Source organism: Diadema antillarum, unplaced genomic scaffold (genome assembly GCF_040938485.1).
Source record: "Diadema antillarum isolate AM-2024a unplaced genomic scaffold, OU_Dant_1.0 seq00000530_RagTag, whole genome shotgun sequence".
Lineage (NCBI taxonomy): Eukaryota > Metazoa > Echinodermata > Echinoidea > Diadematoida > Diadematidae > Diadema > Diadema antillarum.
Genome location: NW_027271481.1, coordinates 539,393 through 602,774, shown reverse-complemented (window position 1 = coordinate 602,774; position 63,382 = coordinate 539,393). Strand labels below are relative to the sequence as shown.

The following is a 63,382-nucleotide window of genomic DNA, read 5'->3' as shown; positions in this document are numbered from 1 at the left end:
TTAGAACCTCATCCTTACATTTTGAATTTCTGGCGGCTATTTTGAATGGAGAGATGGCTGTCATTCTGCGTGAACTGGAAATAAATTCAGTCTAACTAGGACAATTTTGGCACATTCATCTATAAAGGCGCTTACCACAGTATTATGATCATATTTTCTATGGCCGCCATCTTGAATTTCAACATGGTGGCCTATCTAATGATCCACAATTAGGAAACAGCTGTACTGGACCGTTGGACACCACAAGCATGTGCATTCTTGAAAATTTGATGCTTCTACAATAATTGCAAACTGAGATATGGGTAAAAACGCTATGGCGGCCATTTTGAATTTCAAGATGGCGGCCTACAAACTCTACAAAGCAAGCCACAAAATCAGAAAATTATATATCAGAGTGTCTGACATTATAACGATGTATTTTGCACCAAGTTTGAGGTTTCTATAATGCTCACTTTATGAGATATGGGTAAAAATACAGCTTGCTATGGCAGCCATTTTGAAATTCAAAATGGCAGCCTACAAATTGTATCAAAACAATCCACAATATCAGACAAAGATTTATCAGAGTGTCTGACATCACACCCATGCATTTTGCACCAAATTTTAAGCTTCTACAATGCTCACTTTGTGAAATATGGGTCAAAATACAGTCTGCTAAGGCGGCCATTTTGAAATTCAAAATGGCGGCTGAAGACGTGGTCAGAAAAAATGGAACCAAAGTTTTTTGGATTCAGCACCCCCAAATTGACAAAGTTAGCGAAAAAAATCAATTTTGGCACAAAAATCTCACGGGATTACATAGTAGCCTCTACTAAGTAAAGAAATTGCATGGTGAGTTTGTCGCTACATTCATGCGTGGCATGATACAGCGTACGCAGCCTACCATGATACCCTGATCCAAATTCATTGCAAGAACAAGTATTCTAACAAGGTGATTTGGATGAAAAAATGATATTTCAAATTTGTTCAGATATCAAATTTTGACATCTTTATACTGCCCCCTGGTACAACTCTCCACGTCAAGAATCTTAAGAAATTAAAAAAAACAAAAACAATGCAGATTTTATGATATACATGTATGCCTCTGAGGTGTTTAGAAAACTGATCTACTGTCTTTGCATAATATATAATTAGATGCATGTAAATTCCACAGATATTTTCCAAGAACAGTTTTTATGTGGTGGCCCATCATCTTCCTGTTTACAAGGTTAACTGAAACAAATACAAATGAAAACCAAAAATCACTGAAAACCTTCAAAACAGAGAAATTTCAATTCTGCTAAACCCAAGGAAAGATGTGGAAGTGGATTCGTTCAAGTTCACACACTGTAGATTCATGTAGTTTCAGCTACAATAACACTACTGCATACCCCGAGAGGGGGTGGATAGAGTCGATAAAATCTTACAATCTTACTGGTGACAATGCTGACTAGACGTAAACTTCATAACCAAGAAAATGTACCAAATGGCCATATTACATGTATGTCACATCTACTCTCTAAAAAGCTTTCAATTTGTCAACATGTTTCCCTTTTAATTTTTTTTTTAATGATATGATACACACGCCCAGAATGACCCTGTTACACAGTCAGACCACAACTTACAGACACAATTCTTTAGGTAAAGTCTTTATGTGCCACATTCGCACATCCTGCTCAGTCGACGGCGTGCCAACTTTGCATATTCTGCTCAACAAACAAAGCCGCCAAAACCGATTGATAAATTGCTAATCACTGCTAATCCAGCCGCACAATGAAAGCGTTTTTTGTGCTTTTGTTCCTCTCATATACGGCTTGCATTCTATGTGGTGATTGACTATTAAGCGGTGTTCCCTACTAGATTTGCTCGTACATTCTAAGTTTCTGTCACGGTTTTATGAGCAAAAGTCATGCCTTTACAGTAATGTAGCAACTGGTCATTCGAAAGAGAAATTGGAAATAGATTTGTCATAAAGTTTATACCGAAACAAAGTTTGGCATTCCTCTTTAACTTTGCCTACTATTATGCCCATCTTACTAGAAATTTGTACAGGTTATACAAATTAGAAAAACGGAATTCTTTCTCAAAGTATGACTACCTTCGTGTCTCGGAATAACATGGCACACAGGGGGTTTTCACCATGGCACATAAAGAGTTACATGAATCAATATCAATACATCCCATTGTTTTCTATTGAAATGTATGCTTTTGCCACTGACCCTTTTTCTCCAGCGGGCAATTTCGGCTACCAAAATCTTTATAACTGACATTTTGGTCACCCCAAAATGAAGTGTATTGGCACAAATTACAAAGAAACATGTCAATCCTCTTTCAATCTCAGTTGCCCAATCAGGCCCCCCAAAGATCTAACCCTATCAGAAATTTGGTGGAACAACATTAATTTTTGAGTGCCCCTGGGCCATCAGGGGGGCTTTTCATGAGGCATTTTTTTTTTTTTGTCTCACAGCTTTGTCAAACAAATTTGCTCTCAGCCGATCAGATTCAAGGATTTCATTAGTTTTTAAAAGTTTGCCAGATGAAATATCTGACAAAATGCTTCACGAAATGCCTCCCAGGGGGATGTTTCATAAAGCTGTTCTTAAAGTTATGAACGACTTACGAACGACAGGTGATCAGTTCTTGTGCTGAATTATTGAAATTCTGATAAGTATAGCACATCGGAACTGATCACCAGTCGTTCTTAAGTCGTTCATAACTTTAAGAACAGCTTTAAGAAACACCCCCCTGGTTGTCACTAACGATTAGCCCTACTCTCTGTTCTCCTACCTCCTTGTCATTCTTGCCAAAGTCCTCTCTGTACCACTTGAAGATCCGGCTGAAGCGGAGCTCCCTCTTCTTGACGTCTACTTGGCAGCCGTCGGAGCTCTCAAGGAAGGCCTCTCCTGCCAGTGTCAGCTGCTTATCAATGTCCTGCAGTCAAAAGTGTGGGTAAATTGGCAAAAATAAAGCAAGCTTAACCCATTGAGGACGGACTGATTTTGCTACAACACGTATTTCCCATAGGCACTTGCCCAAGTATACTCAGGACTCATCCTCAACGGGTTTAAAGACCTGGTAGTGTTGGAAAAGAATAGTGGCCTGATTGATTCCATCATCATTTGCTGCCTGCAGCTGTGTATCTTCGCCTGAGAACCAGAACAGTGTAACCATTACTTTGGGGGGGGGGGGGGGGGGGGGGTATTGAGTTATTGGTATCACAAAGCATGATCTCTTCTGTATTACAGTGTTAATTTTGAATTTGTTTCTTTTTACATTTTCTGTAAAATGTTACAAATCAAAACGATAGTGGCACTATCTTACCTAATATTTGGAACAGTGCTTGTAAATCTACCCACTTTTGATTAAGTAATCTGTTTATTTCATGAAAATTGATTGTTTCATTTTTATTAACGCTCAAATCTTAGAATTTGATTGTGCCCTTCTGGTTCCCAGCTGACAACATGCTAAAAGTTCAAAAAGCACAAGCCTACCAAAACAGAATTGCCCGTCAGCAAATCTGTGCATCAAAGTGTATACTCCTCGGTTACAGTCTTATTTTTTTTTTCAGTATATGTATAAACAAAATTTGAAAGTTTTTGGAGGAGAATAATGTGTGTATATTTGATATATTTTAGTCTATAATTTTGTGTATTGAAATATGATGGTGACATGAAGATTATGTTAAATTTTTCTCACAGCTTTTTAATATGCGCGTACAAGTGTATTTGATTAATTTTGATGTTTTGGTCATCAGGTGTTTATATATATATATAATTGTGTAGTTTTATATTTTGATCGAAGAATGATTGTATGACTATGTATGTTATTATAAAATGAAATGATATTGTACAAAATTCTGCAATTCAGCCATCTCCATGGCTGCAAATGAATTTTTAAATAAACCATTACCATTACTATTACTATATTACATTCAACTCCAGTTGCAAGATTCCTTTCACTGTGTGTGTAATACACAGATATTTGTTTGGGGTGTTCCAGATATACATGTATCCGTATCAGGCAAGCCTTCCCACCACATGGTATCCACACACTATCTGGTCTTTAGAAGCAACCCTTTAGGCAAAGCTCATGGAAAGGTTACCTCATGCCAAAGTACTAGAGGAAAAGCTGTCTGAAATGTAAGTGATTTTTATTGAATTGATGGTAAAATTATTGTGGTCTAAAGCATGTGGAGCAGCATGAGTATAGCTAAACTCAAGAAATCTAGCCTAAGGCTGTGTACGCTTGAAAGATTATAGCATGAGAAAAGACAAATTAATCACATATTATTAAGCTTTTAACAGTTTGTTTACCCTCTGGAATGCACTGATGAAGAAATATGTGAAAGCAGTATGAAAATGTAAATCTTTACATCTCTTTTGACACTGGAATGAAGTCACCTGCACATGAATCAACAACAGTTATAACTTGGCTTATGATTCTAGCATCATTGAGAACAAAAAATCATATTAAAAAAAACAACAATAATTTTTTCGGCAAACAAATGTTCCAGATTTATTACCCCAAAGAACACAAAATTATCGCCTGACACAACTGAACATCGTATAAACCCAAATACTTTTCCTGGGGAGAAAATTGTGTGGCATTGACATACCTTTGCAGAGTAAGTCTTGATGGGTGGGCAGCTTTTGGCCCCACAGACCAGGGCAAAGTGGATGAGGGGCTCGTGGAGGTGGAGGGCCACTTTCAGACGTGGGTCCCCCTTGGAGAAGGGCTTGGAGAGGGCCCCTATGGGCTTCCTGTTGGCTCGCAAGACCCCATTCTCAATATCGTTCAGGGAGTATAGGTGGCCACCGATGACGTAGCTAACATAATTGAAGAACTGGAGTACAAGAGCAGATAGGTTAGACATCTTAACAGAGCACTGTTTTTTTTTTCTCTCTCTCTTTCTTTTTGTTTGTTTGTTTGTTTGTTTGTTTGTTTTTTTGATGGGGGGATGCATAGTAGTCCCATCACTACATTTACAGTACCAGTACAATATTTAGCAACTTCACATCACCATGATTGAACATCACTTTTCGAAAACATGTTCATTGTCACACTCTTTGAGTCCTTTGGAGCAGGGAAAACAAAAACAGTCCTTTGCAGTTGATGAAAAGAGGAATTATCCTGAATACTATTCCAGCACACACAAATTGCTACCTGGGGAATGAGTAGAAAAGTAAGAAATACGACACTGTCTTTGTGATCTTTGTGACATACAGTGTATTTATAAAAGTAAAATGTGGCTTCACTGTGTAACCACGCTGATAATATAATTGTGACATTCACTTTGTGCAGGGTAACTATTTATAAGTAAAGACTACAATTTACAAGAGATATTTGCGGACATGGTGGCTGTAAGAGAGTTTTCTCTGTTAGTCTGTCTGTCTCTCTCTCTCTCTCTCTTTTTTTCTTCCTTTATCATTTTTCTTTCTCACCTTGTACCTCTGCCACATATTGGTGGGTGGACCAACCTCCACGTATGCATGGATGACCAGTGCATTGTAGATGTTGATGAAGAAGGCCAGCTTCTCTTCCCGCGATGCGGTCTCCACGGCAACACGTGTCAGCTCACCAGTGAGCCGCTTGTAGGTTGCAAACTTTGGACTCTGGGATATACCCTTGTAGTTTACACCCTGGTACATGTGTATCAAACAAAGGGGACAAAAGATAACCGTGAGTAGCCATTAAATTATAAATTATACCGGTATACCAAAAGCACTTGATTTCTGCAGCCAAAGAAGCTTATCATATTCAAGTTACAATGTAGGTCCTTGCAGCTCACATCATAACATCACTTTCAGCTACTGAGAGCATGACCACTGGCTACTCATACATTGGTGACAATTCTAATGTAATTCATTTGTATACAATTTAATGACTTTCTCTGCAACATGATGAAAGAGGTAGAGTAGATATTTGGAGATAAATTTGTTATAGAAATAGGAAAATAAGTATGGCTAGAATGGGAGAGGCAAAATGTAGTCATTTGCTGTTGGTGAATGTAATAGTCTATGTTGACAACTGAAAAACGGAAGAGAGAGCGAAACATTGGGAGGGGAAAGAAAAGACAAAATCAAAATTAAGAAAATAGACAATATGTGACCCTGCACCTCAAAACAAACAAAAAGTCGCCAGACATGAATTTTTAGTTAAGACCATATTCTAAAAGAGCAGACGCTAAGCTTTAAAATGATGTATAACTCAAATCATATGGACTCTCCTAACCTATCTAAATATTGGAAAGAAAGCACAAACTCAGAAAATGTGTGAACTGAGAAAAGAGGCTCTGAAGTACAGTGTCTATTCAAGCGCTTAATCTTTACCAAACCGTGCTGGCTGTGCGATGAATGAGACAAAAAACAGGAAGTAAACCACCAGAGTAACAACAATGAAGGGATTATCAAATTTGACTGAAATTAAGAATGCCTCATTAACAAATTCTGTCCATAATTAACGCCAACTTTCGAAGCAGTAGCACTATTCTTTCAAAAGTTATTAGAGTTGAAAGTGAAGAGTGTTGACAAGGTTTTTCAGAAATGGAAAAAGGATTCTAAAGACACACCTAATCACACTATTATACCAAAAATGTTTGAGATAATCTGCTAAAAAAACACACTTTCCTGCCCGTTGTATGATACCAAATTTTAGCATAATGTAAAAGAAGACCCGCTCTTTCAGAAAATATGAAAAAGTCAAGTTCGGCTAGGTTGACCCATTTCACTTATTTTCAGTCCTCGAGCAAAATCAGTGTGTGCGACTTTATGTTCGTTTTGAGGTGCACGGTCACATATGGACTATTACAGAATCAAGATGGTAAGGCGAAAATGGGAAAAAATTAGATGGTGGGCAAAAAGACAAACAAACAAACAAAAAACACACACCCAAGATCTGGAATAATCGAATTATAAAGAGAAGCAAATAAAAACAAAACAAAACAAAAACAAACAAACAAACAAACATACAGGCAACATTCAAAGGATCGTTAGAAGCTAACAGCTGCACCTTAGACTGTCTGTTCCATCATGTTTGATCACTCTTTTGGGGACACATTTCCAGCCAATGAATAGGGCATTATCACGACCATATCTGTCAAACACTACTGCTTGACCTTTGAAGCTACTTTAAATACACATGTCATGGATCTAATCAAGTAGTATTGAACTGTTTCAGTTTATCACATTTTTAAAGTTAACGTTATCATACTACTGATTGATCTATACAATCAAACGTTACAGGCACTATGTAACAAACAATCTAGTCCTAGATACTGTACATTGTGTTTTGACTTTGACCTTCTGGTATTAAACACTGTAAACACATTACATTGATCTTTTTTCTGATTACATTGACTCCCAGGGCCCCAAGTGGGGCATCGTGCCCCCATTTGATGGAATTGAGATTCTATCCCCCTAGGGATGCTACCTCCCAAGTTTGGTGAAAATTTGTGATAGGTTTTTCAAGAAAAAGATGAAAACTTACGATGTTGGTCCAAATTTAGGCCCCCTGGGGCCCCCCCAGTTCGGGCATGGTGCCCATTTGATGGGAATGAGATTCTTTCCCCCTAGGAATGCTACCTGCCAACATTGGTGAAAATTCATAAAAGCAATTTCAAGAAAAAAATGAAAATGTACAATTTTTACCTTCCCATCCTCAGAGAGGAACTCATTGTAGAGGGCCAGAATGAGTTTGCGAAGATCTTCGCCAAGCTCAGAGGCTGAAAACAAAAAGTTGAAAAACAAGAGTGAGAAGACAGAGAGAAATAACTCAAAACAGGGTAGTCATAAAAAAAGGGAATAATTGATACCCACTAAGGAAAAGAATGACATATTCACTTATACTACATGTACTGTCAGCAGGTTTGGCATTTGATTCTAGTGCTTCTCTCTTCCATGCCCTAATTTCTCATGTTATTTCTCTATAAAAAACACCTACAGGCATAACAACAGGGATGAAAAGAAAAATCGACAAGCAAGGAAACCTTTGCCAATCCATTCAGATTATAGATAATCAAACATTTTTAACAAAAATTTTCTTCAATATTGAAAGTTTATCAGAGAGTCACTTGATTGTGAATCTAAACAAGTCTCAGCTTTATACACTATATCTATCTCTTTTTCTTTTTACAAATTTAATATCTTCTTATTAGTTCTTGTTATAATAACTATAATAATACTGATATAATAATAACAGTAATTACAATAATAATAACAACAACAATATCAATAATAATAATAATAATAATAAAAATAATGTCAATAATAAAAGTAATAGTAATGAAATAATAATGATAATAATAATAATAATAATAATAAAAATAATAATAATAGCACACATAAACATCTAAAATATCATACTGATATAAATTTGAGGATGGTAAAAGCACATATCTAAGAAGATATCGTTAAAAGGAGAGCATTATAAAGATGACAGGTGAGAGGGGGTTAAAAATGTTTTTCTTGCCTACCAGGTCTTGGTTCACACTCACTGGACACGCCAGAGTTCAGGGCCGAGCTCTCCTCATGTTCCAGGAGTTTGTAGAGGTGCTTGTCATCATCAACGAAGACACCATCCTCCCTCCCTTTGATCTGGCTGCCAAACCCTCTGTCCAGGATCTCCTGTCCCCTCATCACTGCCTGGGACCTCTCTACAATGTAGGATGAGTGACACACAGAATGAGAGAAAGATATTACATTTTGAAACAAAAATTGCCTAGGGGACAATGGAACATGAATCATGACAAAGGGATCTATTAACTCTTTTTGTGTGCCATGGTGGAAACCCCCCATGTGCCACATTATTCTGAGACACCAATGTAGTCATACGTTGAGAAAATAATATATTTTTCAAATCAATATAACATTTATAAATTTCTGTTAAATTGTAGACGAAGTTAGCAAAGTTGTAGAGAAAATGCCAAGCTTTGCATTGTTGTAAATCTTATGACAAATCTGTAATTGGGCAATTCCATGAGAAATGTTCACTTTGGTGAAAAAATGAAGTTTTGAGTTTCACTTAAGTTCTCAAATATTCTGAGAAAGTAACATATATATTTTCATTTTTCACTAGTCGCATCTTTGTCATTACAAAATTTTGTATTTTTCTCAGTCAATGAAAATACTGTTTGATGTGTTGCAATGACGCAAAAATTTGGCTATTTTTAAAGAGTTTAGTGTTCCTGTCTCTAAAGAAGGCCAGATATGTCCTAGAGGCCTTGTTCAGCTTTTAAATTGTAGTCCAGTGTATATATCAACGGAAAATCACAACCAACTTCCTTAGCATTCATCAGTTTTTGACCCATTGATCCTCAAAGTTGTGTGATTTCTATAACATTTGAAGCGTCATGTCCGTTACGTTTTTTACTACAAGTTTTCATAGCCAAGAGGAAATTAGTGTAAAGTTGCTGCAAATTCATTTTCTATGTTAGGATTGAATCCCCTTGCATGTGTGAAAACCACTGTTCTATGCCACTTCTAGTTTTCCTGTAAATGGCGTAACGGACATGACACTTTGCGTAACGGACATGACACCTCATATTAGACAAGTGGCAGAAATAACACTGTGGCCCAGTGAAACAGGGTGGTGATTAGTTTTAATTGCTTGAGCATAGTAGGACATTTCTATACTTGAGTAAATAATTAAGTCTGCACATCACTCAATAAAACAAAAACAAGCAGACTTTGCTTTCTGCCACAGGAAGACTGTTGATTTCAGATGATCTTGCTACCCTGTTACACTGGTTTGATCCATTCCCACCTCTTGTAATCCTGACTGATAAACAGCAGCTGTCATTCCAAGGAGTATTTAGACAATGGAGTTTTCACTGCTGGCCTTCCCTTCAATACTTAAAATGAGCACTTTCTACATATAAGTACATTGTAGACCACATTTAACACATATCCGCCATGGAGTCAACACAACAGCCAGGAACTCCTGCACAAATGGATCCTCGTGCATCCAATGAACATGATCACTGATGATACAACAACAAAGAATCCAGCATCAATGTCTTCAATGATGGTGTTGCCTCATAATTTAAAAAAAAAAAAAAGTTTGTGCTGCATCCATACATACAGCTGTACCTCTCTCATCTCTATGACTCTATAAATCCACACCTTTAGTGGCACGTTAATGAGATATCACTTGCCAAGAGGGCTGAGAATGGAATTGTTTGCTTTGTTGTTGACAGTACATGTAGCTCTATTGTCAGAGAAAGTCGGTCTGAATGCTGCCTATCCATTTCATCAATACAACTAAACTAGATGTACCTCTATGCCAAGGGATATACCGGTATATATGACAGTGCACAGAATCGTACAAAAAGCACAATTTTGAGATGCTATGAGAAGATGTTTATCCACTGAAAGATACACTGTATAATCATAATTCATATACAACCAGTTGGTACGGAAAGCATCCAGTATTTCAAAAAGTCCTACTCACAAGCTGGTGAGAATAATGTAACCAGTACACCACTCTTGCAAGCCTTCAGAAGTGCCTAGGCAAGCAATAAGTTGATTATACAATTTGTACGAGCTGAATTTGCCGTGAAGAAAACAAGAAATACTTTGTTGCCCAAGTGACCACTCTACATGGAAATGGATTATACATGTATGTATGTATGTATGTCGTGAAAATTCTCAGAAAAAAAGGGGGCTTGATCATTCACTTCCAGCCAAGAAAAGAAAGCATTTGTTGACAATAATAAAGTACTGGTACTACCAGTGGAAGTTTTTACAATAGTCTATCCAAGATTGGATAACAGAGGATGATTCTACTCCAAGGATGACATTAATGCCAAATGAAAGAACTTTGCAGAAATGAAATTTACATACCTTATTTCTTTCAGATGATAACACTATTTTGATAATGGTACCAAACAGTTTTGTGGTCCTGTTTCATTGCATAAAAGTTGATGCAATCCCGAGTGCATTTTAATGATATTGTATTCAAACTTTTTATTTCACAGATCTGGTTCGTTCTGTTTTCTTTGCCTATCCGCAGATATGGAGACATGGTCTTCTGTGTTGTACATGTATGCCATTGTGGTACTCTGGGCATTGTACTCCATGTGCTTTAGAGTAGCTGTTAGATCACTGAAACCTGCAATAAAAGGACTTTTTGATGTTTTGTTCAAGAACATAATGTAGTTTATAGTGTGCATTTATTTTAATCTTTTTATTTTGAAACAAAGAAGTGAAAATATGGTTCACCTTACAAGGGTGTCATGTCCGTTACGCTAGTGTATAATACTAAGTATCAAATATTAGGCCACTACGAAAAAAATAACCATAGTATAAGATAGTAATATGTCCTATTTTGCTATGGTGGGTGGTAGTAACTGGAAATTTGTCACTAATTGTAGCTAGCTGGTGCAGAAGCGAATTTGTTTTATATTTCTTTGTTTTGTAAATATATACAAAGACTAACCCCCCTAAAATGATATAAATATAAGAAATATTACATGATTGCAGTTATGATGTGTGTCCCTATGTTCTAACCTTACTATGCCAACAATTGAATATCTGCTATACCTTGTAATAACAAAATTATCTTAGCTTACAAAAAGTGGACAAAACTGTCATGTCCGTTACACTCGAAGTGTCATGTCCGTTACGCAATATCTTAAACTATTAAAAAAGAATGAACAGTAAAACTACTCTAAATTAGGACTTTATGAGTAAAGCATGACCTAAAGGTTTAATCAAGACCAAAACCAGCTGCATCTTATCCAAAAATTCACAGGAATTTTCATAATGGTAAGTAGATCAAAATGCCTTGTCCATTTAGTGTCATGTCCGTTACGCTCGCTAAAAATGCAATTTCTCAACAACCACTTGTTAAATTTCCATGAAATTTTCTGTGTACATTACATATACTTAAATGTGTCTGATAAACTCAATTAGAATCTTTTGGAGACTCCCAATTTTACTGTGTGATGGTTTGAATCACAAAAAAGTGGTCTGAATGTCATGTCCGTTACGCTGGAATTGACCAATTGCTTTTCTTTCAAATGCCCATCACTGTAAATGTATGACTTTTTCACACAAAGCAGTGACAGAAACTTAGAATTTTCACGCAAATCCAGTATGGAACATGGCTTGTTAGTCATTCACCACATAAATTGCAAGCTATTGACAAGAGGAACGGAATCGCGTGAAATGCTTTCATTGTACTGTGGCATTTGGCGATTCATCGATCGGTTTGGGCGGGTTTGTGCATTTGAGTGAAATATGCGAAGTTGACATGCCGTCGACTGAGTCGGACGTGCGAACGTGGCACATAAAGAGTTAATAATGATGTCACCCATGAACAAATATCTACTACTGTATACAGTAGCCCAAGAGCAAGCTCAGTAAATTCAGTATACAGCAGAATTTGTATGATATAGAGTTATTGCATAACAAGATCTATTAAGACATGCACATCATTACACACGTGTACATATTTTGCATTGACAAATTCTTAACATGGGATGTACAGTTATGTGTAGTATGAGTTGTTTACTGTTTGAGACACAAAGCTTACCTGGCACATTGTACCTAATAATAAAGTTGAGAGTAATTAATTTAATTCTGAACAGGTAAATACATGTAGAAAGGGAATTTCAAAATGCCACTAAACACCCAATGGCCTGAAGTCACAAAGGTGGTTTAAATTTAGACCATAATTTACACATTTTTTTTTTCTGTGTAAATATGACTGACAGATTGTGTACGCCAACAGACATCCAGTTACAAATGCATGTTGATTCGTGCATGTCAAAGCTACGAGTCTAATTCGCGCTTACATTGTACCTATGTATTTCAGACCATGGTACAAGTTTAAACCATGGTCCCAATCTAAACCATCTTCATGAATTCAGGCCATTGAGTTAAAAAAAGAAGAAGAAAAGTTACTGAATCCCTACCCATGGTCTGTGTTCTGACAAGCCAGTCCACAAACTGGTTTCCTTGGAAACTGTTCCTGTACGTAGTTAGCCCCTTCCTGTGGTCCCTGATGAGGTCAGTCATCTTCAGGTCACGGATCAGCTGGGCACATTTGTCCAGCTCACAGGTAAAGTCCATCTCACCTGGCAACACATTGGTCATAATATGTAGAGATTTGTCTTAAACATATCAACTATCAACAGGGCTAATGTGACAAGGATTATGTTATTGCCTTTGTATGTTAATCCCTATCAATGAGCAATGGTCTGTGTGAGGGAATAACAAATCAATAACTGTATACATCATACAGTGAGTCTAATTTCGTGAATCTGGACTTTCAACAATCTTGCAAATAGATGAATTTGCATTCGTGGCATACAGCATACTGAACGGAGAAATGCATGCTTCACATCACATTCATATCGGAATCAGAGTTTCTGTTTTACTTGGTTTTTTAATTTGCAAATATCACCCGATTCGCAAAATTCAGAGAATGCAGAGCTCTGTACATTGCATAAACAGTTTACAAATACAATGCATCTTAATGGGTTTGTTCATGTTTTGGAGAGATATCAACAGGGGAGAGTATGAGCAGGTAAAATGTTATGAGGATGATTCAATCTAAATTTTCACTTATTTGGGTAGTACATTGTACATTGTCCATACTAATGTACAGGGGAGGTGACAGTGAGTCTGCATTTTGTGTACATGTATGCAAAAATGCTTTCAGATTCAGTCTCACATTACCACACTATAAGAAGTCTTCAGGAGCGGCAGTTTTCTTTCGTTATAATACTGAAATTTTGTCATAAACCAAACAAAAAATCATAGTTCTACTGAGCAGATAACATTGCAACATGAATTTTTACTTTGTTGTAACAGGAATTTTGTTATAATCGTGTTTGCTATACAGCAGTGCACGGTAGTAATCACTTAATTGTTAATTCCTGTACAGCTACATGTACATGTTATATTCCATCCTACGATTGGTTTGAAAGACTGAGTGACTGATACCCTCGGGGTCCTGTGTCTTGAGGCTGGGGTCAGGGACCTTGGGTGCATCCACAGGAGGCTCATTGTTCTTGACATCGTCGATGAGGGATTGCAGCTTTTCTTTGTTCTCAATCTGTAGAAGGCAATGTGACATTAAAAAAACACATCAGAAGATGACGACAGTCAACACCTAGTGCCATGATAATCAACCATTGATTGTGGGCATCTTCGGCAAGACATGATAATGAATGAAACTTATGAAGAATATCTTATCAATCTTGAACAATATACATGTAGTCTAAGAGATTTTTTTTTAAGAGGACCCTGACCCTGACAACTCACTTGAATACAGTGTAGTACACAGGAAAAAGTGACAACTTTTGTCTGAATTTAACATCACTAACTAGAACATCATGTTCTGTACAGTGTCCCACTCAATGTCTCCATTTTTTCTCAGTTCTCATCTTTTAAAAAAGAAGTGACACCATCATTCAATGCCTTCATAACATGTACATGAAAATGTACAAAAGAATGGGTTTCTCATACACTGTAGCAGTCTTTGTGTTTACATCAAGTCAACATGTTATGTGGATTTCTCTTCACTTTTTTCCCTTTTAAACATACAATGTAGCTTGTTTTATTTTTTTGCAAAACACTCAATAGACACTGTAAGCTGAAGCAAAGAGCATACACTCGTAGAACATTTTAGAACTGTCTGCATTTCAGTCAACTACTAAACTGACAAAAAAAATACTATGAAAAAAAAAAAACATGACAACACCATACTCCACATTGAGACCAACAGTTGCAGGGCCTCTCGATCTGAGTGCAATTTTACTTATTGACTTGAGTTGATACGTACCCTACTAATCGCTTTTATGTTGCAAATGAACATAGATGCTACATGTGTCATCATTTCCACTATTTTTCTTCAGATTAATTGCTTCAATATATTGAAGAGTACAATGTAAATATACCCACGTTAAAAAAAAAAACCTTCAAAACTGTGAATCTGTCTAATAAGTACAAACTGTAATATGATCTGTCAATCACAAAATGCATAGCCTTAGTTACTACACAAGTTTGTACATGAGTATATAGCGCTTTAATACAGCGTAGGTCCTTTGAAGTAGGTGTTGCCGAAATTTAGTATATTTCCCCACTCTCACAGAAACATCAGGTTATAAGGCAGTCACTATCTATCTATCCTACAGGAGAAAACCCCAAACACATTAATCAACGATAGATTTATTACTGATTATTGGGATACAACTGAAGTGATCACTGTTTAAACATCAATCATGCAGGAGCGGATCCAGGAATTCCGTAAAGGGGAGGGGCCTTTGCCGCCCAAATTAAAAGGGGGTGCACATGCCCCCCTCCATTTTTTCCTCTTTACTTTATTTCTTTTATTTTAACAAAAAAAATAAAGAGGGGTGCCCGGTGCAGGCCCCTCAGTCCAGGATCCACTACTGATCATGGCGTTAAAAATGCCAATGAATGGCAATACAACCCCTCTGACTGAGGCCATGAGGCTCTGTCACCTTACATCGTCTATGATCTCTAGCTGGAGAAGTGACAATAACCACGATACTATTATAGGCTTTTCCCCGTTCTCTCCTTCAATTCTTGCCGGACACTTTCGGCGTAGGAATCCAGGCTTACATCGCTGAATGGCAAGCTCAGGCCGCGTAATGTTTGTTTGGCCCGCTTGCAATGCGGGCAGCCTACGATGGAAACACTAAAATTTGACCCTTAAACACGGAATCACTCATATTTCTTACAATAGGTGGACTTGTGTGATGAAAATTTGTAGCCAGATTAGGAGAACAAAATGTTTTTGATACGACCCTCCTACTACCACCACAGTTATTCCACCACAACGATGTGATCACAGGACGGCACCTCCGCATGTCTCTTGACGATGCGCTTTTCGCTCAGAGTACGAGTGTAGAGTTGACCTGTCATTTAGTTATTCGCGACATTAAATTTTCGCGAATCGGATGGCGATGTTTTTTCGCGATATGAAACTTTCGCAAAATTGTCCGTGGCATTTATGTAGACAAGAGACTTTCATGCGTATTTTAATTTCGCGAATCTTGGCTCTCGTGAAATTTGCGAAATTAAAATGCACGCATTCCTCGTCTAGTTCCATTTGCCTGCGGCGCCATCACCGCCGGGTCTCCATACAAATGAATGAATGAATGAATGAATGAATGAATGAATGAATGAAATGAATGAATGAATGAATGAATGAATGAACGAATGAACGAATGAACGAAATGAACGAATGAACGAATAATACGAATGAACGAATTGATCGATGAACGAACGAACGAACAAGATCGAACGAACGATCGAACGAAAGAACAGCGAATGAACGAACAAATGAATTAATTAATGAATGAACAAATCCAATTCTGTATACTTCTTGCACGCTTACTCATGGGGGGCATGGAAGAAATTCTTAACATCAAATCATAGGCCTATACTGTAGGCCTAAACATAAATGGGCAAAAGTGAGCAAAACATGAGAATAATATAAAATCCCATCTGTGTCAGTGAGAATGATAACAATGAATGAAAACAAGAATTTTTTTTCTGTACGATTTACAGGGTTGTTGTGAAAATACAGTAGGCCTACATGTCATGCAATCACACAAGGTCTCCATCGTACGAAATTTTAGAGGGATGATTTTACTGATGATGAATCAACCCTCTGCACCTTCCGCCTCCCCCATCCCTTCGACTATTTTTGTTTTGTTTGTTGAGGAGAAAGGTGACTTTGCACCTGATTTTGTTGTCTTAACAACTATTTTTTTTTTCAATTTCCTTTGCTGGAGATTTGATCTAACCCTCCTTCTCAATACATTTCCATTATTGTATCATCAACAATGCAACTTTGAGAACTATAGAAATAATTCTTTTGGAAATAGGCCCTACTTGCGAATGCATTGCAATAACGGATAAAGCTGCTGTTATTGCAAAATATCTTGATCACTATCTTAGCAGACACAGTCCAAAAGGCCTTTGGCAAATGAAAAGGGACTCGATATATATCTCACGCCCCCCCCCCCCCTCCCTCCCGATCTTAGCCATACCCGGTGGCACGCACAACACGTCGTCATCCTAGGCCTACAAGGCTATTCTTCAAAATTATCAATTTCTAAATTTAGCAAAACAAATCAAGCCAAATATCTGTAATCAAATGTATTGGAGACTAGATTTTGTTTTTGTTTTTGGTTTTGGTTTTTGGTTTTGCTTTGTAGAGTATAGGCCTACTAGTATATTCGTTTTAACATATTCAACAGTAGTACAAAACTTCTAAAAGACAATTCAAATCTTATGTATTTCACTGTTTTCAGAATTTGTGACAGGAACTAGTGGCGGATCCAGAGGGAGCGCACCCGGCGCACGCCCCCTCCATGATCCCCCTCTTATTTTTCATTAAAACAAAAGAAATAAAAGAAAAAAATGAAATGAAACCCGGAAGTGGCACCAGAAGTGTTAGTTGCGCCCCCCCGCCCCACTTTTTTTTTTTCTTTTTTCTTTTTAACAGAATTCCTAGATCCGCCTCTGGGAACAGTGATGTCTGAGCTTACTGAGCTACAGTAGGCCCGGGGCGGCGTGGGGGGGGGGGGGGGGGGGGGGGGGGAGGTGGAGGCGGTGGAGCTCTCAATATCGGATCGGAGGGCCTAGGGCCAGGGATATCAGCGCATCATACTCGGCATAGTCAACACTGAACGAAGCAAAGATAGAATGTGTAATGCTTTGAGTTGGCCTAGCAGCCGTGGAAACCAAACAAAATGTCAAGAGGAACACAGGAGAGAGGTAACAGTTTGCCACGTTAAATGTCATTTACCTCCATTTTGTCTCCGAATCTTCGACAACAGCTGTTTTGTTTCTGTAGTGTCTGAACAGCCTCACTCGGCTTAGTCCCATACCTTCAATATCGTGTTATTAAAAGACCCCACTACTGCACTGTGTTTTACAGCTTGGGCCTTTGCAGGCATGTAAATTGGTGGTAATTAGTATTATTGGACAGCATGGTGGTTCCAGACGTGTACATCTATATCTCTGCGCAATATTTACATTCTGTGATATGCATGGGACTTTGCAGACGTCCTAGATCTTAAGCATTGTCATTGAGTCTGACCATTCTAATGCCAATATAAAATAATGCCAATGCCGCAATGCCAAAGTTTAGATTTATCACAAGATTTTACTGTGTAACAAAAAACTAGACCAGATGTGTCTAAGTTGTTTGAATGTTCAGGTTTGACTTTTTACTGCACTGTACAGTACAAAATGTGAACCTCATTCATGTCATTTGTAGTTTTTCTCATTGTTATCTGCTAGAATGTGTGTATGGCTGTGGTGAATCATGGGTAGGAATAACTCACTATTAATAGGCCCAGCTGTAGTGATGATTGATTTCTGGTGCATGAATTATAATTTATACAATGCCTTTATACAATGTATAAAGGCATTGATTATTCAAATGTAAAAAAAAAGATAATAATGTTCAGAATTATAATGCAATCTTGTACAGTGCTAAACAAAAAAAATAATGATTTTTTGCTATTTTTTTAAAAAACCAGAGAAATTCAAATTCACATAATTTTGCAAAATTCATAATTGTCAGAACTTTGTAAATAAATAGGGTCAACTGTAGACTAACTAAGTGTTGTTTTTGTCTGAATTGTCATCCTCTGAGGACATAATTCAGAGCACCAAATAAGTGTTCGGATTTCGGTATTAAGACAATAGACTCTCCTATAATAAAATAGATTTACAGCTGCGCAGATACCTGTGCAACCGCAGCGCAGTGTGTAGAATGCTTTAGACGTAATCAGCAACCAGTAACACAAACGTGTTGGGGTCGTCTGTGCGGCAGCTACGATACCTTGAATGTAGCTAGTTTTCAGTTTCACCAATGCTTCTTCTACTACAGTAACTGTAGTTCTAATCTAAGTGTAGCATACTTACAAATGTACCTTAATGTGCTCCCCAAATGTTGCTTTGGTGTAAAGCATCAATTCGCAGATTCCAAGAAATTAAGAAGTGCTCATGTAAACCGCACAGACTCAATTTTAATGTGTACCTACCTACAAAACGTAGTCTCATGCCTGAGCTGTCTCTCTCACCCTCACAGTCACACAAGCTTCTCATGCCTCACCAAAAATCAAACCAACAAACAGACAGACCCTAAAAATGTTGATATCCACCCACCGAAGAAATCACAGTTTAGGACAGTCTGTTTTCTATTAGAACAATTCAAAATAATAAAGCTAGACCCTGATAGATGTAGACTCTAGGTCTATTGGTATTCACCAGATCGCACTGGACTAGAATGTGTAGGTGCCTACAATGTTCTATAGATCTGCAATGTAGAGCTTGAAAAAAAAAATTATAAGCCAGAAAGAAGTGAGTTTGTGTACATGTGCACATTATACGTGTACTTGTTTCAATATATCCATGTCATTCTCAGAGTTGTTTTCAAGCACATGTGATAAGTGCTGGCCAGTGAATATTATAAATTGCCACTGAACATGTTAAAGAGTTTTTCAAGTAGCTAATTTTAACATGAATATAGTAACTAGGGCCTCACAGATGAGAGAGAGGATTGAAACTTCTCTGGTTTAAAAAAAAATACCAAAAAAAACCAACAACAACATTGTATGTAAATAAGAAAAACACACTATAAAGTAACATCAACACCAATAATTTAGCTGGGTAAGCTTGTAAGTAACACACATTGTAGCTGAATTTTGACGAGCAATTCTACCTTGAATTTCATTATCTGCTTCAAATTCTGCTTCCAAATTGGTCTAGGGCAGTTTGTTTATAACATGCAAAATGAAAGCTTAAAATTCAGATCTTGGAGAAATAGCAGCTACTCTCAATCTTCCGTCCACCCCAGCACGACCCTGGGTCATTTGTAATGAGTCTTACATTACAAGGATCTGGATGTGTCAGATGTTAGTGTTCTTCCTCAAAAGTCATCAATTGAAGGCACTGGATGTTTTCTGACATTTGTTAGAGAGAGCGAATGCAAATAGATAGATTTCATCATGGACAAAGAAGAAAACCTCATGACATTAGAAAAAAGGAAATTTCTGAACCTTGCGTAATAGTTCTTATATTGGATACCAAGCACAATCAATATTCATTGCAGTAGGAATTAATGTTCAATGCATATTAAGGTGGTCATCATTGTTGGTTGGTTTGATGTTGTTTTTTGTACCATCATGGTAATTGCTGATAACTTTGTCAGCTACAGTCACGGTGTTTATTCCTGTCAAGTAGAGCTCAACTGGAGAGCATGGGAAATACATGTATTTACAATGGATCAGTATTGACAATAATTCTTCAGAACTGTACCACACAATCATACAACACTGCTGTGAAAGTACTCACATACACTTTACAGTGTAGACTTGAAGACTTCAGAAGACCTGTCTTCAGTCTGCTATTTACAGCATGATGTGGACTGATATTTTTGTGTGTTCTCTCCTTTTTTTTTTCTGTCTCCCCCTCTATTTGTCAGTGAGGAGTAGTGCTGGAAAGACAATGTCCATTAAACTTGATGGAGGAATCAATGCCATCAGTCTCAACAAAGATGCCTCCCAAGTTGTCGCTGCAGGAAGACAGGGTAAGTCCATGAATGATGAATTCCGAGTTAGGATGCAGTTACTACTCCATTCCTCTCCCTCTAAATCATCTTATATCTTGAATGTTTTGCACCCCCCCTCCCCCATTCCCTGTGAGAAAGAAAGCCCCCCCCCCCCCCCCCCCCCCCCCCCCCCCCCCAAAAAAAAAAAAAAAAAAAAAAAAAACAAGAAAAGAAAAATAGTGGAAAAGTACAAAGTAGCAGTTGTTTTCAGACCTGGGTGTGTGTACTGATTGTAATGGTGCAATGTCTCACTTTTTCAAAAAAGGGAAACTTTAGCTACTTGCAATCCCTCCCTCCTCCCAGAAAAAAATAAAGAAGAATATGATATAGGAATACATTGTAAAGTTAATTTATTGACCAGACTAGACATTGTAGGAATTGTAGCAAAGTACACATTAATTTTGATATTCCAAATCATATTTTTACTCCTACACTGTAAAAGTGAGAATGGCATGTCATTGCAAGTGTATTTCAAATGTTGGTAGCAGTTTGAAGAATAAGAGTTGACCAATACATGTATGTTTGATTTCATTTCATGCTGTTTCCTTGTACTCTTTTGCTCCCGTTAGTGTTCAAGATCTTCCACATTGAGGAAATGTGCTTCAGGGAGAGGATGGACCTGAGGGTGGGGCGCATGAACCTCAACTTCAGCTGCAACGATGTGGTGTGGCATCCCAGCAGAGGTTTGTGTAAAACATCAATAAGGATTCGTCAAAGGGAATGTTTCGGGAAAATATTCAAGAGGGACTAGATCATTTGTGATCAAAATCAGTACTAACCTGCCTATTACTAGACCATCAGAAATTAATTTAAACAATGGCAGAGAAATCTACATCAGTTAGGCTGGTTGAGACAGCTGCTTTATACTTTAACCATCTTGCTGGTTTCCAGAAGCACTACATGCAAACACCAAGGAAGTAAAAATTCAGGAAATGACAAGGGAGTGTGAGAAAGAAGACAAACTATGAAATTACAGTCAACTTCGGATACCTCGACGTCGGATAAGCCGAATATCACTTACCTCGGGGGCAAAATGAAAGTCCCGATTGTTCCTATGGAGTTTCCGTGTATTAAAATTCGCGTACAGGCTGTAGCTCGAAGAAAATAACTCGAACTTCGGTTACCTCGAAGTGAAAACTACTGTCCCGATCTTATTTAACTTATTGTTTTTCCCGGCATGTAGCTCGAATCGAAATTGCAACATCACTCAACATCGCCGATAAAGCGCGCCTGGACAGCGAAGATGTTAGAAGACATGTCACAAATCTTTTCACACTCGACTGTAAATATTGCCGACCAGAACAATCGCGCGCCCAAAGAAATACCCGGTACACTGCTGACAAGAAAAATCCCAACACCTACCTACATAGTACGTACACGGTATGCACATAGAACCCTTGCCAAGCAATGGAGTGCTTACGATAGCACTACGCTCTGCCCCATCACTGGTCTTCTTTTCTTTAACCACTGTGTTTTAATTCTTGATCATGATAGTCATACCGTGCGCGTAGATTTCTTAACCGTCGTGTCGCACCCGCGTAGGTGTTGACAGTTATATCTTTGGCATTAATCACAGTCCACTGTCCAAACATCAATCTCCTGCGAAGTGCCCTTTTTTAACTTTTATTTTTGCCTTTCATGAAGTATGTTTCATTTATTCTTCCCCGAGAACGCAAACACTGATTTTTTTTTCAGCAATGCGATTATGAAAATATTGTGGAATATGATGTGGAAGTATAGGCCGAGCATAATAAAGAATAGAATAGACAGGGCTCCACACTAACTTTTATCGGGCCACCAGTATCACTGATTTTTATTTTTTGGTAGTCGAATTTACTCAAAATCAAAATCTGACGACACACACAAAAAAAAAATGGAGAAAAAAATCAGAAAAACTAAATCGGTCCTACAAAACATAGAAAAATGAATATTAAGCATTATTAAAGTGATACAGATGCCCATGTCTAAAACAAATGAATAGAAAATCCAATCATCTAGATTCTGTGTTTTAAGATTTAGCAAATAGGCGTATAGATTATTATAAAAGTTGATGCCTATATATCTAGGAGGTCAAAACTTACGTTTGAAATGAAAAAGTGGGAGCATTTGCCCACATTGTTAGCATCCGATATTTGTTTTAGCATTGTAAAGAGCCGAAAGTTACCGTTATTCATTTCTTATTGTAAGAGCAATCATCCAACATGTATTAGTCTGTTAGCACCTTACGGAGCGGAATATTACCGTTAATCATTTTTAAATGTAAAATCAAACAACCGACATTCATTTTAGCATCTTAAGCAGCTGAATGCTATCCTTATCCATTTCCAAACGTGAAAGCGAACATCCGCTATTTGTTTCAGCATCTAACTGAGCGGATTAATACCGTTAATCATTTCCAAATGTAAAAGCACCAACCTGTCATTTATTTTTGCATCGTACGAAGCAGAATATTACCGTTATTCATTTCAAACATTATACGACATTTATTTTATCATCGTACGGAGCCGAATGTTGCTGCTGTCCTCTTCCGAAAGTGAAATGAATCATCTGACAATTATTTTATCATCGTACGGAGCCGAATGTTACTGTTTTTCATTTTTGAACGTCGAAGCTGACATCAGACGTTTATTTTACCATCAAACGTAGCTGAATGTTATTGATATTCATTTTGAAATGTAATAGCAAATATCCAAATTTATTTTTTTTTTTGCATCATATGGGGCAGAATGTTACTGCTATTCACTTCCAAACATGCCAAACATAACAGCAATCATTCAAGATGTATTTTAGCATCTTCCGGAATTGAATGTTATTGCCATTTATTTTCGAACGTAAAAGCAAACATCCGGCATTTATTTTATCATCGTAAGGAGTTGAATGTTATTGTTACTCATTTCCGAACATCAAAGCAAACATCAAACATTAATTTTACCATTGAACGCAGTTGAATGTTATACTGTTATTCATTTCGAAATTTAAAAGCAAACATCAGTTATTTTAGCATCGTATGGAGCAGAATATTACTGCAACTTCCAAACATAAAAGCGATCATCTGACATTTATTTTAGCATCTTCCGGAGCCGAATGTTATTGCTATTTCCTTTCGAAAGTATAAGGAAACATCCAACACTTATCCAATAACCATCGTACGGTGGAGTTGAATATTGTTTTTCATTTCCGAACGTCAAAGCAAATATTCGACATTTATTTCAGCGTCTTCCGGAGCCGAATATTATCCTTATTCATTTCCGAACGCAAAATCAAATATCTGATATTAGTTTTAGCACCATGCGGAGCTGAGTCTTATCGTTTTTCATTTCCAAAAGTATGAGAAAACATCCGACATTTATTTTAGTACGGAGCCGATTGTTACCACTGTTCATTTTCAAAAGTAAAGGCAAACATCCAACTTTTTTTGGTGGCGCGATAGGGCCACCAAAATCTTCATTTCTGAAATTTTGATTTCAATTCCGATTTTCATTCAATTCATTCATACAAAAGTCGATTCAATTCCGTGCATTTGACAAGCATGCAAACAATCGGTAGGCACTATAACAGATACCATGTTGAACATCGATAAACGTCGGATAAGTCGAAGAAAATTCGACGTACGTACGCGTACCTCAAATTTCGCGTACCTCGAACCATTTTCTTCAGTCCCGACAACTTCGAGGTATCCGAAGTTGACTGTAGTTACAAGAGGTTAATTGGTACATATCCATTCTATACCTCTTCTTGTTTTTCTATAAACATTTCCCATTATCTGTTTGAGAAGTGATCAGTGTCACTTTTGGGACACAGTGATAATATGCATGAGGTTGGAACCCTTGATAGATTAAACAAATCAGGTAGATGCATACAGCACATACATTTGAAGAAACAGAGAATATGTGTGCTTGTGTGTGTCTGTGTGTATTTTGAATGTCCAAGGTAATTCTTTATCGACTTGCACATCTCATATCAATCCACCTGGCAGAAGAGATGATAGCGACAGGAGCCACCAACGGGTCAGTCATCACCTGGGATCTGAGCAAGGCTCAGGGAAACAAGATGGAGCAGGTCTTCAATGACCACAAGAGAACCGTGCACAAGGTCTCCTTCCACCCCACAGAGTGGTATATGCTCTTCAGCGGGTCACAAGATGGCTCCGTGAAGTATTTTGTAAGTTCTCTTCGTGCAGTCATTAGAAAGTTTTCGATTCACACACTTATTCTTTGACACACCGATATGGCACAAAATTTTGTTCTGTGCATGCTAAAGACAGATGTTTCCAATCAATGTCAAAGTCACAGTGGTACTGAATCACTTCACCATCTTCATATTAGCATTATTGTCGTGAATAGAAAACTCACCATTGTAACTGTTGGAGGCATTTTGCAACTCTCGCTAAGTCAGTGTTACAAGCTTCTTCCATGCTTCCACACACAAAGACATTTTAACCTGTTTAGGACAGGCTGATTTTGCCATAGCACGCATTTCCCATAGACATCTGCCCAAGTATACTCGGGACTGGTCTTCAACAGATCTAGTATGGCTGTGTGTCCTGCAGATACTTTTGTTTTAGATAGAAGCAGTTTAGAAGACATCATTAAGATATTTTCAAATGTTTAAGGTTGGAGTGTGAAAAGACACAAGCGAGTCTTTTAGATAGGAAAGACTGGTGACTTTCTTACCTTTCTACTGTCCTCACATCGTAGTGAATTAGCAATAACATGTGTATACCTCTAAGCATGTGCCGTATTTGAGCATCTCTCGTATCCAGCCGAATCGATTATCCAGATGCCCGCCGGTCCTGATGGGTCCGGATAAACAAGGTCCTACTGTAAGCAGACCTCCCAACCATTCTGAATTTGGAGTGAAGATTCTGAATTTTGACAATTCCCAGCTTGAGTTTCCATAGGAGTTTCTTAATTTTCTTGACAAATCTACTACACAACCATAAGGAAACTGCCCTTTCTTCCTACTTTTGAACCCGATCATCCCTATTTTTTTTGTTAGAAATGTTGGGAGGTCTGTGTTAGTGTAAGATTCTATAATAGCCTCAACTACATATGAGTGAGAGGCATAGGGACAAATACTGTGAATTCAATTATGTTATCTCTCACTCGACTTTTGCTTCGACTTTGTCTTTATTAAGTTTTTATTTTCTTTCCCCTTTGTTGACACAGGATTTGAGAACAAACCAGTGTGAAATGACGTACGGGACCGGGCAGTCCGAGAGCATACGGGATGTCCAGTGCAATCCTTTTCATTACTTTTACATTGCAGCTACACTAGACAATGGCCACATTCAGGTAAATCAGGCAATCAACCAATATGTGCCCAGGCATTTACCTTTAACATACCAGGTTTTTAAAACATTTCTTAGTAGTTCATCATCAGATAGAGCAAATTAAAAATCTTTCCAGTAGTACCTCACTTGTAACATAGCAAGGAATATTGTAGAAGTTATGATTAAAGGTATCCTGCATTCTCTTATCATTTTCTTTTTTAGCAGCTTTAATCACCAATATCTCAACTTGATGAGAATGGATTTAGCTTGTTTTGCGATGAAACTCTTCTTTTCTCAGTTCATTTACAATAAGTTTGCAAACATCTTTGCCAATCGACATAATGACCATAAATATGATTTAGCATCAGTCATGTACAATCACAGTTACAAGCTTGTAGCATTATGATTGTTCTCAGAGGCTCATGATATCTGTGTTAAAAAATTGTAAATTTATCTCAGAGGCATTCACATTTTCCTCTTTGTGTTTGGCTGCAGTTCTGGGACTATCGCAGGACGGACCGGGTGCTTCTAGACTTCCCCGTCCACAATGGTCCAGCCTTCAACCTCGACTGGCATCCAACGGAGAAGCAGTGGATAGCAACATGTGGCAGAGACAAGGTCATCAAGGTGATTATACCAGAGACATCGGATCTCAAGATGGTCCATGATTTGTATTAGGATGATGGCATGAAAAAAGATAACAAGGAGTCGTTCATTATACCCATGTGCAACATTCAAACTGTCTTCTTTAATACTGAAACTTTTGTTCAGTAACAAGCATTTCCAAAGTTACTGTGTTCTGTAACAAACAACTGTTTGTTTTTTTCTGTTGTGAATGGTTCACTCAGTGGTAATCTTTGTGTGTGTGTGTGTGGGGGTGGGAAATAGCTTCTTTTTGTGTGAACTTGATATATAAAGCCCTTGTTCTGTTGACAGTTGTATCAAGAAATGCAAACAAAGGGAAAAGAAACTGCTGAATGGCCACATTATGAACTTCATCCCTGTTTACCTTACAGATTTGGAATTGGGACAGCCTTGGACACAGACTAGTACCAGAGTATACTATCTACGCCATTGCATCTGTCAGCCACATAAAATGGCGTCCGGAGAAGAAGTATCACATCGCCAGTTGCAGCCAGGTAGTGGACCAGACCATCTGCGTGTGGGACATCCGTCGCTCCTACATGCCGTTTGCCGTCTTTGAGGAACATAAAGACGTTGTCACAGGTAGACAGCAAAAGACAAATTGCTTGTTACATGTACGTTAAAAGTCAAAATCGAATCCCACCTGCAAAGGTATTGTTAAAACCCATGTAAAGTTTTGATATTGGGAAGTAAAACCCTCTGAGATAATTACAAGTTTATGGAGTAAGTTCCCATTTATGTACATTGCAGTGAAGGAAAATCATGAAGAAGCTACAAAATTGTATTAAAAGATGGATGTGGATATTGTATGACCTGAAAACAAAAGAAAAAAAAAGTTAACTCAAAATGTCAGTCTCAAAGCACTTTGTGGTCAAAATGTGATAATATACACACATCAAATTCAAGTTTTGTAAACACTGTCAGTACTGGCTCTTACAATGCTTTGAAACTAGGTGCTGGTGCTGGTGTTGTAAATCTATTCGGTTTGGGGTGCTGTTTTCCATGTTAATGTCTGTTTCAGCCATGACTGGAGGGCTTCAGTATGCCTTACAGTAGTTGATTAATGCACTGACATAGCAATGCACCTGACTCATTGCATTTAACCTTTTTAATCATCTTTCCCTCTTGTGGAGACCCCCCAGTTATGCCTGACATAAGTTGCAGGGTTTTAACCCTAAAAAGACTGGGCTTTTTTGGTAGCTCGAAAGACTGGGGGGGGGGGGGCCTAAAGGGCCCCCCCTTAAGATCTCGGCCGTGGATCGCGCAATCGCCGCAGAAATTTGCACAATGGTAGTGTGCGATGTAATCTACAAGATTGTATATTTAAATTTTCCAAAATAGTCTTCTTTCATTTTATTTTGATTAATTATGCTAATTTATGCGAGAAATCAGACTTTTTTATCTAAATCAGTAAATAAAGCTCCAAAAGTGCTCATTTTTGGTCTAGATATTCTTTGTATCATTCTTAGCAAATGTACTTGAAAAAAAATTCGGTATCAAAATTAATTTCTTATTTATTTTATTGTTTTATGAATTTCTTATGTATTTCTCTGTTTTTTCGACCTTTTGTTTTTGTTGTTTTTTTCAGTAAAATTTGTGGCAGACCCTTTTTGAAGCAAAATACTACTAAAACAAATTGATTTTAGCCATTGAGAGTAAAAATAAGCATATTTATATGAACCATGTGATAAAACTCAATTTGTATTGACTTTGTACACAAAATCACATTTTTGAGCCATTTTCGGTCTCACGTGCATGTACAAAAAGTTATGTAACTTCAAAACCGTACCCCCGGGCATCACAAATTTGGTGTCAAAATGTGCGGGAAACTCAAAAGAAAAAAGTCATAGAGCATCGCGGCGAGAGCATTGCGTGTTGCTGAGTAATCACGCGAAATGTCGAGGGGGGGCCTTTTAGGCCCCCCCCCAGTCTTTTTAGGGTTAAAACCAAGTAAGTCTAGAATTTCTGAGGGATATGCTATGTAAACAAGACATGAAATGATGCCTTTCGATGGGGTCATATCTTGTGTCTACCCATAGACATTGCATGGCGTCAGGACCCGCACGTATTCCTCAGTGGTAGCAAAGACTGTATGCTCTTCCAACACAAATTCAAGGATGCTAAGAGGCCAGCGGAGACAGCTGTAAGTTATCATAAATTTTACTTTCATTCCTGCTTTTTTTTTTTGGTCATCAAAATAGAGAGAATTGCCTGTGGGACCTTCGAACAAGAAGCGTATTATCTTACACAATACCCCCACCTTGTAATCTGGCACCATGACAATTGGATGTGGCACTTGACTCCTCTCTAGGCCCTTCATTTCAAAGTCAGTTATGTTAGCTTGCATGAATATTTCCCCTCTTCGGTAACAAAAAGCTTGTTATTGGCTTCCAGAGGTATTATTCTTTGCCTTATCATGACAATCTATCTCATTCTCAGACATGGTCGGTTTTATATCAGAGAGGTATTAGTATAGGTCATATTTCTTCACCCAGCAATAGGGATGAAATCATGTGATTATGGTAAGCAAGTGTGAGACACACAAAACACTAATCCATCCAATTACTGGGATAAATTTCTATAGCGGTAGGGCTTATAAACACAGGCTGGGGTGGACAAGTTTTTGACTGTCGTGCACAAACTTTCTGAGTGCTGATTAATTCAACCGGGGGTGGGGGAGGGTTGCCATCCGTCTTAAAACAGTTTGGTAAAAATAAAAGTATCCTGGGAAAATGCTGTAAGTATTTACCCCAATAAAACAATTTTGTTGTCTTTATATCATTGACTTATTCATCATTTCTGGAAAAAAAAACAAAGTATGTTCGCGTTTTGTTTTGTTAAGAAGTTGTGCTGATATCAATCTAGAGCAGAACTTTAGGTCAGTGCCCTCAGACATCACTCTAATTGAGTCCATGATTTTCGATGACATCCCAATTGCACTTGTAATTTATGAGATGCCATTGAAAAAAAAAGAAAGAAAATGATTGAACTATGAAAGGTGCATTTCACTCTCCACAGAACCCTGTGGGTGTGTCCATGAGTATCTATGACAACATAGGCCACGCCTTCAACAAGAGCTCCAGCAAGGCAAGCATCCAAGCCCAGCAGAACTACACGTCCACCATCATGCCCATCATGTTCCGCCGTACGCCAGAGGTCTCAGAGCACTACGAGCGCTACGAGAGTGGTCTTGTGGTTCATGAAAACAAAGAAATCAAGGTATATCTTTGTACTACCGTGTAACCTTTTATTTAACTTTCGCAAATTTGTAAATCAAAGTCGGATCACAAATTTAACAACGAGCGAAACTGCCGCCATGCGCTTGGATGATATTGTATTTACGATAGTGTTGGTGTCAATCTGCAAAAACAACATTGAGCAAAAATGTCAATTGACCTTCAGATCTCATTCCTGAAAGTATCTGTATGTGAAAATAAAATCTTATACATTATGAGGGCTACAATTGTACCATTCATGGTGTAGTCTTCCATCCAGCCCCCCCCCCCCCCTCCCCCCCACATTCAAATCTCCTGCTTTGCTCAGAGTGGTAAGCCTACCTGATGGTACAAAGGAAAACATTGAGGTAGATTTTATTTCTATAATTCTAAAACACTGTTGCCTATCTTTAACCCTTTGTGTTCTTTGAATGCCAATTGGCACAGAAAAACCAATGAGGTTGTACAAATTGTCCAGAGTCCCAGGCACTGAAGGGGTTAAACAGAACATTGGAAGACTGTCACTGAAGTGGTAACAAATTATAAGCATCATCAAAGTTTCTGCTCAGAGAAGTATTGTATCTTTATGATAGGCTATGATGTCTGCTTTCAGATAATTGATTGTTATATGAATAAAACTAGACTTAGTGTAGCAAAAAAACAAAAGCTGCTGAAAACTGCTTATCCAATAGTGGCGAGCCAATAGAGTACATGGAGTCAAGAGGGGCCTGAGCTTTTGATCCTAGCAGAATATTCGTCAGAGGCAAAATGACAAACGGCAGGGAGAGCAATCACGTATAATAAGGACTTCACACAACAAGAACAGTCAGGGACAGGCTGGGTACAGAGAACAAAGAACACAAAAGGAGATTGTAGGAGGACATGGTAAAGGGAGGGGGATTTGAGCAGGAGGGTGGACAGACAAAAGGCAGAGGAGGGTCAGTAAATGATCCTGAGGGCCATGGGGGCAACCATTGAAGGAAAAGGATGAATAGGGAGGCAACATCAAACAAGATAAGGAACAACAGAGGGATAAAGAAAGGAAAAGAGTGAAATAGCAACAGCAAGGGGAAGGGGGGGGGGGGGCTGAACAAACAGTAAGCCCTAGTAAGGTGTACCAAGAGTAGGCAACAAAAGGGAATTTTTTTTCCCATTCTCATTCAATTCTCATTCAAGGGAATGAGAATTCCCTTGAAAACGACGAGAACATGCTTGCCGAAATGTCGGGAATGGGTAGGCCCTTTTCAGGGCCACACACATACCCTAGAAAGAACACTTGGTGCACCATGAAGCCTTCTACCAGTACCACCCAAAGTCCTCCCGCCACGGAAGCCTTCAAAGATTTCATGAAGATTAAGCGCTTGAATAGACGTTGTACTCCAGAACCTCTTTTCTCGGTTCACACTTTTCCAGAGTGTGTGCTTTATTTCCAATATTTGTGACCCTGCACCACAAAACAAACAAAAAGTCGCCAGACATGGATTTTTAGTTAAGGGCAGATTCTAAAAAAAGCAGACTCTAAGCTTTAAAATGATGTATAACTCAATTCAAATGGACTCTCCTAACCTATCTAAATGTTGGAAAGAAACCACACACTCTGGAAAAGTGTGAACTGAGAAAAGAGGCTCTGAAATAAAGAGTCTATTCAAGCACTTAATCTTTTTCAAGCCAAGCTAGCTGTGCCATGAAAGGGACAAAAAACAGGGTGTTAAACACCGCAGTGATAACAATGAAAGGATTATCAGATTAAGCTTAAATTATTTATTAACACATTTTGTCCATGATTAATGACAACTCTCAAAGCAGTAGCATTATCCTGTCAAAAGTTTAATAGAGTTGAAAGTGAAGAGAGTGTACAGGATTTTTAAGAAATGAAAAGTGGACTCTATTAAAAACATCTAATCACACTGTTCTACAATAAAGTGTTTGAGAAAAACTGCTAAAAACACAGTTTCCTGTTTGTTTTATGATCCCAAACTTTAAAATAATGTAGAAGAAGACTTGCTCTTTCAGAAAATATGAAAAACTCAAGATTGGCCAGGTTGACCCATTTCACCTATTTTCAGTCCTCACACAAATTCACTGCGTGCGACTTTATGTTCGTTTTGTGATGCACGGTCACATTTAGATAGGTTAGGAGAGTCCATTTCATTTGAACTATACTATACAAATGATGCACAGGATAGAGCACGAAATAATCCTGTGCATCATTTGTTTTATAAAATGGGTCGAAAACTAACAGCATTTTTCACGTACCTTTATGGGTCAATACCAGTCAGCTACATGTAGCACTCGCTCAAGAATCGATGTCCGAAGATGTTCGTCCCAAACATTTACGCATGTCGCACTCGGAAATCCCGCACATATAAGTACTGTACGTATAAAGAGTATACGTACGCCACACACATGTTATGCACACAAGAAAGGCCGGCCGGCAGACCGAACTAGAAGTTGTTTACAGGATTGACAGCGCGTATAGTAGCGCGCGACGCACTTGTAGATGTAACAACTGATTGAGTGCGCACTGCTAGTGTTAACATTGTGACGTCAGGCCGTGCATGTTAGTGAGAAATTAATGCAGACACACGTGACTCATTTCAGCGCTTCCAATTGGCTACATTCTTGAACCCATTTTATAAATCATTTTAAAGCTTTATAGAGTCTACTCTTTCAGAATCTGCCCTTTACTAAAAATCTATGTCTGGCGACTTTTTGTTGATTTTGTGATGCAGGGTCACATATGGATTCATATTGTCATATTGTACTTTGTTTTTTTCTCTTCACTATCATGAAAATAAAAATGGTTGTAGACTTTCACAATTTCTGTCACAAGCTCTGATGGTTATTTCTGCAAACATTCTGTATTCATTGCTGTCGAAGCTGTCTCCTTCACTGGTGCTATAGAGAATATTAGTGTCATTGTCATCATTAGGCATCCCGGGGGAAATAAGACCTGATATGTCAGTGGGTGATACATATGTTATAAAAACCTCATACCTTAATTTAGTATATTAAAGGGGATGGCTGGTAACTGATGAGTGGGAATCAGTGGAAATGCTGGAGGATGATTGTTCCAATCCTTGTGGGATTCATTTAAGAGTACATTATATATCTATTGTTGTGTGAAAATTATCTGTTTCAGAATGGTCTCATATTCAAGTAATGTGCAGTTTAATGTTTCCAGGTTAGCATGCCTGTACAGTGACGGGGCGATCGTTAATGATTAACATTAAACCACACATTACTTGAATATGAGACCATTCTGAAGCAAATAATTTTCACACAACAATAGATATGTAATGTACTCTTAAATGAATCCCACAAGGATTGGAGCAATCATCCTCCAGCATTTCCACTGATTCCCACTGATCAATTACTAGCCATCCCCTTTAAATCAAAAATACTGATCTGAGTAAAATCAATAATGCAATCAAAATTCAATGTTTCTACATTATTTGAACTCCAACATTGATATTGTATTGAAAAATTGTTTCAAAAATGAAAAATGTTTATTCAAATTTCTGAAAATGTATGATATTATTGAGATATGAGGTCCTGTCACCCCAGGGATGCAGTGCTATTAGTGTGGTAGTGACTAACATGCCATATGTGTTTTGTCCCTCAGTTCTCAGAGTCCTTCTGCAAGACCGCCAAGCGCTACCTCCTCACAGGGAAGCCCTTTCCTGAGCTGTGTGAACATAATGCAAAGGTTGCGACAGAACTCGGCAGACACCAGGTAATGTGCTTCCTCTGCTGCATGCTAATTGTTCACGTCATGTAGAGCCGTCTCGGACATGCTTGTAGAGTACACAAGCAGTGTTGCTGAAGTAGTAAACTAAACTGTTCCACTTGTGAACAGTTAGTACCAGATATTACGATGAGAATCATGAAGTTGTTCACTCTTGTGTGTTGTGGTCTTCAATGTAGCATTGTCCATTTTTAATCATAAATCAGAAGACATACATCAATCGAAATCATCAGTTGACCAGGCTTCAAAACTAATCTAAAGACAAAATCATGATGTTCATTCTTCTACTTCTTCTGCTGCTACTCTTATACTCCTTCCTTTTTCATCAGCTTCTTCTTGTAATCATCATCAATATTCTGATTGTTATAATCATTTTCCAACTAATTTGTTATTGAACTACATCTGTAGTATTAAATGTACATCTAGCATTAGTGATAGTAGTAGTTGGGGTGGTAGTAGTAATAGTAGTGGGTAGTAGAAGTGGTAATCATGACTGTTAATGTCACTGTTACGATTGTTATTACCTCCGCCAAGGGAGGAGGTTATGTTTTCGTTACCGTTGGTTTGTGTGTTCGTTCGTTCGTTCGTTCGTTTGTTCGTTCGTTAGTTCGTTAGTCAGTTAGTTTGTTAGTTTGTTAGTCCGTGTACAAAATAACTCAAAAAGTAGTTAATGAATTTGGATGAAACTTGCAGGAAAGGTTGAGAATGACACAAGTAACAAACGATTAACTTTTGGTATTGATCCAAGAATTTTGGGGGAATTTATGAAGGATTTTTGATATTTTGGCAGGTAGGGTCAATGAACTTGGGAGTTCAGGCTGCGCATATTGGAGGTTTGCCTGCGCGCACTAAAGTGCGTGCTCTAGTTTCTGCTGGGGTGAGGCGCCTTGTGCATCTGACGTAACAAAGGCTTCTATATTGGGAAATCAGGCAACTTTCATCACACAATGCTATAAATACATGTACGTATGGGTGGAAATCACTGATACATTTGTATCTCTATGGAAGAACAAGATCAGTGGTGTAAATGATTTGCATGCTTGGTGGAGGTCTGCGCTCTCAGAGTGCTTCTCTAGTTTCAATTTATTACTGTAATTGTTAAGATGGGTCAAAGTAGTAGGAGTTGTAGTAATGTTAGTAGTAGACAACGCACTAGCATCATGTTGTTATCATCGTTGTCATCACCCTCATCTTAATTCGAAATGTTGGTTTTTCTATAGATTGCCCAGACGTGGCGTATGCTGAGGCTGTTTTACACAGACACCACCTGTGCTGTGCCACCTGTCTATACCAACAAAGGCATTGCACCCCCTGAGCCCCCCACCCTTCCAGCGGACTCCGATAAAGGTAATCAATGTGCTCATGTGTGGATGCTTTATTGCACCCAGAATCACTGAAGATTAACAAGACTCGGGAATCTTGTCAAAAAAGCATGTTGGATGGCATGACATACCTTTATTGTACCATGGCTGAATTTGTCAGAGAAATATAGGGGAATGTACTTTTTATGCAATTCTTCATACATTTGTATTTTTATCACATGTATATTAGTAATCGCTAAGTCACAAATTGTGCTGAATTCGTTGTAGAATATCAATATGTCCTCATTAAATGAATTGATACATTATTACTTCTTTAATGAGCCTGTTAGATACTGCTGCATGCAAACATGTCATTGGAATGTTATGCAAATTTTCATGTCAACATTCCTTAGAGTGAAATTTACGCTGGCATTGTAAATTTTCAATACAACTTGCACATTCAGTGACATGTATATTCACACATCCATATATTAATTTCCAACTGAGATGAAAAAGTAGAAAAGGATGTCAGATGCTTAATGAACAAGAAAAAGCACATGCAAAGGGTATCAACAGAGCCAAGTAGGTCCCAGAAACAACAACAAAAAAAGAATTTGTTTTGATGCATGATTGATATTTAGTTGATATTGACAGAAATTGTAAAAATAAAGTAAATTTGTAGGCGCACAGCTGAATACTCTTTAATAGCACTTTAATTGAGTTTTTGTTATCATTTTAATCCAAACAGGCAGAAGAACACACAGATCTGTTTGCTGTATGTGCTTTTCAGAAATCATTGTCAAAACATGGATACTCTTATTTTTCTGATTTGTTTAGATCATCCGTCTGCCCAGTACAGTATGTCCCACCTCGGGGCATCCAACCATGATTTTCACAACCACACAGGTCCCAGTGCCATCGACTCTGCCACCGGCTTCACCGACGACAACGAGTCCCAGATCAGCGACAGCGAGCACGACCACCTTCAGTACGGGGTGGTGGGGCACACCAAACGCAGACACTGCTCCCACGATGGCGCCCTGGGAGGCGTGGACTTCTACTTCCCACACGACGACGGGGAGGAGGAAGAAGAGGAGGAGGCGGGAAACGTGTTTGACGACGATCTCCATGGATGGAATGATGATGTTAGCCTGCCGATCGAGGCATTTGCACAGAGGCACAAGATAGTTGACAGGTAGAACTCCTATACAATAAATTTCTACTCTGTTTAACAGTCCATCCTACCTTTGGGAGCAGTGATTTAAAAAATATCACTTTTGATGTATATGCTTAGGTCAGCTGTATCACAAAACATCCTACCATAAAAAAAATTTCCAATAAAGCTAATTGCAAAATATAATGAGATCAGGTATTCCTCATTAAACCATAACTGCAGATGGTTTAGTCTGGAAACATTTATATTACAGCTATTGTTCACATTTTGTATATTTACAGTAACAATACTTAACATCGTTTATACTGGTTCAGATTTTTACGTTGGTTCTTTCTATTCATAACTCACATTTTAGAACTATTTTGAAGCACTATTGCTGGGTTTTTGTTTCATCTGCAAATGGTAAATTATGCCTTTAACTTGTGTGTCATTGATGGTAATTGAAAACAACAACAGTATGAAACATCCTCACACACACACACACACACACACACACTGGTTTCCTCTCTCTACCACCTCAATGCATGAAGGCATATTATGTGTCTCATCTCACAACAGGTTTGTAAGAATCATCTGCTAAATTTGTCTGCGGCATATTCGTTTTTACATTTTTCTGCAGCTGCAATGCAGCTTGGAAATTAGAAATAACACAAGCATAGTGTAGCATTTTTCATGATTTTTTCGTATATATTAGGAAAGGGGGAAACAGAAATTAGTCAAAAGTCAACTTCCAGTTACTGTAGATACATCATTTCTATTATCAGATACATTAAGTGGACAAACAGTCATGTTATTGCTGCTCATCAAGGTTAAACTGTTTTAGAGTGATTTCTATTCAGCATGTTCATGAGAATGTATCGTGATAATGTTAAATTAAACACAACAACAGCGACATCAAATTATTTGTTTCCAAAGTGAAATATAAGATAAGAGTAGACCTTTGGATTTAAAGTGTAATAAAAATTGGCATGGAACACTTTTAGGGAATACATGTATACAGCAAAGAAAGGATGACAGGGAAGACAGAAATAATGGAAGACAATAAAGGAAAGTGATAAAAATAATCACAAATTTGTATCTCGTTATCCAGACCTCCAACTCCAGATGCTGCTCATCAGGAGAGGACCAGGCCAGACTCACCAGCCGTGTAAGTTGGGCCAAATTCAAGTCTTAGTCCAGGTCTATATGTTGGTTGTCAGTGGACCAGAACTACTTTATTGAAGTGTTCATATCGATGAATCATTCTGTCCCAATAAAGCATCTCATTATTCTTACCGCAGACAAGTACGTGCATTAAAAGCCTGTGTATGTTTTGTGATAGAGGGTCATAATAGGATACAGCTCCAAACACAGCCCACTCCATGCATGCTTTCTTTGCAACAACTAATTTGCAGCAAGTATGGCTCCTTCCATAGAAAGAGATTGGACAGAAAAAAAAAAAGAAATGGTCCAGCAGATGCTTGTCAGTGTGCATTTAGAACAGATTATATCCATTAAATCTAATAGAATCACCAGCTCAATACAGTGATTTTAATTTTAAACTGTTCAAGAGTAGTTGTAGGTAGCTCTGAGATGGAATGTGAGAAGAGTGTATGCAACACTAGCAAAATAAAAGCATCCTCAACAGGCTAGATGTAATTATCATTCATTACATGTAGCTAGCTTGGACCATCCCATCATCACAGTGAATACCTTTTGACTAGGTGTTATGCATTTGACTTTGGTTTCACAGATATGATCTAAATGGGTAAATTTTAGTATTTGACTTTTCCTTCAATCTCACAAAATGTAAAATAGTAATTGAATCACCTCACCAAGATAGAAGATATTGAAATCAAGACATTTTTAATACAGATTTACTACAATTATAAAGAGTACAAAAAAAAAAAAGGAATGTGTAATTCATCTGAAGTTCACAATTTAACAAGTAGAAGAGAATACCTGTCGCCCTTTATAACCATCGTGGTTTTACCAAATATGATGAAACTCATTCCAAACATCGTGTGTTTTGATGCTTTGCACAGAATGTCTTACATTATTTTTTAGAAGGAATAGTGAATTGGGTGTATCCATGTGTCACATAGAAGAATGACAACCCACATGTCTTTTGCTTGAAGTAACAGATTGTAATAAAGTGTTGTTTTTTTTTTACTATTTGTTTGCTCAGTAGGTTTTTTTCTTTCTTTTTTACTAATGGACGGAGCCTTAACTTTCATTAATCAAATACATAACTACTTCTTTGTTTTTATCTAAAACTCACATCAATAACATATGCAAATCTGCAGCCATAGGTCTACACAGGATTGGAAAATTGAGACACATTCTCGATAAAGCAACTACAGAAAAACTGGTTCATGCGTTTATTTTTAGTCATTTGGATGATAATAATGGTTTGCTCATTGGAGTTCCAGACTCTCACCTGAAAGGACTCCAACGGATACAAAATTCAGCCGCAAGGCTTGTGACACGCAAAAGGAAATTTGATCATATAACTCCCATTCTTCGCAGTCTTCATTGGTTGCCCATAAGAGCTCGTATCAGGTTTAAGATTTTGACCCTTGTATTCAAATGTTTTCATGGAAATGCCCCTGCATATCTCAGTGAACTCATCAAGCCATATCATCCTGGTCGTAATCTGCGCTCAAAATCAAAAAATCTTCTCTCTGAAGTAAGTGTCAAATCTAAGACATATGGTGATAGGGCTTTTGGAAAAATGGCACCCTCATTATGGAATAATCTCCCTCTCAGTGCATAGATGCATTACAGATTTTGATAAATTCAAATCTGTGTTAAAAACTCACCTTTTTGACAATCATTGATTACATGTTTGAATAGAGAAATATGTGATAGATTTTGTTTCATTATTTTGTACACGCATAGAGACTATCTTATGGTATTATGCGTTTCTAAGAACTGACTATTATTATTATTATTAATTCTAACTCATCATCATTATCTGTGCCTCGTTCCTCCTACCACCCCTCCAGGCCCCTTCTAGACCTGGAGCCGGCCGCCATGACCGTCAGCTCTCAGCTTCTGTCTTCCACCCGCTCCCTCAACCAGGCTCCGTCCCGACAGCTCCCCGAGCTCCAGCTCTCCGTCAAGTTCACCCCCATCGTGGTTGCCACGCTGACGGACTACGCAGAGCAGGTTGTTCTATGCCCCAGTATTACGCAAGGGAGTTTTCTTGTTTAATCCACACCAGTCTCTAAAAATGATACTTAACCTGTGCTACACATTATAGAGACATTACACTTTCAGGACCTTAGAATGGTTGCGCATACTGACCCATGAAGACATTATGATGATAAGTATTTGCATCTGAAAACGATTGCAGATACAAAAGCAACTATGTGTATTAGGAGATCACATTAGAGTGATAGTTGCTGACTTATTGCAATGTTTGGAGGATGCATCAGTTGTAAAGTGTTTCACAAGTGCAGGCTCAGATGTAGTAACAACCCTCAACAGATCACATAATTACCTGTACATTTGGGGCTTGCTGATGTGATACATTTAACCAAACTTTAGAGAATATCGAACACAAAAAGACAAGTGGAGGTTAGTAGATTTAGAGTATGAAGGACAGACAGAAGCATACAGTGTATTTAATGATTTTAGCGTGTCTGGCATAAAGTTCATGGAATTTATGTGATTTACAGTGTTTGTATTGTTGTTCACCTTCATTCCTGCAATAGTGTAGTTGAGAGTGTCTTTACTGATATTGTGTAATGTCACAACTGCAGAACATTTCAATGGAGGTTATACAGGGTAATGCAATATAAAGTATAAAAAAATCCATGTCCACTGTAGAGGCAATTTACATACACCCTTATAAAGCGTTTGACAAGATATGATAAGGACTTTGTCAGTTGTATTTTCACTATTAAATCACAACATTATGTAGGCCTAAGCAGTTTGAACCCAAAGTTGAGCTTTTGTATCATAGTAATGCTGAATAGGTACCGATGAAATTTAGTCGAAATTTTGAGGGCTCGTGAGAGCGAGAGAGAGGTTATTTTGAAAATGATCATACCAAAGTTTACACAATACGTGTACCAGGAGTTTTCATTCAGATGCAGCTCTACCTATTATGCAGTGTTCTCCACACATTTGTCTTTGTCCTACAGGGTGATATCCAGATGGCAGTATCAGCTTTCATCGTTTTGGATCACAGGATACGAAACGAGATCGCATCTGACACTCAGGAGCAGTGGTTCATGTCCTACATTGGTGAGTGGTTGGTTGTGATCCTCTTCAGTACTAGCCCACGATATTATACAAATGATGCACAGGATAGAGTGCGTTAGTGGAGGCGTATAGGGCACTCGAGGGTATTTACAATTGTGAAACATGCACTACATTGTAAATACCCGAGAGTGAGCTGCACCTCCACTAACGCCACGAAATAATCCTGTGCATCATTTGTTTTATAAAATGGGTCGAAAATTCGAAAACTAACAGTATTTTTCAGCGTTTTTCACGTACCTTTGTGGGTCAAGACGTCCGAAGATGTTCGTCCCAAACATTTACGCACGTCACACTCGGAAATCCCGCACATACAGTATAAGTATGATGGGGGGTTGGGTTTCCGGACACTTATTAAGTTCCCGCATGAAAACTTACTTATTTTACATAGAATATGCACCCTTTACCTTGAAGACTTGATATAGACTCCTCATATAGGCCTACTCGACAACATACTCTGAAAACGGCGTGAGAATTAACCTGCTAAATCGTTGGACTTGCCCTTCAAAGTGACTCCATGTAACGCGTCCAGTCCCACAACGCTTGGTCTACTGTACTGTACGTATAAGAGTATATATACATACGCCGCCACACATGTTATGCATAAGGGAAGAAAGGCCAGCCGGCCGGCTTGGCAGCCCGATAGAAGTTGTTTACAGGATTGACAGCGCGTATGCATGCAATTCAAAGGAGCCGCCGCGTGCACAGACGATCGGCAATAGGATTTAACACGCAGTGCGATGGGACTAGAATAACCAAAGCACACGTGACTCATTTCAGCGCTTCCTGTTGGCTACATTCTTGAACCCATTTTATAAACAAAATTGTAGTGGCTAGTCATCAGCACTAGCCCTCAATATAATGGCTAGTCAGCAGTACTAGCCCTCAATATAATCACACAAGTTGATTCATGGTCTCTGCTCTTGCTTCATATCAAAGAGACAGGAACAGGCTCTTCCCTTTATTACCAAGTCATCAAGCCCAGGCATCACGACAAGAGAGAATTGTAACAATTGATGCCAAGTCATCATGTAGAGACCAATAGACTGTTTGTCACCCACACAGACTTTCTTAAAGAAAAGGAATGATAAAAACTATAATCAAAATATTGTGATTGATTCCTGACATAGATTTGCTGAGCCGCTTCAAACTGTGGTGTGTGGCCAACCAGATCATTAAGCTGAGCAGACACCCCAGCGTCGAGACTCTCAATCAGGTAACTCACATAGGGCTCTTGTGTCCTCTTTAATTCTTTCCTTTATGTACTCATGCCTGTATATCAGGGGTGCGAACAGTGATTCCTCTGTGACCCTTTTGTGGTTGCCAGGGTTTTAATTCATGATGTTTACACTAGAACTTTGTATGACTTCCTTTTATAAATCAAAGGAACCTTGGACTGTTTATGGAAGTTTATGAAAGTGTTTATTACTCATATCCTCTTAGCATTGCATGGTGGGGTGAGATGAAAAAAAAAGAGAGAAAAAAAAAAGAAAAGCACTCTGAGAGCGCAGACTTACGCCAAGCACCTACTTTCCAATGATTATCTTGCTCTTCCATAGAGATCAGTGATTTCCACCCATACGTATGCGTGCTGAAAAATCATCCGATTTCCCAATATACAGTAGAAGCCTTTGTTACGTCATAAACCCTCAGCTGTGTGGCACGCCTCGCCCTAGCAGAAACTAGAACACGCACTGTGATGCGCGTATGAAAACCTCAAAAACGTGCAGCTAGAATTCCCAAGTTCTTCCTGCCAAAATATGAAAAATCCTTCATAAAATCCATAAAAAGTTCCTGATCACTACCAAAATTTAATCATCTGTTTCTTGTGTCATTCTCAACCTTTCCTGCAAGTTTCATCCAAATCTGTGCACAACTTTTTGAGTTATTTTGCACATGGACACATAAACAAACTAACTATAAACTAACAAACAAACCAACGGTAATGAAAACAACCTCTTCCCTTGGTGGAGGTAAAAAAAGACCAGATTTTTCATCAGAATTTTGAATGTGAATGCCATAAGGGAAAGGTAGAGCTGCCATTTTGTATGTTTTCACATTTTATGTTTTTATATTCTTCATCTATGTGGAGAAAATATACTTTTCAAATGGAAAGTATGTTTTTCAGACATGTGATTTAGCACACTTAAAGTGCAAAAATTTGCCATTTTTAAACCAGAATATGATTTTTGCCTTTAAAGCATGTCTTTTTACAGTGGATTCATTGATTTATCATAAGACTTGACTGTAAAGCCAGATTTACAGCTTTTCAGATAGGAAAATGTCACAATTGAGTGGAAAAAAAAAAATTAGTATGATACTATAGGCATCTAAACATATATTGTATATATGTGACCCTGTGTCACAAAACCAACAAAAAGTCGCCAGACATGGATTTTTAGTTAAGGGCAGATATTGAAAGAACAGACTTTAAGCTTTAAAATGATGTATAACTCAATTCAAATGGACTCTCCTAACCTATCTAAATATTGGAAGGAACGCACACACTCTGGAAAGGTGTGAACTGAGAAAAGAGGCTCTGAAATAAAGGGTCTATTCGAGGGCTTAATCTTTAGTAATTGTACTGGCTGTGCGATGAATGGGACAAAAAAACAGGATGTAAACCACCATAGCATCAACAATGAAGGATTTATCAGCTTTAGCTGAAATTGAGCATGCTTAATTAACACATTTTGTTAGTAATAAATGCCAACGTTCAAGGTGGTAGCTTTATCTATTCGAAAGTTATTAGAGTTGAAAGTGAAGGATGTGCAAAGGATTTTAAAGAAATGAAAAGGGACCTCTAAAGACGTACCTAATCGCAATACTCTACGAAAAAAGGGTTGTAGAAAAGCTGCTGAAAACACACTTTCCAATTCGTTTTAAGACCACAAACTTAGAGTTATTTAGACAAAGAATAGCTCTTTCAGAAAGTACAAAAAACTCAAGATTGACTTGGTTGACCTGTTTCACCTTTTTGAAGTCCTCATGCAAAATCATTGGCTGAGACGTTGTGTTCGTTTTGTGATGCACGGTCACATATTATGTTTTTTTTTGTTTTTGTTTTTGTTTTTTTTTCATCAGCAATTACTCTCAGGATATCTGTGCTAAAATCGATATATGTGACCCTGCACCTCGAAACAAACAAAAAGTCGCCAGACATGAATTTTTAGTTAAGACAATATTCTGAAAGAGCAGACTTTAAGCTTTAAAATGATGTATAACTCAAATCAAGTGCACTCTCCCAACCTATCTAAATATTGGAAAGAAAGCACAAATTCAGGAAAAGTGTGAACTGAGAAAAGAGGCTCTGAAGTACAGTGTCTATTCAAGCGCTTAATCTTTACCAAACCGTGCTGGCTGTGCGATGAATGGGACAAAAAAACAGGAAGTAAACCACCAGAGTAACAACAATGAAGGAATTATCAAATTAAACTGAAATTAGGCATGTCTCATTAACACATTCTGTCCATAATTAATGCCAACTTTCAAAGCAGTAGCACTATCCTTTCAAAAGTTATTAGAGTTGAAAGCGAAGAGTGTGGACAAGGTTTTTCAGAAATGAAAAAGGGATTCTAAAGACACACCTAATCACACTATTCTACCAAAAATGTTCGAAATAAACTGCTAAAAAAGCACACTTTCCTGCCCGTTTTACGATACCAAATTTTAGCATAAAGAAAAAGAAGACCCGCTCTTTCAGAAAATATGAAAAAGTCAAGTTCGGCTAGGTTGACCCATTTCACTTATTTTCAGTCCTCACGCAAAATCAGTGTGTGCGACTTTATGTTCGTTTTGAGGTGCACGGTCACATATGAGGTCCAGGCATGGTAGTCTTGTCTATGTGAGGAGTGCTCTTAATACAGTGTTGTATTCTTTCTGTTTTAATATTCCACAGAATTCGACCACAATCTTGACATACTGTAACAGGTGCAACAAACCGCTGGAGAAGTTTTCGTGGGCATGCTTCCAGAAGAATCGTCAGAGCCTCACCAATCCATGCTCAATATGGTATTCATCCCATCAATTCCTTTTGCTAGTAGTATAATTTTTGTCCATATACCATATTAGCAGATGACAGATACTTCTTTTTGCAACTTTAGTGGCATTGTGGTTGTTGTCAGTAATTATTCTTCAGAGTAGTATTGTGGAGTAAAATTGTCAAATACATGCAATTCCCTTGAGTGAAGTTGAACCACAATTGCCCAACACCGAATACATGTATGTGATATTTTTGTTAGATTTGGTTTCTTTATTACTCCATCAACGATCCGACAAAAGAGCTAAAATTGCAACAAGACCCTCAGCACAGGATCTCACCAATGGAAAGAGAAGAATTGTAGTATAAGCTGGCTTTGTTATAGATGTGTGTTTCCACATTTTTTTTTTCCATCGTTACTATTGTACTTTCAAATCCATGAAAGTAATCTACAGACACGCAAAGAAGCTGTGTTTGAACAGTTATACAACACACACACTTTTTAGTGACTTTTAGTGAACTGTCCATGGAACTTGTCAGAACTTTGCAACATCGAACAATTATACTTTCCAAGTATTCTACTTGCTCACAAAGAGATAGATAGATAGATAGATAGATAGATAGATAGATAGATAGATAGATAGATAGATAGATAGATAAATAAATGAATAAATAAGTACATAGATAAATCAATAAATGATAGATGTTACATAGGTAGGTGGGTAGATAGATAGATCGATACAAATGTAGATAAATATGGTAGATTGATAGATTGCTCGATTGTTAGGTTTATAAAAATGTAGGTACATATAGTATACATATACATGTGTAGTAATTAAAAAAAAAAAACATGTCTCACCCCTGCAATGATGTATTCGTGCCTACTGCAGCCATCTACCAGTCAAAGGCCTGTATGCCTGGTGCCAGGGATGTTCCCATGGAGGACATATCAACCATATGAGGGAATGGTTCAAGACCAGTCGCTTCTGCCCGACAGGGTGCGGACACCAGTGTGAGTATGCCTGAGGGAGGCTTCTACACGACGCCCTCACCATGCTCTGATTCATGACAGGTGACGACTAGTGTGGATACTGTGTACAGTGATACGCAGATTCTACCATACAGATGTTCACCTGGTTCAGACATCAAGAGATGTCAGTTTGAATTGGTTGGTGCACTCAGCCAAGTCTTGTGCAGACCATCAAATGCTGCTCACTATTAAACTCATGTGGATGAAAGTTTGTCTGAGGACCAGTCATCTCTACTGTGTGCATGTAGTCACCATTTGGTTTCGACAGTATCACATGATATCAGTGCAATCTTGCCCAAGGTTAAATCATCTTGAGGCTTTCCTCACACGTGAATGGACATGGGTCTGTGGAAAAGCTCCTTCAGTGTCAGGCCACGTGCTATTTGGAATGTACAGTGTATCTTCACATTGCCAAGGTTTGATGGTATTGTAGAGCACTGTGCTTGCCAAGGGAGACTGCATACTGTAGGTTGCAGGACTTTGGATCAAGTCGGCCTGGCATTTCTTAAGGCTCAATGTCGGTATGTAAATGTGACATCGTTCAGTGAGACGCCTGCTTTGATTTAGGCCAGTCCTCCCAGCTGTGCTAACATAGAACCTGGAAAAGCAGGTGGAAGATGGTACAAGTGGGTAAACTCTGACCCTTGGGGCCTTTCTGACACTTTGTATGCATCACACTTGGTTACCTCATTTCAAACAGTTGTAATGCATTAGCATACAGTAAACTTAGATCGTTCACTTAAGTCAGCTGTACCTGGGACACAAGAAAATGTGTCAATCTACAGTGCCGACCGCGGGAAACGTCACGAAAACCCCTAGGGCAAATGCGGGAAGCCCTTTCGTCCGGGCGTACTAGGTAATACGCGGGCGTTTGGACGCGTACAGACGAGGGAAGTCGCCCGCACTTTCACGCTCGTCTAAACACCCGCATTTGCCCGAGCGCTCCAGCGCGGAATTAATGATATGAAAATCAAACTCTCCCGTCAACCATCGGCTACATGAAGGAAATTAGCTGAAATCGATCCGCGAAAATCTTTTGAAAAGTATCAGTAATTTGCCGGATGTTTGCTTTTACGTTCGAAAGTAAAATAATAACCATAACATTCAGCTCCCGAATATGCTAAAGCAAATGTCGAATGATCCCTTTGACGTTTGGAAATGAATAACAATAATACTCCGTACGATGATTAAATAAATGTCGGATGTTTGCTTTTACTTTCGGAAGTAAATAGCAATAACATTCATCTCCGGAAGATGCTAAAATAAATGTCGGATCTTTGCTTTGACGTTCGGAAATGAATAACAATAATATTCAACTCTGTACGATGATAAAAATAAATGCCGGATGTTTGCTTTTACGTTCAAAAGTAAATAACAATAACATTCAGCTCCGGAAGATGCTAAAATAAATGTCGGATCTTTGCTTTGACGTTCGGAAATGAATAACAATAATATTCAACTCTGTACGATGATAAAAATAAATGCCGGATGTTTGCTTTTACGTTCAAAAGTAAATAACAATAACATTCAGCTCCGGAAGATGCTAAAATAAATGTCGGATCTTTGCTTTGACGTTCGGAAATGAATAACAATAATATTCAACTCTGTACGATGATAAAAATAAATGCCGGATGTTTGCTTTTACGTTCAAAAGTAAATAACAATAACATTCAGCTCAGGAAGATGCTAAAATAAATGTCGGATCTTTGCTTTGACGTTCGGAAATTAATAACACTAATATTCAACTCCGTATGATGATTAAACAGATGTCGGGTGTTTGCTTTTACTTTCGAAAGTAAATAGCAATAACATTTGGCTCCGGAAGATGCCCAGAAAATGGCAGATGATTGCTTTTTACGTTTGGAGGTGAATAGCAGTAACAGTCTGCTCCATATAATAAAATAAATGTCGGATATTTGCTATTACATTTCGAAATGAAGAACAGTAACATTCAGCTGCGTTTGATGGTAAAGTAAATGTCTGATGTCTGCCTTGACGTTCAAAATGAAAAAACAGTAACATTCGGCTCCGTACGATGCTAAAATGATTGTCGGATGTTTGCTTTTAAATTTGGAAATGAATAACGGTAATGTTCTGCTCCGAACGATGCTAAAATAAATAACAGATTGTTGCTTTTACATTTGGAACTGATTAACGGTATCAATCGGCTCAGTTAGATGCTAAAATAAATAGCGGATGTTTGCTTTCACGTTTGGAAATGAAAAAGGATAACATTCAGCTCCGTAAGATGCTAAAATGAATGTCGGTTGTTTGCTTTAACATTTGAAAATGATTAACGGTAACATTCGGCTCCGTAAGGTGTCAAAATACTAGTAAATGTTGGATGATTGCTTTTGCGATCAGAAATGAATAACGGTAACTTTAGCCTCTTTACAATGCTAAAACAAATGTCGGATAAATCAGATAATTTTGCTTAACATTCGACGTCGTGCGATACCAAGTTGATTGCATAAACCTTCGACACTTCGTTGCTGCTCAATTTTATTTGATCTCGACATTATGGACGCTATACCTATTTGATTTAATTGTCCTTATTTTATCAACTTTCGACATCAGCCGCAACTTTATAGTTTTCTCGATCACTAACGTCGGACGGTATGACCTAATCAACTTTGGACATTGGTCGCTATTTAATAATTTCATCAACCTTACACATCGGTAGCTATTATTCCGATGTTCGTTATTCCGAAGGCTCTCTAGTCCGAAGATTCGTTATTCAGAAGGTATATTGTTCCGTTAATTTCATTTTCGGATTCATGAATCTTCAGAATAACGAACCTTCGGAATAACGCCACAAACGTTCGAATTAACGAACCTGTAGGTTTAGGGAATTTGTGTGTTTCAAATTTAACGACCCTTCGGAATTACGAACCTTCGGAATATTACGAACAGCACCCATCCGATTATCAACCTTCGACATCGATCGCTGCTTACTGATTTTATCAACCTTCGACGTCGACCGTAAATAACGTATTTGATTGACACTTTCGACGTCGATCGCTGCACATTAGATTGGCAAACCGTCGAAGTGTCGATCGCTGCCTATTTATTTACTGGTTCCCCAATTTCTGACTTAGTTACTGATTTAATCTACCTTCAACATCGGTCGGTCATTATATTGTAAGTGGCCACTTATTGTCTCGAGCTTGATATTTCCCAATGGCGTCCACGTCTACACACACACACATAAAAAGAAAGAAAAAGATCTGAGTCTTAAAGGTCTAACGAGGCGTGAAAGTCCTTGTGTGATGCTTTTAATTGTGTCATTCACAATAGTGTCACGGTCCCTAAGATGGATGAAAGAGGCGCAGATCTTAAGAAGCCACTTGAGTTGAAGTTTAACACCGTCTGTCTATTCTTAAAGTACACGATTTGTAGGGGAAAAAAAAAGACAAAGAGAGGGAGAAAACAAAGAAAACGTAGGAGAGAGAGAAGGGTATGGCGAAACCACCAGAGTGGCATTATGTAATCAACAAAGCTGCGTTTAACTTCACTCGAGTCCCCGAGAAGTGGTACTACACGTGCATGCATAATGTTTATCTTGGATACATGTACTGTAGGTACCCTTCTCTCCTTTCATGATAAATTGTTTATACGTATCACATAACTATGTCAATGCATGTTTACGTCGCAATTTGTCCAATCGGGGTTTTCCCTCTTTAAGGAGTGCTTGCTTTCCAAGAAAAAAAAAGAAGGATGAAATTAATGATTATGAGCAAAACTGAATGCATTTAAGCAGCGGAATCGCGCTACATCAATAGCACTCCAAAATCTTCGAGTGATCCCGGAGGTCACTCCGAGTGAAAATGAACATTTTCACTCAAAATTCACTCCAATTTCACTCTAAATTGACTCCGTTTTAAATGTATCCACCCCTTCAAGTGTGAATGTTTTCATTTTTTTTTTTTAGAGAGAAAGAGAGAGAGAGAGAGAGAGAGTAGGCCTACTGTGCATTGGAATACGAATCTCTGCTGTGCAGCGATATTATGATCGCTATAAAAACGATCAGTTCGATGAGCAAAGCACGTGCTTGCCCTGCCAGCAGTCGGGAGTGCGCCATGTGGTTCCAACATACTCATCTTGTGTGCCCAGCGTGTTTTTATCACAGAACTCTTGTGTGTGGAGTTCTGTCGTTTTTACGTTATGGTCAATTCATGACGTGTGAGTGCTTCGACTTGACGCCTGTGAGATTGACAGGTGCCGTTTACGAGAATAAAAACTGTCAGTAGTGACTATCAATCCCAAAATCAGTTGCTATATAATAATCAGAGTAATTACTTAAATGTAGAGTTACATGTAGTTACATGTATTTCGAATGACAATGCGCACATCCCCTTTATCATCACACTTTTGATACGGCGGACAGAAGGCCGTTAAATTTCATTTCAATGATTCGATACAATCATAGCTTTTAAAAGGTCCAATTAAACAAATTGGATATGAAATCACGGTTACAGCTCGTTATTCCGAAGGTTCGTTAGTAAGGTTCTTTAGTCCGAAGGTTTGTTAATCCGAAAATGAAATAAGGTTCGTTATTCCGAAGGTTCGTTAATCCGAAAATGAAACAGAGCTCGACTTACTTCGAAGGTTCGTTACGGACCCTATATCATTTCGGATCCTATATCATTTCGGATCAACGAACCTTCGAGATAACGAACCCTATTTCATTTTCGGATTAACGAACCTTCGGAATGACGAACCCTATGTCATTTTTGGATTAACGACATGGGCGTAAATCCCGGGGGGGATGGGGGGGGGGGGGATATATCCCCCCCTGAAATGGAGGAGGGGGGGATGGCCTGTACAATCATCCCCCCCTGAAATTTGAGAAAAAATGGAGGAAGCAGAAATGTGATTGTATCAATTTTGGCATATTGCACGACGTTCGTACGCCCGCCTTCAGACAGTTAACAGAGCTGAACAGTATTCTATCTTGTAGGATAAAGTATACATAATTTTCTCAAGCGCTCGCTCGCTTCGCTCGCTCGCGAAGAAAGTAATGTCGACATAAGGTATGGTCCAGACGTTGACAACGTCAAATAGCATAGGCTTACATGCAAACATGCTATGAAGCGAGCAACTCGGGACCATCTGCAAATTATGTACGAAAACAAAAAAACAATAACAAAAACTATAACGCCATAATTGAACCCCACCCCCCTCCATTTCCTGAATCATTCCTGAAACGATGATGACTCTGATACATCTATGGGTATACCCAGGGATGATCAGGGGCGTCAAATCTATCGGGGGGGGGGGGGGGGGGCAAAGGGGCATTTGCCCCGCTCCTATACGGAAATGTTGGGGGAGACAAATCATTTGTCCCCCAAGCAATTCCCGAGATGAGGACAAATCTCTTTCTTTATGGAAAATTGGACAACTACCGCCAGAATTATGCACCGGATCGCTGAATTGCGATCATAAATATGAAAAAGCTCCGCTACTGGGTCCCTTTCGGTAGACTTTGTACACTTTTGAGATTGACGTTTTATTTCCTTATATTTATCAAAGACTGTGCAGCAGATCTTTCACTTACAAAAGCTCCCTCATCTGCAGAGGCGTCGATGGAGGGGGATGGTTCCCCCATAAAAGTATTGGGGACAAACAGATCATTTTGCTCCTCCTCGTAACTCCCGAGATGTGGAAATGTTCTTACTTTTTTTGATAGAAGACTGTCTAAATATTTCACCCAAAGATGGCTGAATTTCAATTCTGAAAATACAAAATCTCCCTCGCGTAGGAGGGGGATAGGCCTAACCCCTCCCATACCCTCCCCGTTCAATCATTTGTACTTAATACACTTTAGATTGACAGATTTCAAAATGTTTCATCTAAAGTGTGCACCAGGTCTGTTACTTCAGTTTAAAGAAATGCAAATGTTCCTTGGGTGGGAGGAGATATCTAGATACTTTCAATTAACGGAGAGTTCCCCCCCCCCCCTAAAAAAATAGTATACACTTCTGGGATTGAAATTTCCCCAGATTACATCATAAATGTGTTTACGAGATATTTGTTGCTGCCAGTAATTGCCAGCAGTTACGCCCGGTGCGCCCCCATCCCTTAATTTCCTAAGCGAAAAAAGTACAGATACAAACGGCAGTTTTGGACTGTAAAATGTCAAAATTTTCAAGCTCGCTCGCTTCGCTCGCTCGCATTTAATCGTCATTCCATTCTCCTGATGTTGCTGCCGGGTAATTGCCAGCAGTTGCGCAAGGTGCGCCCCCCCTTATTTTTCAAAGCGAAAAAAATATAGCTACAAACGGCAGTTTGGGGACTGTAAGATGTCAAAATTTTCAAGCTCGCTCGTTCCGTTCGCTCGCATCAGGGAGGTGGGAAGAGAAACACCTCCCTGCTCGCATTTAATCGTTATGTCATTCTCCTGATGTTGCTGCCAGTAATTGCCAGCAGTTGCGCCCAGTGCGCCCCCACCCCCCTTAATTTCCTAAGCGAAAAAGTACAGCTACAAACGGCAGTTTTTGGACTGTAAAATGTCAAAATTTTCAAGCTCGCTCGCTTCGCTCGCTCGCATTTAATCGTCATGCCATTCTCCTGATGTTGCAGCCGGGTAATTACCAGCAGTTGCGCCCGGTGCGCCCCCGTTATTTTTCAAAGCGAAAAAAATATAGCTACAAACGGCAGTTTTGGGACTGTGAAATGTCAAAATTTTCAAGCTCGCTCCCTCCACTCGCTCGCATTCAATCGTTATGTCATTCTCCTGATGTTGCTGCCAGTAATTGCCAGCAGTTGCGCCCGGTGCGCCCCCACCCCCCTTAATTTCCTAAGCGAAAAAATATAGCTACAAACTGCCGTTTTGGGACTGTACAATGTCAAAATTTTCAAGCTCGCTTGCTTCGCTCGCTCGCGTTTAATCGCTATGCTATTCTCCTGATGTTGCTGCCGGGTAATTGCCAGCAATTGCGCCCGTTGCCCCCCCCCCCCTTAATTTTCAAAGCGAAAAAATATAGCTACAAACGGCAGTTTGGGGACTGTAAAATGTCAAAATTTTCAAGCTCGCTCGCTTCGCTCGCTCGCATTTAATCGTTATGTCATTCTCCTGATGTTGCTGCCAGTGATTGCCAGCAAATGCGCCCGGTGCGCCCCCTTAATTTCCTAAGCGAAAAAAATATATAGCGACAAACGGCCGTTTTTGGATTGTACAATGTCAAAATTCATCATCGCGTTCATGATCTTCAGTGTAAGAATTAAGACAAGAAGTTTCTCTAAATGATACCATTTTATAGGCAAAATTGTTCAACAATAATCTACATAAAATGTACTGCTACCTTAAACATGTTGAACTGTTTCAAGTCGATAGAACACGCAAAAAAAAAATGAATCAAATTGCACCATTTACAACATCAATATGCAAAAAGTTCTCACTGTGGGAGGGGGAAACCCCCCTCCCACACCCTCTCCCCTCGCTCGCATCGCTCCCTCGCATCTAACCGCTCCCCCTAAGATCAAATCCTGGCTACGCCGGTGATAGGCCCCACTATTTAGTAGGCCTTCACAGTGATGTCGCACAGGCGGAGCAAGAGCTGAAATACCACGATGTAGTCATTCAATTATCTATGAATATTTCTTTTTCCTACTTGTTTTTTGATAGGAAAAAAATCCCAAATTTCACCAAAAGTGTGCACCAGATCGCTGAATTTCAGGTCTGAAAATGCCAAATTTTCCTCGTGTGGGAGGGGGATACCCTCCTCCCACACCCTCCCCCCGCTAGGCCGCTCCGCTCCCTCGCACAGATAACTATTCAAACTCCAAGTCCCTCCCCTACCCCCCATCATTAAAACGGAACGATGCCCCTGGGATGATTGCTTTACTGACTTAAATCAAGAAAATTTAAGAATACAATTAATAGCTACAGGAAAATATCTACTACGTTATTCAAGAAATGGATATCCTTATTAGCATTTTATTGAATTTATTTGGGCATTATTCAGGGCTGCGCTACGTTTTTGAAAGGGGGAGGGGGCAAAATCGCCTGTCAGTCAAGAAGAAAGAACATCGAAAGACAAGAGAAACAACAACAAAAAAGTCTTCATACTTTTATGGTCTGATTTTCCGCCGAAAGTCGGCTGACAAGAAAAAACAAACAAACAAACAAAAACAAGAACAAAAAAAAAAACGTCATATTTTTGCTGCCACTTCCCTCCCACTTTGCATGGAAAAGAGTGGGACATTTGATCCCTGTAAAGTGTGTGTGTGTGTGTGTGGGGGGGGGGGGGGGGGCAAGCTCCCCCCCCCCTCCCCCCCCCCCCCCCCCCCCTCCAGGGCTGCGCCGGTCCGGTTATGGGCTTGTAATCGTGGTGATGGTGACTATCGCCAATCATCCCCCCCACTCCTCAGTACGGATTTACGCCGTTGATTAACGAACCTTCGAAATAACGCCGCAAATGTTCGAATTAACGAACCTTTTTTCGTTTTCGGATTTAACGAACCTCTATGGTTTAGGGAATTTATGTGTTTCGGATAAACGAACCTTCGGAATAACGAACCTTCGGAATAACGAACAGCACCCGAAATCACAACGTCTTTATCTTGTTAAGATATAAGACAAAAAAAAAGGTCCCTCAGTTCATGAACTTGCAATGTTTCTTTATTGCGTGTGTTTCTAGCTTGTATTTGGCACTCACGGAATGAATGCGCGTACAGTATATGGTAGGCTACATACTCGTGCTCTTGTTGTTGCTGAACATTTCCCCTTCACAGTGATTGTGTGGCATGATCGTTCAGTATGTTCAGATGGTGTTAGTGCGTTGATTAAAATGTTACCACAATAGATGCACGTGTGCTATAACAACGATCTGAGGTCTTTGCTACGCGCTGCTTTCTTGTTTACAAACATGGAATCTTGGTGAACTTAATTCACTATCGTCCCCATGCTAACATGCAAAAGAAGAAAACGCTTTTGTTCTTGTTTATGTGTACCATGCAGTGAACAGAAGGTAGACCTGTAAACTGTGCCGCTAGGCCCTAGCTGTAGTTTGCACTTTGACGGATTGTCACTGCTCGTCTACTATTCGAAGCGAAATGAAAATCAAACTAGAGATCTCGTGCTGTATACTTTCTCGTACTGTGTACTATATACCATATTTAAAATGCAATTTGTGGTAGTACTTGTCAACGCTGTGTTTTTGGCTCAAACTTTTCTCTCTCAAACTTACTTGGTTACGCAGGGGCGGATCCAGGGAGGACCGCAACCGGCGCCCGCCCCCCCCCCCTTTATTTATTTTTTTTTTGTTGAAACAAAAGAAATGTAAAAAAAAAAAAAAATGGGGGAGGGGTGCGTGCGCCCCCCTTTAATTTTGTAAACGCGCCCCCACTTTACGGAATTCCTGGATCCGCCCCTGTTACGGGATAATACCTATCAGAATTGTGATTTTGGTGCAAGCTGCATGGCAGTATTGATTTTGAGACACTTCTATGGTCCGTCAGCACCTGATTCTCTTTATGTGACGATGTGCACGTGAAAAGCATTCAAACTTTCCCATGTTTTTGCTCTTGCGTTAAAGGCGTATTAATTCACCACGTACATGAAACAAAACCCCCATAGTTCTGAAATGTGAGTTATTGGGATAGAAACAACCGCTGGAAAAAAAAATGAATCCGTATGATCGAAAATACAGTACACTATGTGAACGGTTACAGTTTGCTATTCCGAAGGTTCGTTAATCCGAAAATATGAGGTTTGTAACTTGTTATTCCAAAGGTTCATTTATCAAAAAATGAAATAAGGTTCGTTATGCCGAAGGTTCGTTAATCCGAAAATGAAACAAAGGTCCTAATTCCGAAGGTTCTTTACAATCTATAAGAGAAATACTGATATCTCCTTATATTCTAGGCTTTATTACAAAAAATTATGTAGGATGCTTTGCACAACGGACCTATTATGCATCACATGTGATATCTAAAACATCTTTTAAATCACTGCTCCCAAAGGTAAACATATGACCTTTGTGTATCTACTCGTTTGTGTGTATGTGTGTGCGTGTGTGTGTGGGGGGGGGGAATAGTTTCCTCCTTCTTCTTCTTTTTTGTTAGAGTTTATCTTAGTTGATCTTGATACAGTGTACCTCTTTCGGTGCGCCCTTTCTCTTGTTATGTCACTTCATCTGTTTCTACATTTTGAAGCAAAGTAATTTGTTCAAGCATTGTGTATGTCCTCGTAACCGTAATGTGTCATTTTGCTGCGATGAGTTGGTTCTAGTAGGCCCTATTATCGCTGTGAGATGTAATTTTTGTAATAACGTGTTGAGAATAACAGATTTTTGTTTCTGAACGAAAGGAAAATGACGGAATTGTTTTGATAACCAATGTGGATGACGTGTTGAGAATTCTGATTCCTGTTTCTGAACGAAAGGAAAATGACGGAATTATTATTTTGATAACCAATGTGGATGACTACCTTCTATAAGTGATTTTGGTGTGAAAAGAAAGTTTGCTCAAAGAAACGCTTCTCATGAATGGTCAACGAAACAAAATACATCATACAATGCAACGTGACTCGCGTGCATTTAGCAAACGAAATGTCTAGACCTTTAAGTTCAAGTAAAATGCATAAAACACAGAATAAGAAAGCAGACAAACTAACAAATATGGAATTAATGACCGCAGACGTAACGTAGGAAAACCTGACACCTTATGCTTGAAGAAATTCCCACAAAAGCAGAGCGCAAGATAAAAGAATACATGTGCGTAGTCCATACAGGTCGTGATGCGCTCGGTCGAAATGCGTATGTCGCAGTAAACGAAATTTTAGGCATGTCTACACATGTATATATAAATACTTGAATTCTACATACATTGTATAGTTTTATCTTTACAATAATATATAAAACAACCCCTTTCCGCATCCCTAGAAGTCATAAAAGAAAAAAAAAAGAAAATCGCCCTTAAAGTTCAGGTTATGTTCAAGCTCACAACCCGTTCCCCCCCCCCCCCCCCCCCCATGATGCAACAGTCCTGCTTAGCGACGGCGTTAACGCTTCATCGCACACACATAAATGGCGACAGCTTGGGTGTGTGAGAAAATTCATTCTTAAATGGATGCACCCCCATGGCACTCAGGATTATCACTGACCCTCCTATGCCTTTTGTCTATCCACCCTCCTGCTTTAATCCCCCTCCCTTCACCTGTTGGCCTCCTTGCCCATGACCTCCCATCCTCTCCTTTTGTTTTCTTTGTTCCGTGTCCCTAGCCTGTCCCTGACTGTTCGTGTTGTGTGAACTTCTTTATAATGTGATTGCTTTCCCTGCCTGATTATCATTTTGCCTCTGACGAAGATTCTTCTGGAATCAAAAGCTCAGGCCCCTTTAGAGTATAGACTCCATTTTACTCCTTTGGCACGCCACTGATATTCGATAAGCAGTTTTCAGCATTTTTGTGTTTGTTTCTTTTGTTTTTGTTTTGTTTTGTTTTGTTTTGTTTTTGCTACAGATAATTAGCCAATCACAAGACAGATATAATTCGATTCTAACCAATACCAAAATACGGTTGCCTGAATGTAAACTTTGGTGTGTTTGTGTTGTGTGTCGGCTGCAGTGTAGTTTGAAACAACAGAAACAGAAAAAAAGAAAGAGGCACGCAATGTGTGCTATATACGAAAAGCCTCATTTACCGAGAAAGTTGATCGCTTCCATTCTCCTCCCATGGCATGTTGTTGTCAATGGAAGCTAAAGAGAATGCTTTTAGCAAGTATACCAGTACCTAAAGAGGACCTGAGGAACCCGTTGTTTTGAATGCTGTGCTCGGTACGAGTTCAAAACGCAGTCGAAGTTATCAGAATGCCATTATAATAGAACTGATAGCTCTATAGAAAACTTGTTTAGGTCAGTAAAGGTTGCTGTAATGCAATCTTTGTGGAATTGACTCATTACATCTGAGCATTTTGAAAAACGTGTAGAGTACTTTCGTTTTGCATATAAATGTTAAGAAATAGTTTGAACTATGAAAATAAAAAAGTATGGTTACTTCAACGATGTTGAATAGTTCGATTAGCCGTGATGCATAAAGTGAATTCATGAATTCATCTGACTAATCCTTACCGATTGATGATCACTTCTATAAGCCAACAGTTAAGCTGAACTGCTTTGGAGTGATAAGACAGGTAAACGATGAAAACTTGGTACATGTTGTATGCTATTATAATTATTATAAAATCCTGTAGCCAGAACTGATTTTACGATCATCTTTAACCTTTCAGAAAGTTCCAGTTTTCAACTTAAATAGTAGCGATAGCTTGTAAGAGTAAATTAGCATCCCTCTGACTATTTTTGGTCAATATGCATACTCTTAACCCTATTCTAACTGGGTGGGGGGGGGGGGGGGGGGGGTCAAATGGGTCAAATTGACCCCCCCCCCCCCCACGTTTCGCGTCACGATTCTGCAACGCGCAAAGATTTTGCCGCGTCGTTTCGCAACTTTTTTCATTGAAGTCTTCCGCATATTTTGAGACCAAATTTGCGACGTCTGATTACACCGTTCTGAAGTTACGTAATGTTATGCAAATGCATGTCAACCGGAAAACAGCTCAAATTCATGATATCGTGTGCAAATTGAATGTAAATTGTGTTTTTGGGGTTAAATTGATATAAATTATAGTATTTCATCTTTGAACCATTGAAATTAATCAATTCTATATAGTGTAGATAAGCCTGAAAAAGTGCCTGCAACAAATTTTGAAAAACAACAGAAAATATAAGGTCGAACAATCAATAAAATACATAAGAAATTAACAAAACAATAACAAACAAAAGAAATTGGTTTTGACTGTGCTTTATTTTTAAATGAAAATTGGTTTATATGTCTTGAGGAATTTTGACACAAAAATTTAGCAATACTTCAGTCTTTTTTATGGAGTTATAGGTGAAAATATGATTTCATGCACAACTTTGCATAATCAATTTATTAAAAATAGAAAGGCAATATTTTTCTATTGTATGACCATGTAATCTTGTAGTTGACATCCAGCTCTATCTTCAGGAAAAATTTCGCAGCGATCGCGCGATCGGTGGCCGAGATCTGAAGGGGGGGGGGGGGGGGGGGTCACCCCAGTAAAAACTCCTCCCAGTTAGAATAGGGTTAAGCCAGCTGGACAGAGCGATCAATGGGCGCGATTATCACCACGCGTGGTTAACCTAAACAATGCTCGGCCGGCTTGTTCGGTTTCAGTGTTGTTTATTTCCCCCTTTTAAAAACGAAGGTTCCTTAGTCCAGCCATTGTTTTCGCTTCCTGCTCAAGACATTGAACAGTTCAGCAAAGCTGAAGTTTAGATCACTAAACGGCGACGTGAACTCATGATGATAATAGGACTTAGATCACAGCCGAAAGTGCGCTCCTTCATTACTCTAGAATGAGAAAGAATACCCTGTCTGTGTTCAAAGTTGGGTTACGGACGATGAAAAAAAAAAAAAAGGTTTGAATCATGAATTGTCGGATGACGTCGGCAGATTGATGATATAAATATTAGCGTATCATGGGAAAGATTAAGTAATGATGAGCCCAATGATATCGCAGGGGTCCAAACTAATTTTTATTTTTGACCACCAAAATCATTGATTTCTATTTTTTTTTTTGGTGGCCAAAAAAATCAAGAAAAACATAGGAAAAACTAAATCGGTCCTACTAAAAACAATTATTAAGCATTACTGACGTGACAGGTACCCATGTCTAAAATAAATGAATACAAAAGTAGATCATCTCAATCACCATTATTCTGAATTCTAAGATTTAGCAAATAGGCTTATAGATAATTATAAAAGTTGATGCCTATGCTATTAGGTGGTCATAGCTTACTTTTGGGATGAGAAAGTGGGAGCATTTCCAGATTGTTTGTTTTAGCATTGTAAAGAGCCGAAAGTTACCGCTATTCATTTCTGATTGTAAAAGCAATCATCCAACATTTACTATAGTATGTTAGAACCTTACGGAGCCGAATATTACCGTTAATCATTTTCAAATACACTGTATAAAAGCAAACAACCGACATTCATTTTAGCATCTTATGGAGCTGAATGTTACCCTTATTGATTTCCGAATGTGAAGCAAACATCCTCTATTTATTTAAGCATCATACTGAGCCTATGTATACCATTAATCATTTTCAAATGTGAAAGCAAATTGTACCAGAGCTGCCAACCGTTCCGAAAAATTCGTATACGAAAAATCGAAGGGAATACGACAATATGAAAACGTCCTTAGAAAGTACGAATTCACAGTGGGGCAAAATAATGGGTAAAAATATAGCAAACGCACGTCGCATGTGCCATGTTATCTGTATTCAGCTGGGATATCGATGCAACGCGTACGCACCGCATGTGGAAAGCGCTGAATAGAAAAATGTGCGCACACGCATATCGCTGCTTGCGTACTGTGTACACCGAACAGAACTTCGCGCGCGTGAATCCCTGTCGCCTACGGACCCTGGATGTTTACATGGATCGCCGTGGTATCCCAATTAGCCAGCTGCCACTACAGTACCGTATGAGGCGGGGTGAAAGCGTCCCGTTGTGCAATGTCTGCTTCTTTTTCTCTTCTTTTCATCCTCTTGTCCCTTGCCTCCCAAGTACGAAATGATTTTTAAAGTGTTGTCTGTTTTTTTTTTATAACGCTATTGCATCATTTTCTGCGAGGAAGTTGTAGAGGTGAGTTTCTGTTCGTGTATTGATGACTGATGTGCACTGCCCTCTGCAGTTATATGTGCAGGTGAAAAGCGTTCGAACTTTCTTTCCAGAGTATCGTGGAAACTCGATTATTTCTAGGCCTATTAAAGGACAAGTTCACCTTCATAAACATAAGAATTGAGAGAATGCAACAATATTAGTAGAACACATCAGTGAAAGTTTGAGGAAAATTGGACAATCGATGCAAAAGTTATGAATTTTCAAAATTTTTGTGTTGGAACCGCTGGATGAGGAGACTACTACAGCTTGTGAGTCATATGCGTACAACAGTATAAAGAAAATGTAAAAGAAAATTCAACATATTTTCACTTTTTTCGCATAATAAAAGAGCTCTTGACTTGCCTCTTTCTAAAGGCAGGGGGAATAATATTGCCCATAACATTTGTCGGTAACGAGTCAGGGGAATGTGTACTTTTTTCAAAAGATGGAATTTTGTGAAATTCTCTTTATACTTTCCTTATATTGTTGTACGCAAGTTATTCATACACAGCAGTAGTCTTCTCATCCAGCGGTTGCTGCACAAAAATTTTAAAGATTCATAACTTTTGAACGGATTGTCTGATTTTCCTCAAGCTTTCAATGATGTGTTCTACTAATATTGCGACATTCTCTCAATCCTTATGTTTATAAAGGTGAACTTGTCCTTTAAAGGAGATCTCATATAACAGAATACTTATAACAAACTATTTTCCCGTCAAAATGAATCAATTTCCTTTTTGTATCGTTTATTGACTTGATCCCATAGGATCTCGTCGCAATACCGAGTTTTATATGTGTGTTTATTTTCGCGTAGCTTTCGGTGCTGCAAAACTTTTGCTAGGGCCTAAGCTTACTACTAAACTTCGTTTTATTTCCGTCGTTTCTCACACCTCGTTTAGTACGATTTCTTACATTTTATATCACTTTATCCAGGCCCGTAGCCAGGATTTTTCAAGGGGGGGTGCGGTCACTAAAAAAACGGACCTTCGGTACCAATACCAATGATCACACACACACACACACACACACACACACACACAATTATATATATATATATATATATATATATATATATATATATATATATTCTTTGGACGACCGAACTACAAAAGTTGTATAAGAATTTGCGCGCGAAGCGCGCGGCAAATTGTGAATTTTGACTGTTTTAATGACGTTTTAAAGTCTCGAGGAAATTTGTATTTTTGTCTGTTGCATGCAATCGCGTTACGGTATTTCATCTAGGAAATAGTAAAAACTCATTTTGCCAGGAAGTTGCAAAGTTTAATTGTGTTCGAGACTCTGCGCGCGTAGCGCGCCGCAAAATTGAGAATAGTGATTTTCCTGGTGTTGTTTTAACTTTTATTTTTTCTATTGTATACCCGCGTTAGCAGGCCTGAAGCCAGGATTTTTAAAGGAAGGGGGGATTGCGTTAATTAACAAAACGGTCCTTTGATACTGTCCCGGGAGGGGTAGCGACAATTAAAAGGTGGACACCATGCTCATACATGGACTTTCAAAATGGCCCCTAAACGAGTAATGATCATATGATTTTTTCGGGCCTTAAAAACAAGTATTCCTTAAATGTTTCCTGCACCCTAAAGAAGTACTTCATCATGATTGCACAATATACCATTTTCCCAAATTTCCCAAATTTCACACTTTCCATCTAATCCGTGAGAAAAAACGACCCCTATTACGCGTTTTCTTTAGCGAGTATGGTCACGGTGTCCACCTTTCAGTTGGAGTTTTCCATCCCATTGGATGCTGTTTGGAAGATGAAACATTCACTTTACTATACAGTATATCAGCCGTTGGTATGCGAGTTTGTCAAAAACGAAAATAAATAAGAAAATTTTTAAAACAAAATGAATTGTAAATGTGAACCATTTATATTTTGCCTCCTTGTGGTATAGTTAGGGCATCTTAGAAAATTTCTGGACCATCTGTGAAAAAATTGCTTACCAATAGCTTTCTTCACCAATGTGTTCACCAAGGTGTCTACTAACACCTCTCAATTAGTTCCAACCCAAATCCTTGTGGAAAATTCTGGGGAGCCAATCAAAATCGAGTACCCGGAAGGGGGCGGGGCAGAAATGGAAAAATATATATTTTTTCCAATATAAGCGAGTGAGATGTCTAATTAGGGGTTTCTGGGGGTGCAGAATCGATTCCCACAATTAGTTTTGAGTACAAACAACTCTCTGACCGTGAAATAGGCCACGCCTCCTTTTTGTCCCAGCCGAAATACGTAAATATTGGTATTTTTATACTTATCTCATTAGGTTTATATAATGGGTTTTTAGGGTGCACTGAAACAACTTGTGTGCGATGGGAAGTAGTCGTTACCATCTCTCTTATATCCATAACACCAAATATAATCATATTACTGCTGTGTATACTTATTAAATGTTTGATTCTCAATAGTTTTGAACCAACATCCTCATGGAAAAAAAAAACCCACCAACAACAACTGTGAAGCCATTTAAATCTACGTAACAGAATGAGAGGGGTTGTCAAACAATGGGAAGTTGTTGTTTTTTTTTTTTTGCCAGTATTATCGTGTGAGATGTCCAATTAGGGGTTTCTGGGGGTACTGAATGGATTCGAAACATTAGTTTTGAGTTAAGACTACTACCTGATCATTAACATAGGCCACACCTACTTTTTGCACCCGCCGAATCATGTATTATTGGTATTTTAATTTATACGCATCTCGGTGGGTTTATGTAGTGAGTTGGTTAGAATGCTGCATTGAGTTCTATCATCACTTAATTTGAGCTACACCTCCTCTAAAAACAGTTGGCAAAACACTGAAACATAAGTGTGCAAAATAACAAAAGTAGTCGTTCCCTCTTCTTTTACTTCCATTATGCCCATTTAAATCCAACAGAAATGTATCTCAATATTGAAACCTTGGTACATTATCCTACTCACAGACATCTCCCTCACTGCTCCCATCAGCTGTTTGGTCGATGTTATGGCAACAGCTACCATGACATTTGCCGCAAAAAGAAATACACTTGACTCGTTACTTTTTATTATACAACTTGCGTTTTACAACTGAGGGCCGGCGACTGTGTGCTACAGTCCCCCTCACAGTTACAGCTGACAAACTTCAGAAAATAGTCCTTTGCGATGGGTCTGTTGAAGGGACCGGTGCGTAACCTTGGTCCTCAAGCTTCCATCCATACTCCAAGACATCCAATGATGGAGTTTGCAACATTAGCCAATCTCTGGTTTGGAGATAAGTTTGTAGAGAATGCTGCTCTGCAGCTTATGTTGTCGGGGACATGTAATTTCTCAGTTTTGATGCTCCCAGCAGCAGCCCGCTTGCTGAAGACGTCAAATCTCAAGTCTCCAAAGTCTATTGGGTGGTCTTCCATGGAACATGAGCTTGAATAATTCACAGCTGACTTTAATGATATCATCTTTCTTGCCTCGGATGTCCAGAGACGCATCCATGGCCTGTTTCGCCTTGTCAGTCTCGCAGAGCTTGTTTAC

General features: G+C 38.7%; 2 protein-coding genes across 2 annotated transcripts; one reads left to right on the top strand and one right to left on the bottom strand.

Annotated features, from left to right (window-relative positions):
- Positions 1-2,766: 2,766 nt before the first annotated feature.
- LOC139734508 (uncharacterized) lies at positions 2,767-15,872 on the bottom strand (the record flags this gene model as incomplete). Its single annotated transcript, XM_071645289.1, has 8 exons — positions 15,783-15,872; positions 13,926-14,037; positions 12,893-13,054; positions 8,450-8,629; positions 7,626-7,699; positions 5,421-5,618; positions 4,595-4,822; positions 2,767-2,910 (listed from the first exon to the last, which is right to left on the bottom strand). Coding segments are annotated over exons 1-8 (1,188 nt in total), but the record flags the coding sequence as incomplete, so codon positions are not given.
- Positions 15,873-17,615: 1,743 nt separating this feature from the next.
- On the top strand, positions 17,616-45,188 carry LOC139734507 (GATOR2 complex protein WDR24-like). The gene is made up of 18 exons (XM_071645288.1): positions 17,616-17,735; positions 20,455-20,559; positions 21,150-21,263; positions 24,557-24,741; positions 25,749-25,874; positions 26,348-26,479; positions 26,869-27,079; positions 28,537-28,640; positions 29,516-29,716; positions 33,338-33,448; positions 34,681-34,807; positions 35,599-35,956; positions 37,026-37,082; positions 38,923-39,085; positions 40,066-40,168; positions 41,314-41,399; positions 44,082-44,194; positions 45,053-45,188. Exons 1-18 carry the CDS (start codon positions 17,711-17,713, stop codon positions 45,186-45,188), a joined length of 2,457 nt encoding a protein of 818 aa, XP_071501389.1. The 5' UTR covers positions 17,616-17,710.
- Positions 45,189-63,382: the final 18,194 nt, after the last annotated feature.

Coding starts and splice junctions, on each gene's coding strand:
- LOC139734507 (XM_071645288.1), top strand. CDS start 17,711: ATGTCAAGAGGAACACAGGAGAGAG. Junction 24,742..25,748: donor ATGGCTCCGTGAAGTATTTT/GTAAGTTCTCTT, acceptor TTGTTGACACAG/GATTTGAGAACAAACCAGTG. Junction 41,400..44,081: donor GCGTCGAGACTCTCAATCAG/GTAACTCACATA, acceptor AATATTCCACAG/AATTCGACCACAATCTTGAC.